This window comes from Nicotiana tabacum, chromosome 2, assembly GCF_000715075.1.
Source record: "Nicotiana tabacum cultivar K326 chromosome 2, ASM71507v2, whole genome shotgun sequence".
NCBI classification, from domain to species: domain Eukaryota; kingdom Viridiplantae; phylum Streptophyta; class Magnoliopsida; order Solanales; family Solanaceae; genus Nicotiana; species Nicotiana tabacum.
In genome coordinates this window covers 16,115,802-16,187,890 of record NC_134081.1, presented here as the reverse complement: position 1 = coordinate 16,187,890, position 72,089 = coordinate 16,115,802, and the positions used below count along the sequence as shown (strand labels likewise).

At 36.4% G+C, this 72,089-nt stretch overlaps 5 protein-coding genes across 11 annotated transcripts; 1 reads left to right on the top strand and 4 right to left on the bottom strand.

Annotated features, from left to right (window-relative positions):
* Positions 1-17,601: 17,601 nt before the first annotated feature.
* Positions 17,602-22,759, top strand: LOC107810105 (short-chain dehydrogenase TIC 32 B, chloroplastic). 6 transcript variants are annotated; one of them, XM_075231237.1, is made up of 9 exons: positions 17,602-17,635; positions 17,855-17,975; positions 19,649-19,896; positions 19,980-20,059; positions 20,178-20,331; positions 20,428-20,506; positions 21,322-21,406; positions 21,491-21,537; positions 22,331-22,759. In XM_075231237.1, exons 2-9 carry the CDS (start codon positions 17,937-17,939, stop codon positions 22,502-22,504), a joined length of 906 nt encoding a protein of 301 aa, XP_075087338.1. In that variant the 5' UTR covers positions 17,602-17,635; positions 17,855-17,936; the 3' UTR covers positions 22,505-22,759. The 6 variants fall into 6 exon arrangements, with proteins under 6 accessions (XP_075087338.1, XP_075087336.1, XP_075087346.1 ...); XM_075231235.1 differs by having other exon boundaries at positions 17,603-17,635; positions 19,665-19,896; XM_075231245.1 differs by having other exon boundaries at positions 17,623-17,790; positions 17,873-17,975; positions 19,665-19,896.
* Positions 22,760-23,736: 977 nt separating this feature from the next.
* LOC107810104 (DNA-directed RNA polymerases II and V subunit 6B) lies at positions 23,737-26,273 on the bottom strand. The gene is made up of 6 exons (XM_016634842.2): positions 26,121-26,273; positions 24,688-24,721; positions 24,415-24,590; positions 24,246-24,297; positions 24,063-24,130; positions 23,737-23,957 (listed from the first exon to the last, which is right to left on the bottom strand). Exons 1-6 carry the CDS (start codon positions 26,150-26,152, stop codon positions 23,888-23,890), a joined length of 432 nt encoding a protein of 143 aa, XP_016490328.1. The 5' UTR covers positions 26,153-26,273; the 3' UTR covers positions 23,737-23,887.
* Positions 26,274-34,787: 8,514 nt separating this feature from the next.
* LOC107810102 (uncharacterized) lies at positions 34,788-35,159 on the bottom strand. Its single transcript, XM_016634839.2, has one exon. The coding sequence runs from the start codon at positions 35,157-35,159 to the stop codon at positions 34,788-34,790; it is 372 nt and encodes a 123-aa protein (XP_016490325.1).
* A 2,364-nt stretch (positions 35,160-37,523) lies between these two features.
* Positions 37,524-43,792, bottom strand: LOC107810103 (UNC93-like protein 3). The gene is made up of 10 exons (XM_016634841.2): positions 43,366-43,792; positions 43,066-43,229; positions 39,974-40,037; positions 39,787-39,900; positions 39,646-39,690; positions 39,312-39,562; positions 39,136-39,226; positions 38,404-38,516; positions 38,194-38,317; positions 37,524-37,861 (listed from the first exon to the last, which is right to left on the bottom strand). Exons 1-10 carry the CDS (start codon positions 43,522-43,524, stop codon positions 37,676-37,678), a joined length of 1,311 nt encoding a protein of 436 aa, XP_016490327.1. The 5' UTR covers positions 43,525-43,792; the 3' UTR covers positions 37,524-37,675.
* A 17,098-nt stretch (positions 43,793-60,890) lies between these two features.
* LOC107782624 (CRM-domain containing factor CFM9, mitochondrial) lies at positions 60,891-63,937 on the bottom strand. 2 transcript variants are annotated; one of them, XR_012699445.1, is made up of 4 exons: positions 63,703-63,937; positions 62,908-63,586; positions 61,260-62,408; positions 60,891-61,184 (listed from the first exon to the last, which is right to left on the bottom strand). XR_012699445.1 is itself a non-coding variant. In XM_016603519.2 (3 exons), exons 1-3 carry the CDS (start codon positions 63,738-63,740, stop codon positions 61,398-61,400), a joined length of 1,728 nt encoding a protein of 575 aa, XP_016459005.2. In that variant the 5' UTR covers positions 63,741-63,937; the 3' UTR covers positions 60,891-61,397. The 2 variants fall into 2 exon arrangements, 1 of the variants encoding a protein (XP_016459005.2); XM_016603519.2 differs by having other exon boundaries at positions 60,891-62,408.
* Positions 63,938-72,089: the final 8,152 nt, after the last annotated feature.

Sequence of the window (72,089 nt, the reverse complement as noted above, 5' to 3'; positions counted from 1 at the left end):
ACTGTCGAGGAAAACAGCCCGATCCCATCATAATGTGTACACTATCGAGGGTCGAACGGCACGAACCATAGATGCATCTATTATACTGCCGAGGCGAATGACCCGCTCCCATAAGAACGTGGTTACAAAATCCTGCCGAGGTGAACGGCTTGATCCCATTAGAATAAGAAGCTTTAACGGGTCCTGGACCCCACTCACGAATAAGCATGTGAGTTATGAACTTTAAGGAAAGTTTTGCGATGAAAACGCACAACGCGAGAGAAATTCATAAGAGAAGCACAAATTATCTGCGGGTTATCAAGTAGCTCATCACATCTCTACAATAGCGAGTCTACCACCCTATGCAAGTCTAGTCTCAAGTCATAACATGAAATAAAGGAATTTAAATGAGAAAAGATAACTTAAATAGTATAATTATAGCATGGCAACTCAAATAGTATAATTATAGCATGGCGTGAACCTAAGTCTACCCGGACATAATCAGGAATTCTACCATACGCACGGACACTCGTCACCTCATACATGCATAGCTCCCACAACATGTAGCCCATAAGAATACAACACTTACGAGGTAATTTCCCACTCACAAGGTTAGACAGGAGACTTACTTCGCTCTGAAGTTCCATAACGCTCCAACGCCTCTCTAACACCTCAAACCAAATGCCCATCGATATGAACTAGTCAAACAATCATGAAACACCAATAAAAATATACTCCAACATCATAATTAATTTATTTATAACAATTCACAACTCCGCTCGAAAAGTCAATAAAGTCAACCCTCGGGCACACGTGCCCGAATTCCAAAAATTATTGAAAATAAATAATACCCATAACTCATATGATCTGTATCCAGAAAATCATCCAATTTCGTCCATGAATCGACGACCCTCAAATCAAGGATTTACCATTTTTCAACTATGGGGCTCAAAATCCCAATTTCTACAATCCAAATACGGATAAAAATAATAACCAACGGAACTAATAATGTAGAAATATCAAAATAAAGGTCATATATTTAACCCCTTGTTGAGACGAGAATACCACCGTGAATGTCACCTTAAACGGAGCTCTTGAACTCAAGATATGCCCAAAATACTAAATTTCTCGGTTTAAAACATTGTCGAGATGATTTTTCTTCATCTCCTTTGTTGGAGACCTTCGCGTTCGCGAAGAGCAATTTTTTGTGTTGACCGGTAAACCCAGAAATTTTTATTCGCGTTCGCGGAACCTCCCCCGCGTTCGCGAAGAACAAAGCTTCGCACCAGAAACCAGCAATTTGTTCCGACATGGAAATGGGCATAACTCTCTCATACGACATCGGAATTTGACCATTCTTATTGCTACGGCTCCGTAATTATGATTCGGATCCAATGGTTTAATCTAATCACAAATAAAAGGTCATTTTATCAAAATAGTGGCCTTTATGCCCAAAGAAACGACGGTGAAACATCAAATAAGAGTGCGACACAATCCAAACACATCTGAAACACACCCGAGGAACCCCAAACAAACATCGATAACACCAAAGTCCACATCAAACCAAACTTAGGAAATTTTAAAACCTTCAAAATGTCAACTTTCCACAATAAGCGTCAAAATGCTCCCGGGCGATCCGATACTCAACCCGAACATACGCCCAAGTCCGAAATCATCATACGAACCTATTGGAACCTTCAAATCCCGATTCCGAGGTTGTTTAATCAAAAGTCAAATCTTAGTCAATTTTTCTAACTTAAAGCTTCCGAAATTAGAATTTTCTATCTGAATCAACTTTGAACTTCCCGAAATTTGATTCTGACTACGCGTACAAGTCATAAATCATGAAGTGAAGCTACTCAAGGCCTCGAACCGTCGAGCGATGCGCTACAGCTCAAAACGACCGATCGGGTTGTTACATGTAGTTTATTTTAGGGAAGCTGAATTCATTTTTCTTTTCATCTCAATAATAACAGATAGAATTCTCTGGAAGCTTTATCATTGTTCCTCTCATCATCTCAAAAACCAGTCATTTATTCTGCAAATCATCTAACTTCTCAAATGTTTACATGGTATTGGGGTGATGATCTGGGATGATCTCGGTGTCATGCATCTTTCAATGGTACCCTCATATTATTCTGTCGTGGTTCTCGACTTTGTCGGCGTTCGTAAAAAATTAGGGTTCCGACATTTTTTGGGGGTTTGTTCAAATTTTGAATGCCAGAATCCTTTGTCTCTTCTGATTAGTCGATATTGTCAAGGTCGTGCCTTTTCGGTTATAAAAGGAATGGTATTTCTGTATCTTCTCTACATTCTCATATTTGCTTGATATTTGATTTTTTGTTATGGCTCCCTCCGATTCCGATACTGGTATTAGTTCTAGTAGTCGAGAACCTTCTGAGTTTGTTCCTAAACTTTCGAGTCCACTATTCCTTCACTCTTTTGATATTCCTGGCATGTCCCTAGTCTCTATACCTTTCTCAAGCTTGGATTTTGGGGGCTGGAGAAGGAGTTTATCGTATCTTTATCTACTAGAAACAAAATTGAGTTCATTGATGGTAGTTTACCTCTACCTCCTTCCAACTCACCTGAGTCTAAGTAGTGGGATCGATGTAACATTATGGTTATTTCATGGTTGACCAGTTCTCTATCTCCTAGTATTGCTGAGAGTGTACAATATTCTAAAACATCTGAGGATATTTGAACACAATTGAATATGAGGTATGTGACTGTTAATGGGACTAAAATCTTTGAGATTAAAAAAGAATTAGCTTCCACTAACCAGGGCTCTCTTGATGTTGCTTCCTATTTCAATAAATTGAAAATGTTATGGAATGAATTGAGGGTTATGCGTACCAGCCATGGTAGTACTTGCATTTGTGCTACCACTGGTATTCAGAAAGAGAAGGAGGAAGATAAATTGCATCAGTACCTTATGGGTCTGAATGATACGTATATCAGTATTAGAAGCAATCTCCTCATGATGCAGCCTCCTCCATCACTAGACAGTGCATATAATATTCTACTTCAGGATGAAAGACAGAGACAGGTCAATCTTGCATTACAATTAATCCCTGAATTAGCTTATTTCAATGCAACAACAACAAAGCCCTCTCAAGCTTTTAGTGCTACTCCTAGGAATCCTTCCAGGTCCTTTGTTCCTCAGAGACATTATAATTAGAGTGTCTCATTTCACCAGAGTAGGGCAAATCAGGTTTGCAAATACTGCAAGAAATCTGGCCATCTGATCAACAAATGTTATAAATTGCACGGATATCCAGCTGATTTTAAATTCACTAAGGGCAGAAAAATTGCTGCAAATGCTGAGGTTGAGACATCTTCCAGTGGGTTTGAAACTTCTCTCTCAGTACCTAATTCTCAACCTGTTGGTGATCAATTGATTCCTAGTTTGTCTAAGGAACAATATGCGTAACTGATCACCATACTACAGCAAGTTCGTGTGTCAGAACCTTCTACTCTATCCAATCTTATGGCATCTGCCAATTTTGCTGGTATTCTCTCTTTAGTTGCTTATGTTGAAGTGTCTTATAGTGCATCTTTGTTGAGTAGAGTAGCTGAACATAGTTGGATTTTAGATTCTGGAGCAACACACCACATGACCTCACATAAAGACCTTCTCTCTAACATCCAGCCTTTAGTTATACCTTACCTTGTTACTCTTCCAAATGGCTATAAAGTGACGGTAACTTCCACAGGGTCTTTGAATGTCTTTTCTTTCACCTTAAATTATGTGCTTTATGTACCTACATTTCAGTATAACCTGATTTCTATAACTATTCAACTTCAATGAATAGTTCAATTTACTTCCCTCTCGTGCACATTACATTCCCCTTCAATGAAGAGGCCACTGGAAGTTGGTAAATTGGAGCATGGACTCTACAGACTTCTATTGTCTTCCTCTCAGTCTGTACTCCCTGATTCAGGATGCTGTACTGATTATTTGCATGATGCTTCTAATGTTTTTTTACATTGTAAATACCCTTGTGATAGTTCTATTTCTTCCTCTATTGTCATTCCTCCACTTTTGCATTATAAATATCATTCTGACATTAATAAAGAGGAAGTGTTGTGGCATCAAAGACTTGGTCATATTTCTTTTGTTAGAATGAAACATATTACTGGTATACCTCATTCTTTCTCATCTAAGCAATCTTTTACATGTACAGTGTGTCCCATAGCCAGACAGACCAGATTACCCTTTCCTGATAGTCAAATTAAGTCTTCTCATCTATTTCAACTTATCCATGTTAACACTTGGGGACCTTATCCTACTCCCACCTATGATGGTTTTAGGTACTTCCTCACTATTATTGACGACTTCACTAGGGCTACTTGGACACATCTTATGGGATACAAAAGCAATGCACTTCCTTTACTTCAAGCCTTTTGTTCATGGTTCAAACACAATTTCAAACCAATGTACAATGCATTAGAAGAGATAATGATCTAGAACTTGGTTCAAGTAATCTTGCCACTCAGTTTTTCAAAGAGCATGGGATCATACACCAAACTAGTTGTGTCCATAAACCTCAACAAAATGGTGTGGTAGAAAGTAAATACAAGTATTTACTTGAAACCTCTAGAGCACTGCTTTTTCAATCCAAACTACCTATCAGATTTTGGGGGGACGAACTGTGTATTAACTGCCACTTATCTTATTAATAGATTTTCTTCTGTCCTATTACATAACAAATCCCCCTTTTGAATTGCTTTATGGATATCCTCTTTCCTACACTCAAATTAGAGTATTTGGATGTCTTTGTTATCATACTGTTCCCAAGTGTCACATATCTAAATTCCAATCTAGAGCTGCAGCTTATGTATTTCTTGGCTATCCCCTTGCCAAGAAAGGTTGCAAGTTGCTCAATCTCTCTACCCAACAACTTCTTTTTTCTAGAGATATTATATTTTATGAGTATATCTTTCCTTTTGATGAAACCACTATGTCCATTACAACACCTCCATCCAATGCCCCCACATACTTTTTCTGATCCATCTCCCTTAGAGTCTTGCCCCTATGTTTCTAATCCTACTTCTCTTCCTTCTTCTCTTCTCCCTAGTCCTACTCATCTTTGCACTCCTTCACCCCTTCCTAGTCCTGCTTCTATTCCTGCTGATCCTCATTCCCCTATTTATGTACCACCCACTAGAAGATCTTCTAGGGATCGTCATATTCCTTCTCACCTTTCTGATTTTGTCTGTGACCTCCCCCCTTCTTTTACTGGGTCCAGTTCTTTATCCTCTATTGTTCAGCACTCTGCTCACACTGCTATCTTTGAGCCACAATTCTACCATCAGGCAGCCTCAGTTCCAGCTTGACAAAAGGCCATTAGAAAGGAATTTGAGGCCTTTGACGCCAATAACACTTGGTTGATTCTTGAACTCCCTAAAGGTAAGAAACCCATTGGGTGTAAATGGGTTTATAAGGTTAAATATAAAGCTGGTGGGAGTATTAAAAGTTATAAAGCCTGACTAGCTGTGAAAGGGGACATCAGGTAGAGGGAGTGAATTTTATTGAATATTTCTCTCCGGTTGTTAAATTTACCACTGTGAAATATCTTATAGTTGTGGCAGTTAAAACGTAGTGGTCCCTTTACCAACTAGATGTCAACAATGTCTTCTTACATGGCGATCTAGATGAAGAAGTTTACATGAAATTACCCCCTGGTTTGGCTATTACCTTTCCTTCGTGTTCTGATTCTCCTTTGGTATATAGCTTCAGAAATCTTTGTATGGGCTTTGTCAAGCCTCTAGGCAATGGTATGCCAAGTTGTCTCACGCTTTATGTTCAAGGGGTTACACACACTTTCTTAATAATTACTCTTTATTTTTTAAGAAGTCTTCCTCCTCTATTATGTTACTAGCAGTTTATGTTGACGATATTATTCTCATTGGTGATGATGAGGTTGAATTTCTTGCTCTTAAAGCCTTTTTGGATGATCATTTCAAAATAAAGGATCTGGGTACCCTTAACTGTTTCCTGGACATTTAAGTGGCCTCATTTCCATCTGGTTTGCTGCTTCACCAACATAAATTCATTTCTGATCTCCTTGAGGAGTATCATTGTTCAGAGGTTGCTCCAGTTGTATACCCTTTGGATCTAAATCATAAACTCAAGGCAGATGTTGTGGCTCTTTTGCCTAAGCCTGAGCAGTCAGAAGTCTGATTGGCAAGCTCAATTTCCTTACACACACCAAACCTGATTTATGCTTTGCAGTTCAACACCTGGGCCAGTTTCTACAGTCCCCAAGGGTTCCTCACATGTCTGCAGCCCTTCACTTGCTCAGATACTTGAAGGGCACCTCTGATTTGGGTATCTTCTTTACTGTCTGCATATTGTGACAGTGACTGGGCTGCATGCCTTGACACTAGGAGGTCAGTCACTGGTTTTAGCATCGTCCTGGGGGGTTCTCTTATCAGTTGGAAATCTAAAAAGCAGTCGGTTGTCTCTCTTTCTTCTGCTGATGTCACGCCCCAAAATCGGGGAGCGCGACCGGCGCTCAACCGAGTGAACCCGGCCGAGCAAGCCTATTAGATTTCCTTCTACCTAACTCATTCATGAATAAAGAGAATATATGTTTTCATTATTCAAACAATAAAGTGATCATGTCAGCAATACCAATTTCTTACCATTAGTTACTTCATTTTAAGGTCTCAATTTCACACACTTATTTCATAATCTGAATTGGAAATAGTAATTCAAACACAATATAATGAGTTTGACTTCCTCAGAACCAATATACAACTCACACTATGTCTACGGAGCCTCTATAGATAAAGAAGAGTACAATGATAATGCCGGCAATAAGGCCCCGGTTGTACCTCAAACAGAATACACAAAGAACAAAAGATACATGACCTCGGGATGAAGTGGGGCTCACCAAGTCAGCTGGGAAGAATGTGTACTGCTATCACTAATCAATATCTCCTGTTGTGGAACCACCTGCATCCATTTAAAGATGCAGTGCCCCCGGCAAAACGGATATTAGTACCGTCGAATAGTACTAGTATGAAAACCAAACACCAATTTAAGAATTTGGAAATACAATATGAATATAATGAATCAGGGCGGCAATAGAATAATATAGATAACCGTTTAAACCAGAGCAAGCTTATTAAGAGCTATAAATAACATTTATAGGATTTAAGATGAGATCCTCAGTAACCATCTTTACACAAAGCGGCCCCGCCGCCTCACCCAATATATGCATGTGCAGGTGTAAGAACAATACCACAACTCTACTCAAGCGGACATGCCGCCTCACCCCAATCTATGCGGGTGGAGGTATAACCACAATACCAAGAACCTACACAAAGCGGCTATGCCTCCTCACCCCAATATATGCGGGTGGAAATCCATCAACGATACCAATACCTACACAAAGCGCCTATGCCGCCTCACCCCAATATATATATATATATATATATATATATATATATATATATATATATATATGCGTGAAAGATGAAACAATACCATAAGTCTACACAAAGCGGCCCTACTACCTCACCCCAATGTATACGGGTGGAGGTGTATCACAATCACAATCTCTCCACAACTTTGCATAATAATTTTCACGTAAATCATGACTTGAAATTATAACATATAGATACACAATCCATAGTTTGGAACACCTCCTAAATTTATATTGCAATATGATAAGAGCATTTGAAACATGAATTGAACATATATCTTTATCACAAAACTTATCGGAATACTCGATTTTTAATCAACATCTTGGAACTTATAAGGATAATGGGGATTCCAATTCTTAAAGAAGAGTTTAGCCAACATACCTCAACGGAGCTTCCTTAAACTCTAAAATATTCCAAAATTCTTAGCAACTTCAATCTATTTTAGAAATATAATAAATTGAACCAAAATTAGGAAGATGCTCATGGTTCTAGCTCATTTGAGCATCTTATCAAACACTAGGTGTGCATTAATATTTCAAGGTCCTTTTATGGAGGATTCCATCATCCCACAACCCAATTTTTATCATTTTTAGCTCAACAATCTTCCTACACCCTTTGATAACACATGCACGTAAAATAAACAACTCTCATGCCCAAATATTATCTTGTTAATTACCCATTTCTAGATAAAATTCAATATTGAGGGTTAGGGTGTAGAATCATACCTCTAGGATGAAGACCTAGTGAGTTTTCCTTCTTAATCTTCCACAATTTGAGCAAGAATTGAAGAACAATTATTGAGGAATACCTTCTCACTCTAGGGCACTCTTTCTCACTCTAAAATGTCAGATTTTAGCTCAAAAATGGCCCAAAGCGTGTATTTAACGAAGTAGGGTCGGGTTTTAAAAACCCAAAAATAAAGCTCCGGAACAAGGTCTGCGATCGCATATGCGATCGCATAATCGATATGCGGACCGCATATCGGCCACATAATTGGTGTCCAAAGCTAGACAATAATATACCTGGGTTTGTAGTCACTATACGGCCTGCAGACCTGTTCTACAGTCGCATAATGAACCGCAGAACAGTTCTGCGGTCGCATAGTCGACCGTAGAATGGCATCCAAAATTGCCCCTCTCCTGCTCACTCTGCGGCCATTATGCGGTCCGCAGAGTGATTCTGCGGTCGCATAATGGACCGCAGAAATGCATTTTTCTGCCAAAAATTTTCCTTTATCCCCCAGTGCATTGTTCAACCCAAAAGGTCCGAGCCACGAAACACTATTTTCTATAATCCTCAACACGTAAAACCAATTCGGCACCACAAAACATTATTTTCTCTTGCAAAATTTTACGGAGCCTTACATTCTCCCCCACTTAGGATCATTCGTCCTCGAATGAAGGTCAAAATATGTTATTAGCATCTTATGCAACTCAGTTTTCATACCACACACTAGCAGTCCCAAATTTGACTAACTCCCTAAATATCCAAAACATTTGCTAGAGTTTCCCCTGTAACTGGGCCTATCCACCTGTTAGAGAGCCCCAGAAACACACCCTCAAAACATATATATAATCCAATAACGTAACATAACTCATAACAACACCAACCATGACCTCACATACAATATATTTAGAAAGAAGCACCCTTACATTACTGAACAAGTGATACAAGAATCCATAGGCGACAGTTTTACAGAAAGGTTACATAGCTTATACAAACAAGTAAGGATACTTCCTTTTCATCTCTTCCTCGGCCTCCCAAGTAGCCTCTTCAACCTATTGGTTTTGCCATAGCACTTTCATGGAGGCAATTTCTTTATTCCTCAACTTTCGGACTTGCCTATCAAGAATGGCAACTGGAATTTCTTCATACGACAGTTCTTCATTAACCTCAATGGTCTCAACCGGAATAATAAGTGTTGGGTATCCAACTACTTTCTTCAACATAGATACATGAAACACCGGGTGCACTAATAAAATCTCAGGTGGTAGCTCAAGCTTGTACGCCACCTCACCGATCCTCTGAATGATTCTGTATGGTTCGACATACCTCGGACTCAATTTCCCTTTCTTACCAAATCGCATTACACCCTTCATGGGGGAAACCTTCAAAAATTCCCAATCATCTTCTTTGAACTCCAAATCCCTACGACGAACATCCGAGTAGGACTTCTGACGACTCTGAGCAGTCTTCAACCGCTCCTTAATGATCTTAACTTTGTCCATAGCTTGATGCACGAGGTATGGCCCTATCAACTCTGTTTCCCCAATTTCGAACCACCCAATGGGAGATCTACATCTCCTTCCATATAAATCCTCGAACGGTGCCATCTGAATTCTAGTATGATAACTATTGTTGTAGGAAAATTCTATGAGTGGTAAATGGTCATCTCATCTACCTTTGAAGTCCAGAACGCAACCACACAACATATTCTCAAGCGTCTGAATAGTCCGCTCTGCCTGCCCGTCAGTCTGCTGGTGAAAGATTGTACTAAGATTCACCTGATTACCCAGATCTTGCTGAAATTTCTTCCAAAACTTCGTTGTGAACTGAGTCCCTCGATCGGAAATGATAGAAACTGGAGTGCCATGAAGCCTGACTATTTCCTTGATATACAACTGAGCATACTGTTCTATTGTGTCGGTAGCCTTAACTGGCAAAAAGTGTGCTGATTTTGTGAGTCGATCCACAATCACCCAAATTGAGTCAAACTTACAAGGACCACAAAATCCATATTAATCATTTCCTACATCCACATTGGAATTTCTATGTTTAGTGCCAACCCACCAGGCCGTTGATGTTCGGCCTTCACTTGCTGATAATTCGGACACCTTGCCACAAAGTACGCCCCATTCCATTTCATGTCATTCCACCAATAGACTTCCTTAAGATCATGATACATCTTTATAGAACCTAGGTGCACGGAATACTTAGAAGTGTGAGCCTCGGTCATGATTCTTTCTCGGAGATCATCTATATTTGGAACACAGACGCCCTTGGTACCTTAGTGTACCATCATCCATGCCAAGAGAAAAGGTCGTGGTCTTATGTTTATGAATCCCCTCTTTCAATTGTGCCAACAATGGATTGTTGTATTGCTTCTCCTTGACTTCCACAACAAGTGATGATTTAGCCCTATTTTGCATAATCACCCCTCCTTCACTAGAGTCCGCAAGACGAACTCCTAAACTAGCCAATCGGTGAACTTCCTTGTCCAATGGCCTTTGATATGCCTCCAAGTGAGCCAAACTACCCATAGATTTCTGGCTAAGAGAATCTGCCACAACATTGGTCTTTCCAGGGTGATACAGGATATCGATGTCGTAATCTTTGAGTAACTCAATCCATCTCCTCTGCCTCTGATTCAATTCCTTCTGCTTGAAAATATATTGAAGGCTCTTATGGTCCATGAATATATCAACATGGACCCCATATAAATAATGACGCCAAATTTTTAATACAAATACCACCGCCACAAGTTCTAAGTCATGTGTTGGATAGTTCTTTTCATGATTCTTGAGTTACCTAGAAGCATAAGTTATCACCTTGATATGTTGCATTAATACACACCCAAGCCCAATTCTGAAAGTATCACAATATACCACAAATCCATCTCCACCCTCTGGTAAGGTCAACACCGGTGTCGTAGTCAATCTTGCTTTCAATTCCTGAAAACTTCTTTCACAAGTATCTAACCATTGAAATTTAACTGCCTTCTGAGTCAATTTAGTCAACGGAGAGGCAAGGGTAGAAAACCCCTCCACGAATCTTCTGTAATTCCCAGCTAGGCCTAAGAAACTATGAATCTCTGTTGGAGTTGTAGGCCTCGGCCAATTCCTCACAGCCGCAATCTTTTGAGGATCAACCACAATTCTTTCACTAGAGACTACATGACCCAAGAATGTAACAGATTCAAGCCAAAATTCACATTTCAAAGATTTTGCATATAACTCGTGTTGATATAGGGTTTGTAGAACTATCTTGAGATGATCAGCATGGTCCTCCTGACTCCGCGAATAAACAAGAATATCGTCAATAAACACTATCACGAAGGAGTCGAGGAAAGGTTTGAAAACCCGATTCATAAGATCCATGAAAGTTGCTGGGGTATTTGTTAGCCTAAAAGACATCACCAGAAATTCAAAATTCCCATACCGGGTTCTAAAAGTTATTTTCGGAACATCCTGCTCCCTGATCTTCAATTGATGATACCCGAATGGTAAATCAATTTTGGATAGGTCAAACAAGTCATTTATCCTTGGCAGTGGGTACTTATTCTTGAGTGTGATCTTGTTAAGCTGCCGATAGTCAATACACATTCTCAGTGACCCATATTTCTTCCTTACAAAAAGGACTAGTGTGCCTCAAGGCGACACACTTGGCCGGATAAAACCCTTTTCTAACAAATCTCTCAATTGTTCCTTTAGCTCCTTCAATTCTGCCAGTGCCATTCTGTAGGGTGGAATAGATATAGGATGCGTGTCTGGCATCACATCAATCCCAAAATCAATCTCCCTGTCTGGTGGGATCCCAGGGAGATCTTTCGGAAAGACTCCCGGAAATTCATTCACAACGGGCACGGACTCAAGCGTAGGTGCCTCAACATCGGTGTCCGTAACCCGGACCAAATGGTAAATACACCCCTTGTTGATCATTTTCGTGGCCTTAAGGTAAGAAATAAACCTACCCTTCGGCACTACATCATCACCCTTCCACTCAATAACTGACTCATTTGGAAATTCGAACCTAACAGTTCTAGTACGGCAATCAAACTTGGCAAAACATGAATAAAGCCAATCCATCCCCATTATCACATCAAAATCAACCATTTTCAATTCAATAATATCGTCCACGGTGTCACGACCACGCAACGTGACAACACAATCCCTATAAACTCGCGCAGCCAAAATTTACTCACCAACCGAAGTAGATACAGAGATCGGCTCATGAAGCTATTTCGGTTCTATCCCAAATTCCATGGCAACATAAGGAGTGACAAATGACAAAGTGGAACCGGGATCAATAAGAGCATATGCATCATGGGATTGGATAGACAATATACGTGTGACAATATCTAGAGAAGCCTCTGAATCTCGACGCCTCCGCATAGCATAAAATCTGTTGGGTCCTCCCGAATTCTGTGCACCACCCCTAGCTACACCATGCCCTGCGGGTGCTGGGGTGCCTCGAGCTGGAGGTGTTGTGGATGTAGTAGCTGTGGAATTAGCTGGTTGCGCCGCACCTCTGCCTATGTTTCGGCGGGACGAGCGGCAATCCCTCTGAATGTGACCCATCACACCGCATCCATAGCATATATGTAAGTCTATAAAGCAGGCCCCAAAGTGCATCCTCCCACACTTAGGGCATGGGAGCCTCCACTGCTGAAACCTTCTGTTGGGACGACCCTGATGGTGGGGTCCCCGGTTGCCCTGAATGGGTCCAGATGACTGTGCACCTATCAAAGACTGGGTGAATGATTGGGATGGTCCTGATGACCCTCCCCTGAATGTCGACCTACCACCACCACTACCAGAAGAACCACCAAAGTTTCCCGCGGACCGGGCCTTGCTGCTACTCTGACGCTCCATTCTATTCTTCAATTTGCGGGTCTCTCTGGCTTGAGAAAATGCCACCATTTTACCATAGTTCATATCGGAATTCAAGGCAGCTGTAGATGCCTCATTAATAGCCAAGGGGCTAAGGCCCTGTACAAAACGGCGCACTCTAGCCTCCATAGTGTGCAGCATGTGAATAGCATATTTGGACAGGCGCAATAACTCCATATGATACTCACACACATTCATACTACCCTGCTTTAGGCTTTCAAACTCAGCGGCACGAGCTACTTTAGTTTCGACAGGCAAGAAATGATCCATAAAGGCATCTGTGAATTCACCCTACCTTTCCGGAGGGCTTCCCTCCCCACGGGATTCCTCCCACAACTCAAACCAAGAATAGGCCACCCCTTTCAGGCGGTAGGAGGCCAACTCCACTCCCTCCGTCTCTGTAGCATGCATAACCCGAAGAGTCTTGTGCATCTCATCAATGAAGTCCTAAGGGTCCTCCTCAGGATCAGTACCCATAAACACTGGAGGATCTAACTGAAGAAACTTGTTCACCATGGAACTAGCAGATTCCCCTGGATGACTAGAAGAAGTAGGCGCAACACTCAATCTCTAGGCCTGAGAAGCCACTATTTGTGCCAACATTTGTATGGCTCCTCTAAGATCAACATCAGACACACCAGAATCGGAAGCTGGAGCTGGAGGTGGAACTGGAATATCAATTGGAGGAATCGTTGCACCTTCTGTAGGTGTAGGGACAGCTGCGGTCTGATCAGTTGTGATAGAATCAGGCAGTGTGGTAACTGGGGGAATATCCTCACCCATCGGGTGCTCGCCCGCATCATCAATTATAGGATCAACTGCCACTCTTGGGGTGACATTGGCTCTTTGGCCAGTTCTTGCCTTCTTCTTAGGTGCCATGTACTGAAAATTAGAGTAATGCGGGAGTTAAAGGAGGAACAATCTTACAACCAGCTTTAGCGCACGATCAAGAACATGAAAGAAGGGTATTATTCCTAAATGCCCATGTAGCATCCTAATTATAGGTGTAGTCGACAACACACCGATAATAAGGACTCTACTAGACACGGCTCTGAGACATCCTAGGACACTTTAAAACCTTAGACTCTGATACCAAGTTTGTCACGCCCCAAAATCGGGGAGCGCGACCGGTGCTCAACCGAGTGAACCCAGCCGAGCAAGCCTATTAGATTTCCTTCTACCTAACTCATTCATGAATAAAGAGAATATATATTTTCGTTATTCAAACAATAAAGTGATCATGTATGCAATACCAATTTCTTATTAGTTACTTCATTTTAAGATCTCAATTTCACACACTTATTTCATAATCTGAATTGGAACTAGCTGATGGGGTTATTCATCTATCTCATGTCCCTACCTCAGCCCAGTTGGTAGATTTGTTCACTAAGCCTCTTAGTGGTGGCTTTTATCATCAGTTGCTCTCCAAGTTGGGGGTTGTTTCCCCCTCCAACTTGGGAGGGGGGTGTTGACGTATATAAAAGCAGCATGTCCAAGTTTAAAGCTCCAGATATAGAGACCCAAATGTAATATAGGATAGCTTTTATTTATGTATAGGAGTTGGGCCAGTAATATTTTTCGGGTACAAGCCCAATGTATATATAGATAGACATGTAGTTCATTTTAGGGAAGCTCAATTCATTTTTCTTTTCCTCTCTATAATAACACATAAAATTCTCTGGAAGCTTTATCAATGTTCCTCTCATCATTTCAAAAACCAATCAGTTCTTCTTTGAATCTTCTTACTTCTTAAATGTTTACACTTTGCGTGCAAGAAAGAAAGAAGATTGTCTTTTGTCTATTAAAATGAACTTGAAAATATCTTCTTCTTTTTTTGAAAAGCTCTTAGATCTTCTAAAGCTATGTATTCTTGCTAAAACTGAAAAGTTGAACATATAGAACTGGAACTAAGTTTATTTGAACATATTGAATGATGATTGGGGAACTTTATGGGGTACAATATCTTGCTTTATTGAGTTAGCTATATATATGATCAACATTCATCTAATTCAAAAACTTAAACTTTTTTACTTTATAATGGCAAAATACATAAGTTACCCCCTAAATTATGGACCAAATCCCTGTTACACACTTTTTGCAGACAAAAATTACCTTACACACTCAACCTTTTCCGAAGTGTTCTTAAAATGCCCCACTTTTGACTAGGTAAATTACACGCAAAAAGGGGCGCGTGAAGAGGTGAAAATGAGCATTTGGAAAAAAAAAAAATTGAACGGTGTAGATTCGAGCAAATTGATCCCAAGATATAAATATTTTTTTTCCTTTTTATCCTTTTCTTCTTTTACCATTACACACAAAATATAAAAAGAAAAGAAAAAAATAGCTAATGCTAAAACCTTCGTCCTTAACCTCCCTGCTCATTGGTCTTGTTCCCACGATAAACCTCATCCAAGCGCTCCAGCAGATCCAAGTAGGAATAAAAAAGAAATAATCTTTAGATTTAATATCTCCACCCCTGTTTTTCTCCAAAGCCATGGAGTTATCAGTGAAACCCTTATCTTTTTATCTTTTATCAGTCGAAAATGGAGTTCTTCTTGAAACTCCGACCGGTGAAATTGTTTAAATTCTGCTTCAAGTTGAAAAAGAAAGAAATTAATACAGTTGGGTGCTTCATTTATATGAATATGGCAGTGGCACAAGAAGAGAGTTAATGGGTTTTTTCTTGTGGGTTCTATCTTCCATGGTTGCCAAGGATTTAGAGGAAGAATCATTGCACACTTCCACTATAACTTAACTGGTGGAAAATCAATAATCCATTTCAGATATCAATCAAAGAAATTCTGGATTTTTCTTAAAGAATGGGAGAAGAAAGGTGTTTTATGAGGGAATTTTCTGATTAATCGGAGAGGAAAGTGGACATGGGGAGGGGACGGTGGGGGTTGGGAAAGATAAGAGACGGGTGGGGTGGGGTTTGTTTTCTGATTTCTTTTTCTTGTTTAAAAATTATCAATTGGGATACAAATTATGCATTTTCTTTTTTTCCCTTAAGTTATGACATGTGTTACAATTTAATTAGCGTGTGTGATGCAATCTCGGAGAAGAAGTGGTCAAACATAAAAAATAAAAATAAAAGGTGTATCTTAAGCACACTTCAGAAAGATTGAGTGTGTAAGGTAATTTTTGTCCGTAAAAAGTGTGTAACAGGAATTTGGTCCATAGTTCAGGGAGTAACTCATGTATTTTGCCTTTTATAATCAAATATAACTTGTAGCAAGTATAGTTACATATTGAAATTAGGTACACGCGTAAAACGGAAACTTTGAATTTTACCAAATAATAAAGACTCATAACCTAAAAGAAAAAGAAATTGTGTGTGAGATTTAATCAAAAAATTTTAACTACAAAAAAGTCTCATAAACCTAAAAGGTATTAACTACAAATAAAGTCATTTAATAATCCAACATAAGGAGTAGAACAGGAGGCGAAAATTTAGGCTACGCAAAAAAAAAAAGATTTCCTAAACCTTAAAGGTAATAACTACAAAATAAACACATTTAATACTCCAACTTAGGGAGTTGAACGTAGAGGCGAAAACTTAGGCTAGACAGAATATTTTTAACTACAGAAACGGTCTCCAAACACTTAAAGTTATTAACTACTCCAACGTAGGGAGTAGAACGAATAGGCAAAAATTTAGGCAAAAGTTTATTAATTTTCCTAAACTGTTAATAATAAGAGAATAATTAAATAACTATTCCTAAATTGTAGGAGAATTAATTAAATAATTATTCCTAAATATTAATAAAATACTCAAATTACTATTTTGTCTAATGTGAATTTTATATTTTAAAGGATAAAAATAACGAACGACATTTCGTTAAAAGTCTTCATACTTTTAATATAGTGTATATAGATATAGATAAATAGATAGATAGATAGATAATTTAGGACTTCTAACTTATATAATGATATTGATATAGATTATGTAACATGGAAAAGAATGCATTGTCATTGTACTATTCAAAATTAAATAATTTTGTAGTCCGTTAATCTATTGGTCTAGTATAATCTCAATCATTAGAATAAAATTTCATTTTTATCCTTAGCTTCTAACAAAATTCTAAGTCGAGGGTAATACTAAATTAGCAAAAAATTATTTTCTCCGGTCCATAATAAGTGGTTTTTTGGTATTTGACACTCCTTAAAAAAATACTAACTCCTAAAAATAAAAGTTATTTTGACTAACTTATCATTAATTAAAATTTATATATTGTTAACTTCATACATTAAGATATGTATATAAGAGCAACATTGGAAAGATAAAGTTAATCTCTTCTTGATTAGGTAAAATAACACTTATTTTAGAACAAAATAAAAAGGTTAAAATATTATTTATTATAAACCGCAACGAGTAAAAGGTGTCTTTGGATTTTTTTTAATCTAAAAAATATCACTTATACTAGTACTTTCTCCGTCACAAGGTACTGATTTTTTGTCTCATTTAAATATATTAAATTATTAATTATTATGAAATAATAATTTTTTATATAATTTTTAAATATATAGTAAATTTTAGTTTAAAAAGTTTAAAAAATTTATGTCATAAAAAATCTGACTCTCCGATCTGAACTGTGCCATTAGAGGAGGAAGTAAGAAAATAAGAATTATAGTAACCCAATATTCCTTCTGTTCACAACTCTCTAACTCGAAACTTGTCTTTATTAATTATCTTCTTCAACAATCCACTCTTTATATGTTGTACCAGATTGGTTTCTACCTTATTCTCAGTTTATAACATCAGAAGGTAAGGAATCTCTTTTTGCTTGCTCTAATTAACTCTGTGTGTGTGTGTGTGTGTGTGTGATTAGGGTGGGAAAATGTTGAAGTTGATAACAGGTAGACCAGGGCCAAGTGGGTTTGGATCAGCTTCAACTGCTGAACAGATTACTGATGGCATTGACGGCTCCAATCTCACCGCCATTGTTACAGGTTACTTTCATATTTAGTCTCATTCATATATACTTAGATACTTGATAGATTGCGGATCCTGGATTCGAAGTTTATGGGTTACTGCAATAACTTTAAGTAAATTTACAATTATAACTGAGTTCACAATCAAATATTTATTGATATTTAGTGAACTATTTTAAGGGGAAAATGACATTATATAGCCGCTCTCAAAACAATAGCCGAAAAATGTATATTTTTTTTGTATATTTTATGTATATATACATTCTGTATGTTATATACAAAAAGTATACAAATTTTATATACTTTTTCGGCTACCGAATGTAAATAATTTTTGGCGCGGGTTAAAAGTGATAATACCCCTTTTTTAACACATGTACACTGTCCGGACAAAAGTTACTGGGTACATGTGTGTACCCTGTAGATCCGCCTCTGTGATAGACTGATAAATCTACTACCAGATGACTTTTGAGTTATACAAATAATATAAGGATTTAAGTTAGCTGCAGTTCTGCAGATTTTTAACTCTATTTTTGAAATCTTAACCTCTTATAGTATGTTTGTTACTTCCTCTGTCCAAAATCTCAATTTATGTGATGCAGTTCGAATTTCGAGAGTCAAACCTCTTAATTTTGATCACGAATTAGGACATATAATCTTTAAATTTTTTGAAATAAAATTTACATAATTGAAAACTACATAAAAAATACTATGAGTCACAATAATAAGCAATTTGAGAGCAATTGCTCAAGGAATTATAGACAGCATGATTTAAATCACTGTGAGCTTTGGATGGTGATGAACAGACAGCTTTTGAGTTTAAGCAATTTGAGAGCAACTGAATTTTAAAAGTCTGTCTTCATTGCTTTTTCTATTTGTAGTTCAGTCTTCACTCTTGATTCTACTAGCCGTTGCTGATCTTTAATTTTTTTCTTCATCTACAGTTTTCTTGCCTTGTTTGGTAGTATCTTGATTCTGTATTTGTCGGCTTCTACAACACTGATATAATGATTCTTTTTGCTTCTAAATTCTAGGCTCTGCGTCCAATATTACACCATTTATTCCAAGAATATTTTTGGCTTCGTTCTCTCCTTGAATCAGTGTAGAGTCATAATCTTTTTAACTGCACCTTGAGTCGATCCCCTTAGTATCTTAGATCAAGTCCTTGGAACCCTCTCAGCATCTTCTTAGTAAAGGACAGTATACTTTGTAGCATATCATTTCGTAAGATAGGATTTGAATTTAATCATATTTCTAGCACATGGCTTGGCTCAATTCAATCCTGTAAAATTGAATACACACCGTTATTAAAATTTAATTCTCAAATTTTGTTATCATCAAAACTATAGATGAGTTGTTGAACCCTTGGGCTAACATGTCCGGCATGGGTGAAGAGATTAAACGATTATCCCCTCAGGTCAAGTTTCTCAATAATCACCTCATGAGCTGGTTTTGTGTGGTTGAGTTACGTCAAAGATCAATTTTCTTTAGAATGTTTTGTAATTTTCAAGTAAACGTTTTCATGGGTTGAGAGGATGAGCAATTATCTCCTTATATGATCTTGGCAATCTTTACCTCCTGATATGAAAGTTGGCAATCCTCACTTCATGTGCTAATGTTTGGTGTTGAGTTAGGCTCATGGTGTACTTTATTTACAGTTTATGGTAATTTTCCAATCAACTTTGTCATGATAGCGCATTGCGACTACAGGAGGTGCAAGCGGCATCGGTTTGGAGACAGCAAGAGTTTTAGCTTTGAGGAATGTCCATGTCATTATTGCAGCAAGAAATATGGAGGCTGCAAATGAAGCAAAGCAGCAAATTCTGAAGGACAATAATGCTGCTCGCGTCGATGTTGAGAAACTTGACCTGAGCTCAATTAGAACAGTGAAGGCATTTGCTGATAAATTAAAAGCACTTAACCTTCCTCTCAATATCTTAATGTAATTGCTCTCTTTCTCCAATGTGCTTTTCGATAGAGTTTTACTAGAACAATATGTTTACCTAATGAGAATTTGCAAATTAGAAACAATGCAGGTATTATGTTCTGTCCATTTCAGCTTTCAGAAGATGGCATAGAGACGCAATTCGCCACAAATCATATAGGTATATATTACAATGTGTAACTTGAAATACACATTTTGGCTGAATTATTTACCTGAAAAATCTACTCTCTCGACACTGCTGATTTATAGTTCGCAAATCTCTATTTGTTGGTTTTCAGGTCATTTCTACTTGACTAACCTTCTTATAGACAAAATGAAGGAAACATCAAAAGCTACTGGTATTCAGGGTAGGATTGTGAACCTGTCATCAATACTTCATCAGTACCCCTATAAAGAAGGAATACAATTTCACAAAATCAGTGACAAGAGCAGGTATACTACATTACCCTATCAACCTTTTGTCCACTTCAGGACAGTGAACTAAAACTATCGCTTTAGTTTACTTCCAACCGTTGTTTCTTGAACCAGTTATCAAGAAAGACTAGCATATGGGCAATCCAAGTTAGCCAACCTATTGCATTCCAATGAACTTTCTCGTCGCTTGCAGGTAACTCAATAAACTTGTTTATTACTGCAAGCTATCCATATGAGGAGCAACTGATATAATATCAAAACTAGATGTCTCTCTTAGCATAGGCAAATCCAAGATTTAGAGTCAACAGGTTCAAAATGGAGGTAATCTAGTATATATTTACATTTTAAAAATCTTTTTACATATGTATTAGTGATTTGAACTAAAAGTATTGCGGTTCAGTTGAACTCGCTGAATTGCTCTAGATCGGCCTCTGCTGTTAGTCTGGTTTTGGTTCTTGGCCACATGGGCTCATCAAACCAATGGCTTAACAACCTATCGTCCTTGGCATATTTCCTGGTGGCTAGGTTGTCCATCACAGAGAAAAGATGTACAAGTTTGCGTTTGGAGATGTTGTGTCACAACCTTAAGTTGTTGGATTGTGTGAATCCTCTATCTTAAAAGTATAAACAGTTAGAGCTCAGACACTCGTAATATGTTATATCAATCTTCAACATGTCACTTCACATGCTAGTGGTCGAGCATGTGGAAATTCTCTGACAATAGGTCGTGTAAGAATCGCATTCAGAATATTCGCGTACTTTAATATCATGTTGAATTGAGCAAATCTTCTAATATACATGTTTAAAATGTTGATTGGACACTTTTATTTATTGATATTGGTCTTAAACAAAATTAATGTATTTACTGTATAAGAGAGTTTGCACCTATTCATATTCCTTGTATTTAAGAGATTAAGTGAATAACTAATGAAAAATCTTTACCTGAATTTGCAGCTAGATATACACTCAGAATACTTTAAAAAAGTGTAATATTGTCCTCAAATGCAGGAAGAGGGAGCAAATATAACTGTCAACTCAGTGCATCCAGGTTTAATAATGACAAACCTCATGAGACATTCTGGTCTTTCAATGAGTATGTATTCTATATTAACCTCTACAAAAGATTGCCTCTACTACACTCATTTTTCAGGAATTTTACTTGTATTTTCTTTGACAGGAATCTTTAGGGCTTTCACTTGTTTCATGTGGAAGAATGTCCCTCAGGTAAATAAATTAATTCCTGGAAAGGATTTTAACCTTTCTGAAAATGCGTTGTCACAAAAAGTTAACCGCATTACTGAGTTTAAAGCTTTATAACTCTAACACATCATCAGAACAACTATAACTAAAGGAATAGAATGCACCTATTAGCTGAATAACGACATCTGCTAATTTTTGTCTTTTTAACTAAATTATCCCAAAGTTTCCCTGTAGAACTATATTACAAATATGCAGAGGATTATACTATAGGCAATTTGGTATTAACGAATCAAGAAATTCTGTTAATGGCTTCCCAACAATGCCCTTGTACCTTAATCAGAAATTAAAGAAGCGCCTATATTTTGAATAGGTTCAAAAGTCAGTGTTTTGCCTCTGTGGTCTTCTATTCGAGTATTTTAAAGGATTAACTCTTCTGGCAACGAGATAGCTAGGTTAAATAAGTTTAATTTTAGTACACTGTCTAACCAACTCTATTGATCATGAGATGATAAACTAGGAAATAGGGGCAATGACCTACTATAAGGCACTGATTGTGTAAAGAATTTGCACTATTAGCGTATATGAGTTAAATCTACGTTAAATTTGTTTGGACACCTATGTGGACCTTTAATTCCAGGTAAAATGAATTGTTCTCCAACAAAATAAGGCATTACGATATCATATCTTTATGTAATAAAGTTAAGGTTCAATATGAATGAACTATCTGGGCAATCATACTTCAATAATTATGTAAACTGTCATTAGATTTTTGAAGAAGAAAATACATACTGGGATTGACAATGATTCTATTTGACAGGGAGCAGCTACGACATGCTATGTTGCCCTCCATCCAAGTCTAAAAGGCGTCACTGGAAAGTATTTCGTTGACTGCAATGAGCATGAGCCAAGCAAGCTAGCACAAGACGAAGCTTTAGCTCGAAACCTTTGGGATGTCAGTAACAACTTGATCAATGCAGCTTTAAAGAGTTGATAAGTTGATAATTCCTGAGAGAGCCTGGAAAGAAATGTTATTTCCTTCATATTTAGTGAAACTGTTATTAGAAGTTTGTTTGAGTTAGCTTTTCTAGTTTTGTTTAAAGTCTAAATGAAGTGCTTTTTGCTTTTCTCTTGGTTATCAGCTACTGTAAATGACTCTGCAATGTCTATTGTGTTCAAATTTTACAGTAGGCAAATTCAAATACTGATTAACCTATATCACAATTAACAATAGACTTCATTAACAAAAGATTTTGTAGACCAAGATATCCTAGTGAGATGTGATTTATTTTCATATTTTTTGCAACTCCTGGGTGATTGACTGATTGCTATGTTTGTCGAGTAAAATATCATTAAGAAAATAATTTGTATTTTCACATAATGTAGTTAAATTATTCCTTCTATGTAATTTGGCAGGAAGAGGAATGTACCGTGAGAGAAGCAAGGAAGTCAACCTCATTCAAATATACAACATGGATCCAATGTTGCATGTTTATCATGCTTTGAAACGAGTAGTTGATAGAGTTTTCACGTTTTTACAAAATCATATTTTGGCCTTTAATTCTCGTGATTGTTGCGTCGCAATGATTCAAAAGTCGTTTCAAATATGCATCTCACCAAAGATTGTTGCCACTGTTTTCACAAATTGATCATGAGAACCAATGGATGAGATGAGTAAACAAAAGTCTCAATTAATTGTATCAATAGGTAGGAAGCTACTCTTTTTATCATTGGAATTCTTTTTTTCTTGTCACTATTCGAAAATAACATACACCGGTTTATGGATCTAATTACAATGTCAAACATTATGCTTAGGGCTCCTTCAATACAAAATTGCGATAATTAATCCCAAAAATAAATTTGAGATGAACTTTAAAATCGCGATATAACTAATCCCGAGATTATAGTGTATTTTTATCCCTGTGGAATAACAATCCCAAGATAACTAATCCCGGAATATTAATCCTAGAATAACTTGTTTCCCAACCAAACGACACCTTAGAAGTAATTTAGGTAGTCTTTATTAGCTTAAGAGAGAATCGGTGGAAACATATAGAAATCTTAACACAGATACGACATGCTAAGTGTGCAAGCCTATTTCCTTCTAAAAAATGTTGAGAGTCTACTCCATTTTTTCATTTACTAACGAACTTCTGGAGTCTCAGGACCCTACTAGTAAATTACTTCCATCTCATACAAAACTCAGCATGCCCTAGCTCCATCAATGGTTGACAAAGTACATACCCATTAGAACTTGCAATATTACACAGCCGATATGAATAAGCACTTGAATTTTCCTTAATACATTGATAACTTCACAATAATTTGGTGGAGTTCGACAACCAAAAACAACAGATAATACTCCTCACAAGAAGCATCAAGTTCCTCCGACTTGTCTCTTCCATGAATCCTCAACAATCAATTCATCGACTCCCCAATCTTCATAACTAATACAACACCAAAAAAAGATAATTAAACTTAAGTAGGATGAGGATGAGGCAATAAATGGGAAAGAAATAAAAACAGATGCTTAAAGACAAAGGAAGCCTTGCCTTCCATCAGGCAGGTAACGGCGAATTGTGAATGGTATCTTTCTCTCTCGGAGCTCCTTCATTGCAATCTTTTAACATAAATGAACATTAACGAAAAAAACATCAGGCAATCTAGAAACTTCACCAAACAAACATTGTGTGCATAAGTCTGAACTATGAAGGAAGATTAAAAAAGAGGCTCACCTCAAGTGGATCAGTTTCCCCCTCCAACTCAACCATCACAGGAGCATTCATGCTGCTCAAGGAATAAAGAACTCACCAAATTATAAAAGATTGCATTTGGCTTCACAAGTTTTCAAACTCTAAAATACGAACTTGGGAATAATGCAAAGCTGGGAAAAAACAAATGGACCTGATCTGGAGTGCACGAGTGCCCAGGATTCTAGCACGTTCATATTTTGTCATATACTTCGACGTCTTCCGAGGTCGCTCCACAGGCTCTTGCTCTGTTTTCTCCTCACCTTCACCCAACAGGGGGTCTGGTATGTCCTCATTGTTGCCATTATCTTCTTCAATCTCTGCTCCTTCCTGTCGGTTATTCCAAATAATGCAATATGCTTCATTAAGCACAAATGAAAAAAAATTACATACCCATAATAATGAATACAAGGAGAAATCATCTTACATCAGGCTCAGGTTCTATTGGCTCGTCCACGTATCTGCACAAATGTAGACAGATAAATGCCTAATAGGTAAAATACCCAATGACCTTTACCAGAATCCAACGTAATTCATCTTCACAACCACCAAATCAGAAAACAAAAAACAAATACACCAGTAACAAATGGTTTAACCACAAAAATAGCTGTCCTCGCTGGACTGCTGGACTTAAAGGTCAATGCCCTATTTCCATTGTATTAATACAAAGCATTTCTGGAGCAAAATAGGACACTTCTGTGAACATCATGACCTTAACCTCCAGCACTGCTGGTTGTCCATCCCATTACCATTCATGTGAAAGTCCTCTAGAATGCAGCTAGTTAAGCGACTTTATGCATAAATTTTTTCAAAATCATTGATCGACAAAATAGTATATTACCTTAAATGAACTAATCAGCTAAATTTCAAAATAATCTCAAACCGGCACAAATGATCCATTAAAAGCAGCAATCCAGAATAAGTTACACTCAGTGGTACTGTCGTAGAGCCGTTACAGGGGAGCCTCCGTCTACCTAATTCTATAAGGGCATCCTGCCACCTTATCCAACAAGGTCCTTTTAAGAATAGACTCTCCGACCAATACACAGATACTTGTCATTGAATAGTGTGAATCGCCTCATCTAAAATCTTAAACTTTAGAGGTGACACTTCTATTTGTTTTGTTTTTTTTATCTGCATACGTTCCTGACATGTTGGTCTAAAAATTTTCCTTTCGGGCCATGCATGAGAAAATATTTTTCTTGATGTCTCACAATAAGACTCAAAGCGAAGACTTCTTTCAGCTCTTGTGTGAACCGCCTCATCTAAAAGTTAAATTCTGAAAGCCAAATCACCTTAAAGCTTAAGCAGTTAACAAAGGGGGCACCTTTATTTGTTTACTTTAATTCTGCGCCATGCAAAATCAAGAAGATGAGAGGAAGAAAAAAACAAGACTACAGGTTCTCGAATGCTTATAAGAACTTTACAATATCAACTAGGACCAAAATGGCTATATCCATTTGTGCCAATTTCAGCTGAACAGACCTCAATATAGACTTCAAGACCTACCCAAAAGAATGGCAATGTAAAATTCAAAGTAAAGAACTTTAAAATCCTAAAACGTTAAAACCCAAATGCATAAACCCTAAAACAAGTTAAACCACCCCTACGATAAAACCCAAATATTAAACAAACCACCAGACAAACCCTAAAAGGTTAAAGGCACGAAATCATAAGCACTAAACCCTAAAAGAGGTTAATATCCACTGGAAATCAGCTAAATATACCAAAAAGGAAGAATCTTTCAACTGAAAAAACAGAGATAGTCAAATAGCAAGCGATTAAATCGTATTACCCACAATAAGCCAAATAAGCATAAAATTTGCTCAGTAAAGTAAAAGGAAGAAAAGGGGCACTAACCCTCCGTCCATATCATAGTCATCGTCCGCCATTGTTGTGTCCGCCTCACAGCTCTCTGTCAATTGCTGTCTCACTTGTGTATATTTGCGAGGGGAAAGGGAGGCGTACTCCTTCTGTGAATTTGTGAGAGTTGAACCCAAAATCAAACTCTAAATATATACTACGGCCCATTTGGAGGCTTTTATATTTATCTCAAATGGTCCCTTAAGTTTGAGATATGTATGTTTTATGTCTTCATTATATCTCAAACACACATGGTTTGAGCTTACGAAAGTTGAGCACTTTTGGTTCAATCGACTGTATTCAAAACGTACGGTAGCTTTTGAGCAACGGTAAAATTGTCTCTGTGTGATATATAGGTCATGAGTTCAAGCCGTGAAATCAGCTACTAATATTTACGTTAAAGTAGATTGTATACATCACACCCCCTTGGAGTGCAGCCCTTTCCCATACCTTGTGTGAACACGGTATGCCAGCTTTATTGCACCGGGCTACCGACTGTATTCAAAAGGTGCATTTAAACTAAAGAAATTTGGGCAAAATAGATCAGGAACCCCCGGAATTTGACGATTTTTATTCAGTGCATACCTAAATTTTACATTGGCTTTATTACGCTTTGAACTTGATAATTTGATACCATCGACCCACCAAGACATTAATGTGACAAAAAGCATGAATACCCTCTCTTTTAGGCTCGTGAAAGGAAAGAAAAAAAAATAAAGAATCATCTTTCAAGTGAGGTACTTTTTAACTATTAAGTGTCACATAATATGACATAATGATTTACTTATTTCATCTGTATGCCTCCTTGTTTTATTTTCATATAGATTACATATTTTGTCCCAATTGTATCTTTTTGTCCTCTTAGATATAATGACTATTTGTTTTAACTGTTTATTCACTTTTGAGCTAAATCTGCAAATTTTAGTTTAAATTCTATTATTTTAGCCAAATAAAAAGAAGGTTTAGCCAAAGTAATGGAGTTCAAACAATATATTTTCTAGAAAAAGAAAAAAATGTGCGTTTCTTTCTTTCATGCAACGTTTGGTTGAAGTTTCATAATATTTAGCCAAAAACAATTAACCAAAATAATGGAGTTTTAATTCTATTTTTTTTATTTCTTCTTTAGATACAATAATTATTTAATTTATTTTAACTATGTATTTCTTTTTTAGCTAAACATATAAAAATAACTTAATTAGAATATTATTATCTTTAGCCAAATAAAAAATTTATTTTCAAAATAATATTGCTTCAAATTTTTTTATATATATGGCCCGAGAAAAATGGTCCAAATAATTGGTGGACTTAAAAAGATTTTATTTTAAAACATGCCATGTGGACATAAAAATCCATGTGACATTGTGTGTGCCACAATTTCATGGGTTGTTAGCATCCTAGGAGGTCGAGACTATCAAATTGCTAAGTTCAATAGAATAATTAGGCCAACAAAAAATTCAGGAGAGTACTAAATAAAAGACGCTAAGTTCAAGGGTCATGATCTATTCTTGTGACTAAAAATAATTTAGAGATCTTCTTTTCCAATTTCATCTTTTTCTCTAATGTCAGTACTAATTATATAAAAGCAGAAAAGTTCGACACGAGAATTATTGCAAAGTTGAAATACGAAAATAAATTTCATTAAATTAAATTGAGCAAGAATACCTGGATCGCAATTGTTATTTTGCTGGGAAAGGTCAAACATATTTTACATTTCTTTTAATTTAAAATAATTTATTTAAGAGTTCAGTCAGCTGAATTAAAAAGTGCAAAAATATATGAACTTGAATGATCACATGTCTTGAATGTAATTTTAAAAAAAGGACGAACCCAAAGCTTGATTCAGTACTTGTAAATATTTGTTAGCATTTTTTTTTTTGGCATTAGCATTTTCAATTTCCTAATTGTTACTGATAATTTTTCCTCGTTAATAATTTATTAAAATAATAACTTCACAAATCTCCCTTGAGATTTTAGTTTGTAATATATATCTTCCCAATAATTTAAGAGTATTATATAAATATCCTATTTCTTCCACTAATTTAATAGATTTTTAGCTTTAAAAAAAAGTTGTAAAGATCTCCTAACATTCTATAAGCATAAAAACGAGCGCCTACATGGTTGACAATTGAAAATTCATTATGAAGTAGTTAACTAGTAAGGTATCTGAGCGTAGTTGAAAGTTAAATGTTTGAGAATTGTCTAAATTATGATTAGTATTATTGGATCACCCAACTTAATCCTAATCAAATAATAGCTTAAAGAGTAAACTTGAATTTGGAGAAATTACAAAATAAATGAAAATGATTAAGAGCCATGACATTTATTCCATGCTCGAAGAAATTCAACCAGTCACTTTGACCTATCTAGTTCAAGGTGTATGTGATTTCATGAACTTTAGCTTTATCTATATTGTAGAAATAGTAGAAATAAAATGTAACAGCTCAAAGTCTACTAGTAATACTATTCGCTTTGGATTTAAATTCACACAACTTTACAATATGTCATTAAAATTTAAGACTTATTTCTTTATATACCCAACATTTCTTCTATGTTTACTGTGTAACTTGCCTAGAATTAATGTTACATTATCGTGTGATTCACCTAGAATGTTACACGACTAAAGAAAATTTGGTATTCCAAGATTAGGAAAGAACATACATCCGCAATAAATAAAGAAGCTCTATATTTATCAATTTCAAGGAATTTGTTATGAAAATAATTATATTGTGGATGTCCATTTATTACTCCGTTATAGATAATTTTCCTGAAGAAGATTATCCGTTTGGTGTTCTACTGAAGTTTATCGACAAGCAGCTGATGTAGGCAGGCTGCAAGCAACTCAATGAAATGATTTGCAGCAGTTTCTTATTAAACATGCAGGTTGCAAGCAGCTCATGCAGACAGCTTACAAGCAGCTCAAGAAAAGCCTCGCAGCTGCTTCCTGAAAAATCTCGCAGCTGCTTCTTTTCTTCTATAAATAGAGGAGTTTTCAATTCATTATGTACATATGTTTGAAGTTGAATAATATATCAGTTTCTCTCTATACTTGTCTTTACTTTACAGTCTTTATTTTATAACACATTATCAACACTAGACTTATTTGCATAGGGAAAAGGCAAATATTTCTATATTTTCTAGTCATATAAGTTTGATTGAAGGCTCCGGAAGAGCCGCTATACTTTTGTCTAAGAGAGCAAAACTTATTATAGACAATGCATTATTTTCCTCCAAGTCCCGAAGAAACTTGTTAAGTTTTATAGATATCCACCGAAATGGGTATTATGTTGAGACGATAGATGAAATGAATGTGAAATATCTTTGTATTACAAAGAATGTTTCTGGCCAGAAGTGTATTGTAGAAAAGTTACCAACTTTATCTTTTGGCTTATACTATTCAAAGAAGAGTACAGTTGAAAAATACCTTATCGTAAACCAGAAGTTTACTGATTCAAATACTTTTGTGCTTTGGCATAGCCGCTTGGGCCATCCTAGATCAATAATAATAATACGAATTATTGAAAATTCGAGTGGGCATCCATTAAAGAACCTGAAGATTCTTACAAATGATGAATTTTCTTGTGATGCTTGTTATCAAGGCAAAATGATCACTAGACTATCACCAATGAAGCTTGACATTGAATCCCCTACCTTTTTAGAGCGTATACATGGGGATATATGTGGACTTATTCAACCACCAAGTGGGTTGTTTAGATATTTTATGGTCCTAATAGATGCATCTTCAAGATGGTCTCATGTGTGCCTACTATCATCTCGCAACCTAGCGCTTGCAAAGCTATTAACCCAAATAATTCGATTAAGGGCACAATTCTCAGATTATCCTATAAGGGCTATTCGCCTTGATAATGCTGGATAATTCTCATCTCAAGATTTTGATGATTATTGTCTATCAGTTGGGATAAAAATTGAACATCATGTAGCTTATATTCATACTCAAAATGGCCTTGCAGAATCATTTAATTAAACGCTTGTAATTGATAGTGAGGCCACTACTTATGAAAATAAAATTTCTCACTACTGTTTGGGGCCATGCTATATTGCATGCAATATTACTTATTCGTATCAGACCGGCACATTATAAAAAATATTCTCTGTCACAATTAATTTTTGGTCATGAACCAAATATTGCTCATCTACGAATTTTTGGATGTGTTGTATATGTGTCAGTAGCACCACCACAACGCAGTAAGATGGGCCTTCAGAGAAGGTTAGGAATATATATTGGGTTTGAATCACCCTCTATTATTCGCTATCTTGAACCACTGACGGGAGATTTATTTACTGCTCGATTTGCAGATTGTCGATTTGATAAAATAAATTTTCCACAATTAGGGGGAGAGAAAAAGAAAATCAAAAGAGAAATTGTGTGGAAAGTTTCATCATTATCTCATTTTGATCCACGTACTCCTATATGTAATCAGGAGGTCCAGAAAATTATCCATTTACAGAATATAGCAAATCAAATGCCAGACGCATTTACTGATTTGAAAAGAATAATTATGTCACATATCCCTGCAGAGAATGTATCTGTCCGAATTGATGTCCCAGCAGGACCATCTACTAGCATGCGAGCTAGTGAACCTAAAGCACGCTTGAAGCATGGTAGGCCTTTGGGTTCTAAGGATCGAAATCCTCAAAAAAGAAAATCGACAAATGATCAAAATGATACTATGAAGGGATCTCCTGAAGAGACCCAATATCTGATTAGTTCTGAGATTCCCGAAGAAATCAATGAACCCGAGGCTCAAGTGAGCGAGGAACTTTTAATAAGTTCTACTGGTGATGGGATTAATATAGATCGATATGAAATAGTGGTGAATAATATTTTTGCATATAATGTTGTACTTAACATTATGCAAGATAGTGATGACTTTTCACCCCGATCTGTAGAAGAATGTCGATAAAGATTTGCTTGGCCAAAATGGCAAGAGGCAATTCAATTAGAATTGAACGCACTTACTAAAAGAGAGGTCTTTGGACCAGTAGTCCAAACACCTGCTGGTATAAAACCAGTTGGTCATAAATGGGTTTTTGTGTGAAAAAAGAATGATAAAAATGAAATTGAAAGATACAAAACTCGCCTTGTCGCACAAGGATTCTCACAACGACCTGGAGTCGATTTTGATGAAACATATTCACCTATTATGGATGCCATAACGTTTCTATATCTCATAAGTTTAGCACTACACAAAAGGCTTGAAATACATCTAATGGATGTAGGTACAACTTAACTGTACGGTTCATTTGATAATGAAATTTATATGAAAATCCCTGAAGGATTTAAAATGCCTGAAGCAAATTCAAAATCTCGAAAAATGTATTCAATCAGATTACAAAGATCATCGCCTTAGTGAATATTTGCTGAAAGAGGATTACATAAATGATGTTATTTGTCCATGTATTTGTATAAAGAAAATGACATCAGAAATTGTTATACTTGCTGTTTATGTTGATGACTTAAATCTTGTTGGAACTCCAGAAGAGCTCCAAAAGGCAATTGAATATCTTAAGAAAGAATTTGAGATGAAAGATCTTGGAGAGACAAAACTTTGTCATGGTCTGCAAATTGAACATTTAGCAGACAAAATCTTTATCCGTCAATCTGCCTATATAGAAAGGGTCTTAAAACGTTTTTACATGGACAAAGCGCATCCATTGAGTATACCAATGATTGTTTGATCACTTGAAGTGAATAAGGACCCGTTCCGACCACCAGAAGAGGATGAGGAACTCCTTGGTCCTGAAACACCCTATCTCACTACAATTGGTGCACTTATTTATCATGCTAATGCTACAAGTAGGGGTGTTCAAACCAAACCGAAAAATCGCACCAAACCGAAAAATCAAACCAAACCGATTAGAAAACCCGACTAGGTTTGGTTTGACTTGGTTTTGTATTGAGTAAAAAAACTGAACCAAACCGACATATAAATATATAATTTATATATTATTTTTTAAGACTTGATATTGAATTTTTTTTAAAGAATGTAGAAATATTTGGGATTCTCTCATATGTTAACTTTGAAAGCGTACATTAACGGGAAATTATTATTAGACGACTATGAAAATAACTATCATGTGTTACTAAAAAAATTCTCCTAATTAGACTATTTTAATAGATCATTTGTTTGTCAATTTTTTCAATATTTACTAAAAATATATTCACTTATCAAAATTTTATCTATAACTTTAACAAAGTAAGATTCGAATAATATTCATGTAACAAAAAAAATGAAAAACCTGACAAAATCGAACCAATCCAAACCGATATAGTTGGTTTGGTTTGGTTTTGATAAAAACTGAACCAACCCGGTCCGCGTACACCCCTAGTTACAAGGCCTGACATAGCATTTTCTATTAATTTACTAGCAAGATATAGCTCTTCTCATACACAGAGACATTGGAATGAGATTAAGCATGTTTTGCAATATTTAAAGGGAACTCTTGATATGAGTTTATTTTATGCTAACAAAGGTAGTGCAGATCTTGTTGGTTATGCAGATGCATATTATTTATCTGATCCCAATAAAGTTCGATCTAAAATTGAGTACGTGTTTACATGTGGAGGTATTGTCATATCATGACGCTCCACAAATCAATCTATTGTTGCTACTTCTTCAAATCGTGTTGAGATAATAACTATTCATGAAGCAAGTAGGGAATACATATGGTTGAGATCAGTGATTCATTTTATTCAAGAAAAATATGGTTTGGAATGATAAAAGATCCACATTGCATGCATAGCGTAATTAAAGAGAGAATTTATAAAAGGAGATAGAACGAAACACATTTTACCAAAATTATTCTACATATATGATCTTCAGAAAATGGTGACATAGATATGCAACAAATCCGTTCAAGTGACAATTCAACAGATTTGTTCATAATCTTTGCCAACTTCAACTTTTGAGAAGATGGTATACAAGATTGGAATGCGGAGACTCAAATATTTGAAACAAGGTTTTCATCCGGAAGAGTAAAATACGCAATGTATTCTTTTGCCCTTACTAAGGTTTTTCCCATGGATTTTTCTTGTAAGGTTTTTAATGAGACAGCTAGAAATGCGTATTACTAAATATGTGTACTCTTTTTCCTTCACTAGTATTTTTCCCACTAAGTTTTTCCTAGTAAGGTTTTAACGAGGCACGATATCTTTTAATGAACATCCAAGGGGGAGTGTTATAAAAATAATTATATTATGGATGTCTATTTATTACTCCGCTATAGATAATCTTCCTGAAGAAGATTATCCGTTTGGTACTCTATTGAAGTTTATCTACCAACAACTATTGCAGACAGGTTGCGAGCAACTCAATGAAATGATTTGCAGCGATTTTGAGGTTGCAAGCAACTCATGCAGACAACTTACAATGTAGCTCAAGAAAAGCCTCGTAGCTGCTTCCTGAAAAGCTTTGCAGCTGCTTCCTGAAAAGCCTTGCAGCTGCTTCCTTTCTTCTATAAATAGATGAGTTTTCAGTTCATTATGTACTCTCTCCGTTCACTTTTACTTGTCCAGTATTCTAAAAATAGATTTTCACTTTTACTTGTCACTTTTAGCATATCAAGAGCAGACAATTTCTTTTTTCCTGTTATACGCACAATATTATTTACTCATTTCAAATTATTTTCTCAAATCCATTAAAAATATGCATCAATTAATATGGGTGTCATGGTAAATTATGCACTTCATTTATTATTTTTTAAGGGGTATACAAAGTCAATAGTGGACAAGTAAAAGTGAACGGATGAAGTACATAAATTTGAAGTTGAATAATATATCAACTTATCTCTATACTTGTCTTTACTCTACTGTCTTTATTTTATAACAGAATTTAAATTGTTATAGCGGCACCAAGTTATACATCACATCTTTTAGACTTTTAAAGCAACATTAACAAATTGAGCAGCCTAACTTTGTGTTGCCTTTATAAATAGAATATCTTTCTAATACGATACAGTTATTGTAAACATTATGGCCTAATTACGTTTTAAGTAACGCCGTAATCGTATAAATATATTTTTCATCGTAATACCAAAAATATTAAAATATAATTTTTATGAAACTCAATTTTCATTAAAGACAGAGTATATTTATTTCAAGAAGCAACTCGCATGACTATGATCAACCTGCAATGGGTAAAAGTAACAAATTAATGATGTAAACATGAACTTATCATGCATGAAAATGTCGAGACTCAACACAAATCTTCGGGGCGGAGATAGCACGAGGGATACGCGCTCGGCCGAACCCATTAGTTTCAATTCAAATCACATATTTGTTTTAAAAAATTCATGTATAAATTATTTATTTAGTATTCAGTAACTTAAACAAATTAAAATCACGAATTCATAAATTTTAAATTCTGGCTCTACTCTGCAAATCTTTACTCATCCGCAAACATAAATCACTACACCAACAAGAAAAAGCTTCTTCTTCCAAAGAAATTAGAGACCGAATATTATTCCAAGAATCAATAATAAAATGTGAAGAAATCTCCAACCAATACACAAAAGTACAAAACTAACAAAGTGAAAAAAAAAACTGATTAATTTTTGGAATAATCATGGTATTCGACTCATTTTGTGTGTAACTAATTCCACGTGATATCTGCTACCTCCTACCAACACAAGTCTCGGATTTAAAGATCAAAATTGATTATTTTCACCATCAACCTCCCACAAAGCCAAAGCTTTAACTACATAAGCCGAGACAGCCACAATAGTAGCAGCAAAAATAGGAGGAACAAGCAAATCCATTTTAGACCTCTGAAAAACCTCAGTAGGGAAACAAAAAACCTCTAATGGAAGATCCAATGGAATTCTCACAGATCCTCTATCATGACAAGCCTGAGAGAAGGAAGACGACGGCGTTATCGCCGAAACGAAGGCTAATTCCGGCGAAAAAGAAGCCACTGCTACTATTATTGTTAAAAGGGTTGTCCATGTTGCAGCATAGAATAACAATGGTAGCCTCAATGAGAGCCTTTGATAAATTGAGTTCAAGAAAATGAAGCTCATGTTTTACTAGAAAAAAATTGTGTTTGGAACATAACAAGAATATGAATATAATGGGGTTACATGTTTATTGGTCAAACATAAGTATAATAAGGATGTTGGTTGTTATGGGAAAGATGGACCTAATCTTAACTACTTTCATAATGTAGCATACAACATGGTTTCAAGTAATTTAGTTGTTAGAGTTTAGCTTATATGTTTTGACCGTGTAAAAGAATTTTGCACTATAAATCACCTAAAAAGTAACTACATATAAATGTTCGTAAAAAGTGATATTAATAACCTGAAAAAATTAGGCTGATCACTAGGGGATGCAACTTTCGAGTTATATGTAAAAATATTAAAATTACAAAAATAATAGATATAAACTCATAATTTTTAAAATATAATGGGTTCAATGTTAGAAACTGCTTTTACTGATCATCTATTACAATATAATAAAATATATACTGATAGTGTAAAATTTTATTACAGTATATAAGTTAAATTGTAATTATAATGGATAGATAATTTGTTGACTAACTCCTCCATATAAAAAGATGAAGCTAATCTTTAGGTAGTTTGGTGAGATAGAAAAGGGGTTGCAACTAAAAGGAACGGTTATTTTGGTAGACAAAGTGGACGTGGCACTATTATTATTAGAGATTTTGGTATGGGGTTGGTGAGAAAAATATGATATTTTAGCATAAATATTCGGAGGATTCGTTTTAAGTGCTCAACATGATAATACACTTTTGACTACCTTAAATTTAGGTGCTAATATTTTATGTTGGACACTTGACCTTCAATTTTAGGTGTTGTATTTTTCAATTTTAGGTTGATGAGTTGTATCCATTACTTTTTACAGACAATGAAGATGATGAACTTAATAAAATATTTTTCTAAAATTGTTAACTATAAATAGTTTGAACCAGTTAGTGCACCCATTCTCATCTCTGAATAGACTTTGTCCAAAAAATATTCTCTTTTTTGTTACACGAAAAAAGATGAAAATAATGAAATAAAGATAACGGAGATAATGGGATGATTATGATAATGACAATGATAAGAATAATGCTAACCATAATCTTAATCATGATAACTATGATAATCTTAACAGTACTGCCATTAACCCAATGTAACATAAACATAAAAAAAGGTGGCGAATCATGAGTTAAGAGTAACCTATTCGAACTTATCTTTTTCCATGTGTTAAGTTCCTTAGGCTATCATAGTTTGAAATGGAGAAATATTTACACTTAGACTAGATGTTATAGGGCAAAAGGCAGCCCGATGCATAAAGTATCCGCATTCACACAAGATTTGGGGAAGGACCGCATCCTGAAGGGTGTAATGTAGGCAGCCACCCGATGATACAAGCATCAATGGCTAATTCCACGGTTCGAACCCGTGACCTATAGGTCACAGAGACAACTTTACCATTGCTTTAAGACTCCCCTCCTATTATGTTATAGTTCGACTTGACAAAAACAATTTCAACTTTTGGTTGCCAGCACTCTAGCTATAGAAACTAGAAAGTCACGAACCATAAGCATTCAAAATTCAACAACTACTACGCCTCAATCTCCAACTAATTTGAATGACTATATAAATTTTCTATATCCACTGAAATTCGGGCCCTTTTAGTCGTCCAATACAATATAATATTATTGTTTTCCATGTGTTAAGTTCCTTAGGCTATCATAGTTTGAAATGGAGAAATATTTACAGACCAGATGTTATAGGGCAAAAAGCATCCCGGTGCACAAAGTATTCACATTCACACAAGATTTGGGGAAGGACCGTATCCTAAAGGTTGTAATGTAGGTAGCCACTCCGATGCGCGAGCATAATTGCTAATTCCACGGCTCGAACCTGTGACCTATAGGTTACACACAGAAAATTTTACCGTTGCTCCAAGGCTCCCTTTCAACTTAATGTTATAGCTCGACTTGACAAAAACAATTTCAACTTTTGGTTGCCTGCACTCTAGCTATAGAAACTAGAAAGTCACGAACCATAAGCATTCAAAATTCAACAACTACTACGCCTCTCCAATCTAATTTGAATTACTATATAAACTTTCTATATCCACTGAAATTTGGGCCTTTTTAGTCCAATACAATATTATATTATCTTGCCTATTCTAAACAACTGAGACAAGGGACTTCAAGAATAACATCTCGGGTAGCTTTATCGTATGCAACTCGTGTTATTTGGGATTTCTATCCATCGTGTTTAGCTTCTATTCTATGTTTTGATGCTTCTCATTTAGAGAACAAGGATGTTTCCCTCATGTAACTCTGTTTTGGCTTGATCGTTTATTAAATATGTGTTCCCTTCAACAAAACAATAGCATGGAAAGAACATATATAAGCAAACATAAGATTGATAATGTGAACTGGATTTCTGGAGAACTCAGTTGAATAGAACACACTGCAGCAAGCAGGTTCAAATATTGCTACAAGATGGATTATCAACACTGCAGAACAAGATGATAGCATAGCTGATACAACACTAAATGTCCCATTGGCGTCGCCTTAGACAGCTCGATACGAGAATGCTTTTTCTACCTTCAGAGTCAAGAAAAGAAAACCAGCCACGGATAAGCAAAGGGCGACGAACATAATCACTAGCATCGTCTGCAACGAAATGTGGGGGGCGAGAAAAAAGACTACGGCAATTGCAAAGCTCTGCCAAAGCTTAAGCTGGGCAAATGCTCCTTCCTGTTTAGCACAAAATGATTTGATATTTGATGTAAAACAATCATCCAGTGAAAAGTAGCCACAATTTTAAGTAACATAAAGGAATAATAATCGTCTAAATAAAAATCAGAACATGATTAACATAAATCTTGAATAAAGATGATGTTTATACCACTTTATTTGGGCAAACCTCAAATAAAATTAGGGTGAACACATTATTGAAACATGTGTTCGATGTTTAAGAATTCACTTCCATTACTAGCAGTATGTTTCTATATGTATTTTAAGGAGATTTCCATGAACTACATACCAAGAGATGTCAAAATGATAAAAATAAGTTGGTAAATTAGTACCAGATCATCCTTGAAGAGTATCCCGAGCAATGCGCTTAGCTGGGTATTCAGGACTCCATCACCTATGCCCCACAAGGCTGCAACGAGAAGCGGATATAGTATGCCTAGAACTCCACCAGTCACACTACAATAGAGGAGAAACAATACGATTTTACGTACCAATATCAACTTATTCCAAAAAGTAGCAAGGGAACATTACACGAAGCGAACCTGTGACTCAGTAGAATCCATGCCAATACAGAAGCCTGAACTAAAGCTCCACCCGAGACAATTATCGAGATAGATGAGAGACCAAAGGTAAAATGGCCAGCCACTAGAGAACACTGAAACAATGTCCATCCAACGATAGTATATATGTCATTACAATGGATCAGGTCCTTTTTTTCCTTGTCTAATGTTTAAAATTAATCTTTCACATAAATATGAATAAATTTTGTTCCAGACACAGTAAGAAAAATTCAAGTAATAAGCGAACATTGCAAATTCAGCATTTGTCGGTCTACAATGAAAATTTTATGGATGATCGGTTACTTAGGTTAGTGCTCAATTCGCACTGCCAATACACTTCTATCCCATGAGATTACAATTACTCCCTCGGGCCACAATATATATATTTTTTTCATTACTACAACTACCTTAGCATTCAATTAAGATGTTTCCTATTGCAGATCTTCAATTTTAAAAATAAAATGAAGCAAAAAAGAAAAGAACCAAAAGAATAAAATTTATAAATAAAAGGCTCACCAACAGACTAGGGACGCAACTAAAGAGAATCTGAAAAGGACAAATTTACAGCTCTAATTGCTTCGTAAGACTAAAGAACACACCACAACAGCAGAAAATTGAATTAGTTTGCTCAAAGAACACAGTCAAACAACACCCTGTTCAAGTGAACCTGTGACTAAAGATTGAATTAGTTCGTTAGTGCATTTGCATACTTACAATTGCATCAAAAACCCCATAAACAGCCATTACACCACCAACACCACTCTCACCCATTGTAGGCACAACAATGTACTTTGTGAATTCAGCCCTGAAACACGTTGTCAATTAAAATAATGGAACAGCATAAGATGCTGCAAATTCTACTCCAATGATCTATAAGAAGTATTCTTTACCATACGAATGCTTGCTGTAAGCCTGAATACGCAATAAGAGGGATGACCAAGAGCATTCTTATGTCTTGTAAAAGGGTGACGATAGACTTGAACAAAGTTACCACAGAAGAAAAGAAACTAGCAGACGAGTCTTGTAGTCCTGTCTCCTCTTTACCAGTTCTCTTACTTAAGAAGCACATAAGAACGGCACCGAGAGTTATGGTACCAATAAAAACTAAGAAAAGTGCCGTTGTGCCACTAGTGCTTCCTCCCTGTAGCAACACAAAACTAACAAATCGTAATGAAAAACAAACAAGGATGAGCAGTTGAGCACTTAATCTGAGGAGATCCTTACTTCTCTGTCTCTCATCAAAGCTAGAGTGATAAGATTTCCGACAAACTGCAAATCAAGAGAAAAAGTTGTTGCGTTCATGGAACTATCATGTGAGTGGAAAATATATCAAGAAAACTTACTTGCGAAGCTCATACAAAGTACCTGATGACTTGCAAATATTCCCCAGAATTCACCGTTAAATTTACCAATTATAACAGCTTCGTTTAAGACATGATCATTTGCATGACTGCGCGCTGTGGAAGTAAGATACGTACCCTAACCACAAAGAACAAGATTAAGGCTATCGCTGAAGCCAAAACAAAATCCAACTCCTAAAAGGAAGTCATACCTGCCCAACCCATATTATAGAAGCAGCAAAACCGAGGTACAAAGAAGCTGGGACCATGGTATACCTACAAGATAGCTTAATCAACTGACGATACTTGAATATCATGAATATCTTAAACAAACTATAGGTCTCAAGAACAAAATACGCAAAACCTTATAAGTTGTTAGCATTAAAAAAAGAAAACATAATCGACAAAAAAAGTGGGTAGAATAAAAAGGAGAGTGACAAGAAAACCGCAAAATTGTGTAAATGGACAAAAGTTAACATCTAGGATAAACAAGTAGGGGCTCAGTGTTCATCCTTGGTGTAGAACTGTTATGGGAAACTCTTTTGTATCTACTACTATTGTTCTCAAGCTAGTGACGGCTCCTTCATACGTGTCCTTTAGGGTATTTATACATTTAATATGCATTCATTTCTTCTCCATCACCCACTAAAAGACCTTTCGTGGTACTCTATCATATGCTTTCTCTAGGTCAATGAATAGTGTTCGTTTTTTTTAAAAGATGAGGGCAGCAAAAGGATTAAAAGTATTGATTAAAAAAGTCTCTCATAAATTTTATAAACCAAGAGGGCTTTAAATAGCCAATTTAAAAACAGAATCTACAGAAAATCTGGAGAATAAATATTCAAATTCAAAAACCTAAACTATCTCAACTAACTTATCCTATTAAATTTAAATTTAAACAAAGACTCCTCCTTCGACTAAACTACTTATTATTCTGGTAAATCAAATATTAGTAGTAACAAATGCAAAATTCAACACTCCTCCTTGCTTTTGTTGCTGCAATAGGTTGATCCTCCTCAATATTTGCTTTGGCAATTTGTGCTTGTGCATTCTTTCAAGTGTTTTTGAACTTGCATCCATCTGCAATATGACTTGTTCTTTCCTTTTTTCTTCTTTTTGGTTTTGCGCATAAAAAACAATCTCAACAACTTTGTCTTGTCTGAAGGTTCTTCTAAAGGAGTTTTAATTTGGGTAATGATAAGATTTGCGGGGAGTGGTTGTAAAGATCTTTCTTCTATAACAACATAGGTTTCAAGATACGATTTTATTTTCACTGACCAAATCTGATAATTTTCGCCAGTGAAAGTTTGTGGGGCATTCAATGAGAGATTGCTCCTTGTCATGTTTGAAAATGGGTTTAAAAATTGATATAGGTTAAAAATAATTTGAAAATGGTTCTTTGGAAGAACTCACAGATCCCGTAAAACCAATGAAACTCTTGATACCACTGTTGGTTTTTTTAAAAGATGGGCAGCAAAAGGATTAAAAGTCTTTCATAAATTTTACAAACCAAGAGGGCTTTAAATAGCTAATTTAAAAACAGAATCTGCATAAAATCTGGAGAATAAATATTCAAATTCAAAAACCTAAACTATCTCAACTAACTTATCCTATTAAATTTAAATTTAAACAAAGACTCCTCCTTCGACTAAACTACTTATTATTCTGGTAAATCAAATATCAGCAATAACAAATGCAAAATCCAACAAATACCATGTGCAGATTTTCTTCCTTTCGCCATAGCTTTCCATCAATTTTCTTAGCAAGAATATAGCCTCTGTTGTAGAGCGATAGGGCATAAATCCAAATTGGGTCTCGGTCACTCTTGTCGTATTCCTAAGTCTACGGTCTATCACTCTTTCCTAAGTTATATCGTATTGCTCATGTGTTTAATGCCACGATAGTTTGCAAAACTTTGAATTTATCCTTTATTCTTATAAATTGGGATCAGGGTACTATTTGTCCACTCGTCGGGCATCCTATCACTTTTTATTTTAACATTGAATAGCTTGGTGAGGCATTCTATTCCAACCTCTCCAAGACACTTCTAAACCTCTATAGGGATACTATCTGGACCACAAGCTTTTCTAATTCTCATATATTTCATGGCATCCTTTACCTCTGTCAGCCTAATTCCACGAGTGTAGTTAAAGTTTCTATCGTGCACAGACATTTGGAGGTCAAAAATGATATATGAATAGGCCTCAAAATAGTACGGTGAAGGAGAACATTCAGGTTTTTGACACTATAGTGCATTATTACTAATTTACTACTATCAAGTAGAGATATTTGTTCTTTATGGCTTGCTTTCACAAAACAAGGATCCACAATGGCAGACAGTTGGGCATCACATGCCCTGAGAGAGCAAGCAGTCATTGCTACTGTTTAGGGGCTTCAGTTATCACATCCAGTAGACCTATGAGCACAGCTAAATCCTCGAGCATTTCTTCCATCTTCCAGAGTCTGACTCTATGTTTTCATAGATTTCAGTTTGTCTTTCTGGTACAACCTAAGGGAGGAGACTTTTGATTTGAATAAGAGATAGTCCTTCCTTCACAGGTAAGTTCATAAAAATTGATGGCATGTTGTCCCTGATAATGCAGTTACTAATTCTACAAACATCAAAAGGATGACTATAACATAGGTTTGGCTGGCTTCTAACTGAGAGCTAGCATATAACTCTTGTTGGCAAGTCAGCTGGCTACTAATGCCTCCTTAACTGTTTAAATCCCATTTTGAAATTTATTGCACGGCTTGCTCTAACCATTCTAAGCACAGCTGTTCAAGCCTAGATCATTCTGACAAGAAATTAGCAAAAAGCCAACTATAATAAACTTCTTCATGGCTAATGGCACAACCGGACGAGAGAAATATGAAGCCTAATAGACCTCTATAATTAGTCCAATAGAGTACAAGATTCATGTTTTTACTCACACTAAGGATTCATAAGTGCGCAAAATATTGCAAAAAACACAAAACCAAACTACAATCACAACTCACTTTATGAAACGAGTTAAATTGGATTTGCACCACACAATCACTGCCAGCGAGTGCAGAGCCACATATCCTTCGCCAAAAAAATATACTGTTTAGATAGGTAAAAAATATTACTTTATGTATATATACTATGTATTGAATCTCCTTGACTTCTTCGGGTATATACTTCTTTAAATTTTGACTCTCCTTAGTGAAAATCCTAGCTCCGCTACTGCTGCCATCTCAATAGCCTAATTTTCCAGTACTGGTTAAACATTTTATTTTGGAAAAACAAAATGCAATAGACATAAAAATAAAAAAAACATACCAATTGGGCATCAAATTGGCAGCTACAAACAACCAATAGCCAGTACTCCCAAGGATCAAAGCATTCTTTGACCCAAGCTTCCTAACCACCAATGAAGCAAATATTGAACAGAACATAAATGATAGATACAATATCCCCAATGAAGTTGTCCCTAAATTTCCTTCCTGAAACACAAAAAAAACCTCAAAACTCAATCGCACTTCAACTTCTAAAATCATGCAAATTCCATCCTAAATCACAATTTTCACACTAAATAACCCCAGAAAATTCATAACAAAAGAACAATCTCAAAAACCATACCGTATTAATAGTACTTTCAAGATTCTGAGCAGCCCCATAAGCCAAGAAAATCAATAAAAAGGCACAGCTAAGAATATGAACATCTCTTTCATGATTCACAATTGGGTTTTGATTTTTGGGATTTTCAACTACAAGGGGTGTTTCCTCATCAGTAGCCATTGAGAAAAAGAGTATAAAGATTGAATTTTTCGAATTTTGAACAAATACCCACAAATGAATTTATGCACACAAGTGTATATATAGTGTTGTTTTTAAAGTCAAAAGAGAGAGAAAAGTGAGTAACAGAATTTGCCGGCAAAGTACTATGAAGAAAAGAACATATAGAAAGAGCTTAAGCTCCTCAAATATGACAATAAGAAAGCTTCAGCGGCCATGGTGGGTGAGAGAAAGACAAAGAAAAATAGTGATAATTTTCTTGTTTTGCATTAATAATGATTAATGTTTGTTGAGTTTTTTTTTTCCCATTTGGGACAAATCAAGATTCTTTTTTTTTTACAAGGTAACAGACAAAAAGTTTTGATTTTTAAAGTAGTAACTTTTAGGAATACAAAAGAAGCATATGACCAATGATTCCAGATTCACCCCAAGTGAAGATTCTTGGACTTTTATTAACAAATATCCATCTTATAGGTCGTCCATATTTATTTAGTAGAGTATGTCACAGTTTTTGGGAAATATGAGAATGTCATTTATGTTCTAGTTACGACATTACTATAATAATAAGATGATGAAAGGAGGGTTTTGGTGTAAGGTTAAATAGTTGTAGTGACACAATGGGTTCAAATCGTAAAAATAACGGTAATAGAAGTGGGGCTCATCCCCTGTCAATATTAGATCAAATAATAGAGAGTTGCAGCACTAACCTCTTCTTTTATTGATTCAGTATTTAGGGAAAGATAACTTAAATATTGAGATTTGAACCCGCACTTCTGATAAAAACTTATGCACATATAAGTGTTTATATCAAATCATATTAATTTACATGGTTAAGAAAGGTGAAGAAGTGTATTAATTAGATATAATTTAGTTATAATAATGTATTTAAGTACATGTATTATGTATTTATTGAGTTAGTATAAACATCAGTTATTCAATACAGTTTTGATGTTGAAATTGTACTTGGCAACTATTTAATGGAAAGTCTCTTTTTTACCTTAGATCTTTTACCATCAAACTATGAAATTGCTCTTTATTTCCCTAATTATTATGTATCAAAATTGGTGGCATTGCTAAAACCAGATCCAAACACAAACCACCAGCAGATGAGTTGACTGCAACAAGCCAAAGGCTGGCATTTAGACTGCTAATGGAGCTATTAATAACAAGATTTAACTTATATTCATGTACATTATAAAGAAATTACATTATCAATATAGTCTGAAAAGTTACATCTAATTAGCTTTTAAATGATTTGCTGGCATAGAAATTCTTTATAAGGGTGGTGTGTAAAAGTTAACCTCCTTAAAAGAAGTCTTATAATAGCTAGGCTTAGCATTTAATTCTTTTAACTGTTCCTAAAAGTAAAATACTCTTGAACTATTGAAATCACAAAAAATATTCTGAAGGCTAGGACTAAATGCAATGGTTATGATTCTATAAATGTTGAAATGACAATACTTGCCAAGATACGCGTTTTGGTCCAGTGGTTAATCCGCAAATTTTTGAGTAGGAGGTAATTGGTTCGAAACTCAAACCCCAAAATGGATGTTTTTTCAAAAGCTAACTTCCATTTATTAGCTGTTTGCTACTTCTTTTTTTTCCTTTTCTTTTTCTTGAAGACAACACCTTTTAAGATTTCAAAATCAAGTTTAACATCTGAAAATCCATTTAACTTAGAAGAAAGAATCGGCTAAACTACGTCTACACTGTTAAAAAAAATGTTTTAAGTTCCTTAAAACTTATTTAAATTTGAGTGGTTGTGTGATGCCTTGTATAAGAAAATATGTAGTACTATATGAGGTTTTATGCATACATTTCAAAAAGTAAAAAATCGTCGAGGAGAGTTATAGTATTGTAGTTGTACTGTATTTTATTGATATAATTTTAATTTTTTTTTTTTAAAATGTGGCATCATTGTTATATTTGTTCATTTATTTATTTTTTAAAATATCGATACCGCTTGCGAAAAACTCTGCGCCTTGTGTGCGATAGCCCCTTTCGTGTGCTAGACTAGACTCTTAATGCTGTATGGGAAAGCCGATGACAAGATCACAGTATGCAAAAGGAGAATTGAATTAAAAAATGAATGAAAGTTTGCTTGTATTAAAGAGTACTTAAATAGCTATTTACGTTTTAGTTACAACAGTACTTTCATGATTTGTATTGTACTTAAATTGTATACAGTTAAATCGGGGCTGAGCTACAACACAACTTACGGGTTCGGCTGTACATAATAGTTTTTATCCAAACTACGTATTTGTCTTAAGAAATCTATCGAATATGTATAATTTATTAATTTAGAACCCACTAATTTAAACAAATTATATTCCTGAACCCATAAACTTCAAATATTGATTCTGCCTTTGAGTTACATAGCTTTTTATTGGAAAAGATTTTTTTTCTACTTAGACCATTTTACTATCAAAGAATAGAAGTGCTCATTGTTCCATAATTATCAAAATTGGTGGCAACTCTAGGCAAATCCAAACAATAACCACCGGCAGACGGGGCGACGTCAACAAGTCGGGAGAAATTCAAAAATAGTCAGATTTACAAGTGGTAATTGAAAAATAGCCACAGTTTCAAAAGTAATCGAAATTTAGCCACTTTTCATGTAAAGATAAATTTGAACGAAAACAATGTTCAAAATTCGGAAAATATTCCAGCATAATATACTGGAATTCCAGTATAATGTATCGGTCCAACATAATATGCTGGAAGTTCATACACATGGGCTCCAATCTCTGGTATATTATGCTGATTTTTCTGCGTGTTGGAGTTCTAGCATAATATGCTAGAAGTTCATACACAGGTGAACCAATCTCCAGTATATTATGCTAGACCCGTCCGTGTTGCAGCAAAATAGTGGTTATTTTTTAATGACTTTGTAAATACTAGCTATTTTTGAATTATCAATCCGAAAACTGGCTAGCCCGTGCTATTTTTACCAACAAGCCGGAGGCTGGCGTTTGGACTGCTAGTTGGAACTATTAATAAAGTTGTACTTTATATACTCGGCTATATAAATAAAATTATATTACACTTACTTGGTATTTACCGGTTGTAACATGTAGTTACTTTTTACTAGTCCCTCTGGTCCACTTTAAGTGATTTTTTGATCTTTTTTTTGTGGTCCGTAATATTTAATTTTTTCAGATATCAAGAAAAAATTAACTTATTTTTTCCAAAGTTGCTCTTGGAATAAAGAGTCTAAGAATAATTTGTTATATTTTCAACGAGCAAATTAAGGTTAATATAGTTAATTTTATTATTAATTAATATTAAAAAGTGAATTCCTTAATATGTGTGAAAAGAGCCGAAACATGACTTAAAGTGGACCGGAGAGAGTAGTTAGTAGTACTTGTTTGCAAAAGTTATATCTAATTAACTTTTAAGGGGCCGTTTGGTTACAAGGTTTACAGTAGTTATTCCAGTATAAAATTTGGAATTAATTTTTATCCAACATTTGGTTGTACATACTAACTCAAATCTGGATAAAGCTTATAGACTTGGCATTAGCTACATCCCACATAAGAGATGAGATTATAATCCCATGGGATAACCTTATCTATTCCAAAATTGAACAAAATAAGGCCTTATTATTTGCATTGTTTAAAAGGTTAGTGTATACAAGTTAATTCATAATAAAACAGTAAAGTGCCATAGTAGCTAGACGTAGCAATTAAATGCTTTAACTATTCTTAAAAGTCAAATAATCTTAAATTGCCCAATTTGAGAATAAGAAAGCGTGAAAACATAGTAGATCATTAGAAATTAGATAAAATAATGAGAAAGAGCTTTTTCTTGTATAGTTCTTTATTTTAAAGTCATATTTAATTCAAGTAGGTGTAAAAAGAAAGAAAATTTTGGTGGCATCTAATTCTATCCCAAAAACGACTAAATATGCCCGTTAATAGTCTCTGCGTGCGGAAATACTTTAAGGAACTTCACAAAAAGGTAATGAAAGAAATGTCAATATTACCAAATTTCAACATATCAATGTGATTTTTACTCTTGAAAATATTTATGCCGTATAATCTTTCACCTAACATAAAACTAAAGGTTATGATACACTTCGACCAAACAAACGATTCATTTGGTTCTCCAACATTTGTTCAGACAAAATTTTCTATTCGAGATTGCATCATTCTTGACACTAGTAGTCATGCGGTCAACATTAAAAACAATTAATTAAATTAAATTGTGATCGAGATTGTTTGAACATATTAGATTGTATTGCTTTAATAAATTTTAATTGTCATCTCATTTGTTAATACAATATACCCAATAATAATATATCTATTAAATTACAAAGGAGACTTATATAGTTATAATAACTTTTTTGTTCTATGTTTTTTATTATATTATTCAATGTTTCGTATTATAACATTGTTAGTATAAATTTGTATTAGCGCATTATTTTGTTTAATATTTTTGTCTGCTACTCTCTTTTTAATATAATATAGAAGATATATATTTTGTTACTCTTAAAAAAATTAATTTTAAATTTTATTCTATTGTGTTAATTTTCAATTGTGTAAATTTATCAATAATATTTAATTACTTTATTTTATTTTTAAAAAATTAATTCAACACGTATCCAAATTAAGCCACGTCTCAGCCTAATAATAAGCCACTTGGCATTGGTCAAGACAATGCTCCAAGAGTTAGTTATTAGGAAGCTATTTGAAAAAAACACAAATCTCCTACATTTTAATGCAAGAAAAATCAAAAATTAATTATATCTCCTAACATTTTGGTAACTGATATATATGCAATAACTTATGTTTTCCCTAGATTTTAAATTTATTTTTAATGCAATAAAAATTGAAAATTAATTATATCTCGTAAGATTTTTTCTTTACACTAATTAAAAAAATATTGTATTACTTATTTGATGAAATCTTATAGTTTTCACTTGGATTTTAGGTTATAAACTAGACTAAGTGCTCGAGACTAATGTTTTGGGTATTCAACGCAAGCCCCTTGAAGCATATTTTTCTTTGCAGAGCCTGATCACATGCTCTAGTTGCGCGGTGTTACCATTTCAGTGTAATTTCTGGGGTACAAACTAGAGTTCTCTGGTATTACCAAATCCAGATTTCATACGCTCTCTCTCTCTCTCTATCCCTTATAGAAGATTACAGATGCACGTCTTTGCAAATTATTTTCCAACTCTCTTGATAACTCTCCGGTCTCCACTAATAGATATTGTAGCTAGTGTATTGGGTAAAATATGTTATGGTACGTGGCCGTCCGAGAAAGGGACAGGTGGAATCCAAGAGGGGATGATTGAAGACAACTGTTTCGTTTGTCACCGGAAAGAATAATACTCAATAAAGATGTGATAAATGCTTCTCTTCCGGTAGCATTAAACAGGGAATATTCATGGCATTAAGAGTAGTTACCCGTTACAAGGAATTTGGCATTTATGTTCACCGTTACATCTTCATCAATACTCCTCATAATTGACATTAAAAAGGGGCACGACCCTAGGACCTTCTTCATAGCTATAAATAGTGAGCTCAGGTGTCATTGTAAAGGGCACAACTATTCTGGCAAACTTATACTATATTTTATACAAAACTCAATCCAATCTTAGCTTCTGATTTCTCGATTCTTTTTGTTTTTGTGCCCGGAAATATTGTTCTCGGAATTGTTGCTTCTGTTGTTCCGTCCATATCTTAAGGCTAAGTGTTGCATAATTCTTCAATTATTTATTTATTTCAGGATCAAATTAATTCACTTATCTAGAAACCACGTATAAATTCAACTGTACAGTTTTATGGGTAAACAGTTTGGCGCCCACCGTGGGGCCTAGATAACCGTGTAATTAAATTGATCCTTGCCTTTTTTACTAACTTGTTTTAATCTCGTTTTTGTCTTAGAAAAAATCATAAGAAATGGCAGATAACACTGTTAATGACATGCACAACCCCGAGATTCGAGGGGATCAGCCTCAATCAGTGATACCCATAACGAAGGAAGTGACGCTACACCAGTGCATGACAGGCAGTATCCTCGACATGTTCGGGGGACCACTCCCGATGACACTGATGAAGAGTATGTCGTCGACGCGGTAAGGGTCTTGCAAGAGCAACAAAACGATCATTCTAGGCCACCTCCCGCGACAAGATAAAGTTATGACGGAGATGAAGCAAGCGATGTCGGGAGCTTCGAATAAAGCAAACAGACGAGATCTGATCCCTCCTGGGATTCCCACGAATCAAACAACACGAAGGACCGGCAACAACACTCCCAGGGGTGAAATTGGCTCTGATGGGGCTGGGGGGAACGGATCTGGTCTCAACAACGAGAACGATTCTTTCAGGAATGAACTTTTACGGTTCATGAGGGAAGTAAACGCCCGCATGGACTAGATTTCGGGCGTACCACCAATGCTGATATAACCAGACTCAAAGAAGTATACTCAATTGTCGTACAAGCTAAGTGCGACACCAGAGTTAATCCTGAAGCGGTTCAAAATATCCGAAATGCCAAAGTATGATAGAACTTCAGACCCACATGAGCATATTACCACCTACACAACAGCGATAAAAGGGAATAATTTAGCTCCTCACTAAATCGAATCTGTGTTGCTAAAGAAATTTGGAGAAACCATCACGAGGGGAGCCTTGACGTGGTATTCGCATGGATTCCTTCGAAATGCTTGCGGATTCTTTTATCAAGGTTCATGCCGGGGCAAGAAAAGTACAGGCCCGAAAGGCCGACATATTCAGGATAGCGCAAAGAGAGTCTGAGCTACTACGAGAGTTCGTTACCCGATTCCAAAAAGAGAGAATGTTGCTCCCGGCTGTCCCGGATGAATGGGCGATTGAGGTGTTCACCAAAGGATTGAATCCGAGGAGTTCAGACGCTTCTCGTAAATTGAAAGAGAGCATACTCGAGTTTCAAGCAACAACCTGGGCGGACGTCCACAACCGGTACGAATCAAAAATAAGGATCAAAGATGATCAGGTTGGTTTTCCATCATCGACCAAAGGACGAAAAAAGAATAAGAAAAAATCAAAGGATGATTATGACGCGTACATGCGAACTTCGAGGGACCGGTTTTTGCCTTACGAACAAACTGAAGGCCGTAGCAGAGGATTTCGTACATCTGACAGGTTTGCGATCGACAGGAGGATCGATCGCGGTCGGAATAATCGATCACTGCAGGATAAAGAAGTGACAGGATCACGGGATCCTTCCTACCCCAAATTATCATAATACAACTTCAACGTCAGTATAGTGGAATTGGTATCGGCCATGAGAAATATCAAAGAAGCATGGTTCCCAAGACCGATAAGATCTGATTTTGACAAAAGGGATCTCAATTTGTGGTGTGAATACTACGGTACGAATGGCCACTGAATAGGGAATTGTCGACATATCCTGGAAGAAGTGGCAATGTTACTAAAGAATGGTCACCTCAAAGAATTCTTGAGCGACCGATCTAAGAACAACTATGGGCGTAACCGAGACAACGCAGAACCCTTGAAAGCATAAGAAGATTCCCCAGTCAAATAATCAACATGATCTTCGGAGGGAACGAGATTAACTGGATCACCTTTTTAGCTGCAAAGAAGACAAAAGTGTCAATAATGCATAGCAAAAGGCTCCGAGAAGACGATATCACTTTTACAGAGCAGGACGCAGACGGACTGCTGCTACCACACAACGACGCACTGGTAATTTCTTTAAATGTGCTAGATTTTAAGATTAAACGTGTTCTAGTGGATCCGGGGAGTTCGGATAATATCATACAATGGAGAGTGTTGGAGCAAGATAAACTCACCAGAAGCATTATTCCGGCCACGAAGCTCCTCGCCGGATTCAACCTTTCAAGTGTGACAACTACGGGAGAAATTTTATTACTCACAAACGCTGAAGGAGTAATGAAAATAACTCTTTTTGAAGTGGTAGATGGCGATATGGGATACAACATCATTCTGGGATGGCCATGGTTGCACAAGATGAAAGTTGTACCATCAACATACCATCAATTGCTGACGTTTCCAACACCCGAAGGAATTAAGCAGATAAGGGGCGACCAACCGGCGGCAAGGGAGATGAATGCAATTTTGGTCTCCAGTAGCAAAGGAAAGGAACATGTGGCATAGCAATTACAGGGCTTGGCACCTACTCCTGAACTAGATGAAGTTAGCCAGGCGTCAGAAGATAATCAGGTGCCGAGATATTTCCAAGTTCCAGAAGAGACCGATGCGACGAAGTCCACAGCGGAAGAGCTGGAGCAAGTGGCATTATTTGAGGAATTCTTAGAAAGGAAATTCCATATGGGGACAGGACTGCACTCGAAACTCAAGTCCGACTTCATTAAATTCCTTAAATCTAACGCCGATTGTTTTTGCATGGTCGCATGAGGATATGACAGGTATCCCAACGGAGGTAGCCGTACACAAGTTAAGCTTGGATCCTAACATACCTCCGGTAAGACAAAAGAAACGCATGATCGCCGAAGCCAGGAATAAATTCATCAAAGAAGAGGTAACCCGTTTACTTAATATCGGTTCAATCCGAGAGGTAAGATATCTAGATGGGTTAGCTAATGTAGTAGTAGTTCCTAAAATGAATAATAAGTTTCGCATGTGCGTAGATTATAAATATCTTAATAAGGTGTGCCCGAAAGACTCGTTCCCTCTGCCAAACATCGATCAAATGATTAAAACCATGGCCGGGCACAAGTTAATGCATTTCCTCGATGCTTATTCCGGGTACAACCAAATTAAGATGAACCCGGAAGATCAGGAAAAAACTTCGTTTATAATAAATTTCAGTATATATTGTTACAATGTGATGCCCTTTGGGTTGAAAAATGCCGGATCCACTTATCAACGGCTCGTGAACAAGATGTTTGAAAATCAAATAGTAAAAACTATGGAAGTTTATATAGACGATATGCTCGTCAAGTCTTCAAATGCAGGTGATCATATTAAATATCTGCAAGAGACTTTCGACATCCTAAGGAAGCATAACATGAAGCTTAGTCCCGAGAAATGCGCGTTCGGGGTCAGCTCAGGTAAGTTTTTGGGATTTCTGGTATCACAAAGGGGGATCGAAGTAAACCCCGATAAGATCAAGGCCATAGAGGATATCCCAGACCAACTTACAAGCATGAAGGAAGTCCAAAGGCTTACAGGGAGATTGAAACCTTTGAGCAGATTCATTTCCCGTTCGTCTGAAAAGAGTCATCGTTTCTTCGCACTACTCAAGAAGAAAAATAATTTCGAATGGACCCCGGAATGCCAGCAGGCTTTAAGCGATTTAAAGAAGTACTTTCCAAGCCCTCCATTGCTTTCAAAACAAAAAGAATGGGAAACGTTGTTGGTTTACCTTGCAGTTTCAGAAGTTGTGGTAAGTGTGGTTTTAGTTCGAGAAGACGAAGGTACGCAATCTCCTATTTATTATGTTAGTAAAATTTTCACGGGAGCAGAAACTCATTACCCACATTTGGAAAAACTGGCCTTAGCTCTCGTAGTCACTGCTCGAAAGCTCAGGCGCTATTTCCAATACCAACCCAATAGCCGTGGTGTCTACTTTCCCTTTGCGAAACATCCTCCATAATCTCGGGGTCTCGGGTAGATTGGCCAAATGGGTCGTCAAAATGAGTGAGTTCGACATAGAATACAAGCTGAGGACTGCGATTAAATCATAAGTCTTGGCTGACTTTGTGGTCGATTTCAGTTCGGGATTATTGCCTCAGGCTACCAAGTAAGCAATGATAATATCGGAATCGACATCAGGGGTTTGGACCTTATTTACGGACGGATCTTCCAACGTAAAAGAGTTTGGGCTTGGTATAGTCTTAATCATGCCTTCGGGGAAAACCTGAGGAAATCCATCATGATGGTCCACTTAACTAATAATGAAGCAGAGTATGAACCTTTGATTGCAGGACTCGAGTAGGCCCGGGGACTTGACTCCGAGGTCATCGAAATCAAATGCGACTCACAACTGGTGGTAAATCAGGTCTACGGGATCTTCGAGACCAAAGAGGAGTGCATGCAACAATACATGGTAAAGGTTCAAGCTCTGCTGGCACGATTCTGAGAGTGGTCAATTACTCATATCCCAAGGGAAGAAAATGCAGAAGCAAACGCATTGGCAAACCTAGGATCATCAACAGAAACAAAGGGATCAGAGTCCGGGTCGTTAGTACAACTGATGAACTCAGTCCTGGATACATATGGTTATTACGAGGTAAATTCAACTAGTCTAGTCTGGGAATGGAGGAATGAAATTATCTATTATCTCGAACACGAAAAGCTACCTGAAGATCCGAAAATGTCCTGGGCGCTTCGGGCCAAAGCAACATGATATAGCTTCAAGGGTGACCAATTGTATAGAAAATCTTTTCAAGGCCCGTTTACCCGGTACTTAGGAGCGTCCGAAGCCAACTATGTCATGAGAGAGGTTCATGAAGGGATATGTGGCAACCACTCGGGCGCAAATTCCTTGGTGTTAAAGTTGGTAAGGGCAGGATATTACTGGCCCTGCATGGAACAAGACGCCAAGGACTTCGTGTGAAAATGTGATAAGTGTCAACGCTACGCGCCACTAATGCATCAACCGGCAGAACTCTTACATTTGGTCCTATCTCCGTGGCCGTTCATGAAATGGGGAATGGACATCGTCGGACCATTACCGCCGGCTCCCGAAAAGGTAAGATTTCTTATCAAAAAATCGGATATCACGAAGTAGTGGATTTCTTATGGAAAAATATAATTTGCAAGTTCGGAATACCAAAAGAGATAGCATGCGACAATAGGCCACAATTTATCGGTGCAAAAGTTACAAAGTTCCTCCAAGATTTGAAAATAAAGAGGATCATATCTTCTCCTTATCATCCGAGCGCAAATGGTCAAACGGAGTCGACGAACAAAGTGATTATTCAGAACCTCAAGAAAAGGTTGGAAGCGGCTAAAGCAAATTTGCCCAAGGAATTAATCGGAGTTTTATGGGCATTCTGAACTACGACCAAGTCAAGCAAAAGTGAAACCCCAATTTCCCTCGCGTACGGTGCAAAAGCTTTAATCCCGGTGGAAGTAAGGGAACCGACCTTGAGATACTTCAAGGCAGAAGAAGAATCGAACAACGAAGCAATGTTTGTCAACTTGGAACTACTCGATGAAAGCAGGGAATTGGCATATGTAAGAATGGTAGCTCATAAGAAAAGAATGGAGCAGTATTATAATCGAAGAGCCAACCTCCGTTATTTCAAAGTATGTGACTTTGTCCTAAGGAAAGTAACTCACAATACCCTGGAGCTCAAAGCGGTAAAGTTAGGTCCAACGTGGGAAGGCCCCTACCGGGTCTCAGCTATCTCCGAAAAAGGTTCATATGAGTTGGAAAACCAAAATGGAGAAAGGTTGCCCAGCAATTGGAACATGGAATACCTCAAAAGATATTATTCTTGATGAACATTATCCGATCGGAAAGTATGTGCTTCACTCTTTTTCCCTTCGTTCAGTTTTTATCCCAATTGGGTTTTTCTGACAAGGTTTTTAACGAGGCAACAACATAAAGCATACTATGAAGACATCATCAATAAGACTTTTAATAGCAAGACACACAAGCAGAGATCCACTCGAGGATGGTTAGATAATCTTTTGCTCTATAGCAAATTCCCACCGGGAAGTTAAGCTTGTTATTGAGCAAATGTTATTTGATCATTCACGAGCACAAATTCCAGTGTTCCAATTCGCATTCTTCGCATTCGAACACTGAGGGAATGATATGAGGATACGGCAACTATGACTGCCACGTCGACCTGGAACGAAAAATCGGAAATATAATTACGCCATCGGGACCGGGGACTATGCGAACAGCCGCCTAGAAACAAGTTATACAAGTTAGCCACATATAATGGCAATTTCTTTTCAGCATAGCAAATGCTTAAGTATTTTTTGAATATAGAGGGAATAAAATGAAATCTTTTTGTTTTTATCTGGTTTCTTGTCTGAACGATGAATTAACTTTGTCTTTTGAAAGCTAAAAAAGTACTTCAAATGTTAGTGTTATAATGAATAAAAGGCGTCCTCCTCAAAAGAACCGTAAACATAAGAGGGTTCTCTCTTATATAAACCCTCACGTTAAAGGGTTGGTTCCAGAAGAATTTATGCCCGGAATCGAAAATGCCATCGGAGAAAAATACACCCGAATTCACATATGAAAAGGACGCAAAAAGTAAACTTGCACAAATACTTATCAAACCCCTCGCGGAAAAGGGCTGATACCCGGAGCCAAAAATTCTTTCGGGGAGAATACACCCAAAAGTTTCACATAATATGACGCAAAAAAGTCTGCGCAAAATTCTTAAAGAAAATGCAAAGATTAAAAGCTTGCAGGAATATTCTAACAACGAGAAGACTCAAACAATACTTGAGCAAAAGATGTTTTTATTTACAAAAACATGACAAAATGGCATAGATATGAGAACTGGAAAAAGAAAAGAAAAGCTAAACTGCATTGTCTCCGGAACCAGGAGGAAGAGAAGTGCACGCGCCCCTGGAAGAAGTAGATGGATCCACCGATGGCTCAACATTTTCACCGGTTTGGCCTTCGACATCATCATCCTCCGATTCTTCTTCAGTTCCCGAAAATTCGGAACCGGAACCAGAAGGACCAGGTGCATCAGACCTTGATGGGAGTCCACTTTTAGCAGCTAACTCAAGCTCGCGGGCCTTAGCAATTTTGGCATCAAAATCAATGACACCAGTTTTGGCCTCTTCCAAGGTTTTTCTCCTCGTGCTGTACATGGCATAAGTTTTTTCAACAACGAGGGAAGTCGCTCGGCGCTTAAGTTCTTCTTTGAGTTGAGTTACCTCGGCAGAAAGGTTTTCCCGAGAGGACCTAGCATATTTGAGGTTGACATCAAGGTCGCAGAAAGTTGAACTAAAGAGCCTATTATGCTCGATAGTTTTTCTGTACTTCTCTTCCAGCTGGCTGTGTCTCGCTCCCGCTGCAACAAGATCTTTAATTTTGGAGTTCAAGGTTGCCTTTAAGTTAATCACTCTTTTAGCGGAGGCAGTGACGTTCGGTTGCGGCAAGAACAACATTATGAACTTCAACCCATTTGGCCCTGGCTTCGTCAAATCTAACCCTCAGAGGGCCAATCTATTGGCGTAGGGTTACTACTTCTTGTTCACTCTGCCGCAAACGATCTTCCAATACAACAGTCTCAGCGGCTTTGGCTTCCAGTTCCGAAATGCGAGCGATATATTGCTTTTGCTCTACCAAAAGTTGATCTCGTGCGGAGATAATCTCTTCTTTTTCACGTATCAACCTTTGAAGGCCCTCGAAAACAAGAAATTTGGCCTACAAAAGTAATAAGGGTAAAATTCAGGAGATGTTCACATCTAAAAGTGGAAGAAATGCTAAAGGAAGAAAGGCATGTACCGCTGCGGCATTATGCATAGCCTTGTTCAACAAACACTCTCCTAAGAGTGCTTGAATCTTTTCCTAGTCTTTCTCTAAAGCCAAAGGCTTCAGATAATTAGCAAGCTCCACCGGCTGGAATAGCAAGTTGCATCCGGTAGAGACCGAAAGAGTAACGTTCCTCCTCCTTTGTGGATCTTCATAAGGGGCAGCATAATTTTGCCCCAAATTCCCATGAACTGGAGACTGTGGAAGAGAAACATCTTCTTCGTGGTCAGACGCGGTCGGCGGAGGTGATGTAGCAGTTTCTGGTGTTGGTAAAGATGGAGATGAAGCTAATGGAGTTAAAAAGTGAGAAGGAACTGCGTCAAGTGCAGTGTTAGTTGTTGGATGCTCACCAACCAAAGATGGAAATGGTCTGGAACTCAACTCCGAAGTACCGGACACAACAATTGGGGCCCGTAAACAGGAGTTGACATTATCTACTAAATCAAATTCTCTCCAAAGTGTTGAGGCATCATCCTCGGTTGGTGTAACTCTCTCGACAGGTTGAGCATCTTGTTGAGATGATGAGGGTCATCATCTTCTATGTAGAGAAGCTCCCTCATCACTAGCTTCTTCATCATCGTCGATTATCACGGTGTCTATGACTGGCCCGGAATGAGGGCCAGTCACCATCGCTACCGGAGAAGACCCGGGGGCATCGGTCCTCGCCCTTTTATTATTTTCCCCGGCTGCAAAGGAGCGTCTTCTCTTTAGTTGTTTGTCTTCCAGTCGGGGACTCCGAAGAGAAGCATTTACTCTCTAAGCAGGCCCGGAACCACTTGTTCGAGTAAGTGCCTCATGAAGCAGCCTCGCCGTATCAGCACGGTCAGCCAAGACATCCTCCTCGGGAACAGTAACAAAGCCCGCGGGTTGACCTAATTTCATAGACATGATAGAAGAGATTAATCAAGTTCTTTACATGAAAAATTGAAATAAGATAAGTTTGAATTACCATGATTCTTGGCCTTCCACCCCTATTTAGGGCCAGTTTTTTCCACAAGTGAGTCTCAAGCGTTGTAACGTCCAAGATATTTTGTACCCACCGGTCCAAATCTTCAATCACCGGTGGGACCTAACGAGTTGTTGAAACAAACAAAGGATAGAGGATCAATACGACCATTAAAATTATTTTAGTAAAAGGAAATACTAAAAAAGAGCTTACGAGTGTGGTCCCAAGCGGCCAGAAAAGATAAAGTCGTTGCCGGAATGATGTCATCGGTGGCAATTGCAACGAATCATTCCATCCACCCACGGTCGTTGTCATCATCCATGCTAGACAATAAAGCATGGTGGCCACGCTTGTAGAGGTTTATCATTCCCCCGCGGAAGATTTTGGGAGAACAAAGATTTATCGTGTGAGCTAAGGATAGCTCCTCTCTAGTTTCCTAGCACAAACGTCGAAGGCAAGCAACCGTCCTCCACACAGAAGGACTTACTTGTGCCAAACACACCTGATAACGGAGGCAAAACTCCGCAATCACGAAGTCAAGCTCTCCGCTCAAAGAAAACGCACCCAAAGTAAAGGGATACATGTAAACATATGTAAAACCTTCCTTAGGAAGGGTGGCTCGTTCTGATAGATCAGGAGAGATAATTTCTAAGTCATGGCAGCAATAGTATTCCTTCACAACAGGAATGCTGGAAGGACGTATTGAAGAAGGATACCTGTTAACGGCCCATGTACGAGAATTAGCAGTAGGAAATTTCTCTTCGAAGTCTTTTGTGGTAATAAGACTTCTAGGGATGATCGAGCCCACTGTTGGGGGAGCAAGGTCCTCGGCTCTGTTTTTGCTTTTTGAGGAACCGGTACGTTTCGAAAAAGAAGCCATTGTAGGAAAGAAAGGGTTTTCCGTTTGAAGAGAATTAGAAGAAAAAAAAGATGAAGAAACAATATGCAAGTTAGATGAAGGAAGTTCGAACGGTTATGAAATATAAGGGTGGAAGTTGATACGTATAAGTAAAAGTTTTGGCGGCTAAATTCATGGCGAGGATTACCTCGATAATCGGCAAAAGATGTGTTGAATCATGGGAAGACACGTGTTCGGGGCATCAAATACGGAGAGATATGCATCTAATCAACCGTCAGAAGCTTTCAGAGGGAATTATAGTAATTCCCATCAAAAGAGTGTTTCTACCAACTTTCCGGTAACACAAAGTTATGTCACCGGAAAGCATGGGGACTATCTGTATTGGGTAAAATATGTTGTGGCACGTGGCCGTCCAAGAAAGGGACACATGGAACCCAAGACGGGGATGACTGAAGACAACTGTTTCGTTTGTCACCGGGAAGAATAATGCTCAATAAAGATGTGATAAATGCTCCTCTCCCGGTAGTATTAAACATGGAATATTCATGGCATTAAGAGCAGTTACCTGTTATAAGAAATTTGGCATTTATGTTCACTATTACATTTTCATCAATGCTCCTCATAATTGACAGTAAAGAAGGGCACGACCATAGGACCTTCTTCATAGCTATAAATAGTGAGCTTGGGTGCCATTGTAAAGGGCACGACTATTCTGGCAAACTTATACTATATTTTATACAAAACTCAATCCAATCTTAGCTTCTGATTTCTTGATTCTTTTTGTTTTTGTGCCCGGAAACCTTATTCCCGAAATTGTTGCTTCTGTTGTTTCGTCCATATCTTAAGGCTAAGTGTTGCATAATTCTTCAATTATTTATTTATTTCAGGATCAAATTAATTCACTTATCTAGAAACCACGTATAAATTCAACTGTACCGTTTTACGGATAAACAGCTAGGTTAGTGAGCATTTTGTTTTTACTTAATAGAATACTACAACTTGCATTGTATTAGATGGATATACCGGTTTCTGATGATCTATATTAGTAGTATATATGTGTCAATGATCATTTTGTGTTCCTTTGTTTTGTGCTGTGCGTGTAATGCGAATTGAATCTCTACAGAACAGTAATCAGTTTCTTTGCTTTCTTTGCTGGGACATCTGACAAAGAGTAAATTCGTTAGAGATGGGCAGCCAATTCGTCAGTGACTCTGTTCCTTTTGTTGATATTTGTGGTCTGCAACCTGAACTTGATCTTACCTGCTGGTCTGAACTTGATCTTACCTGCTGGTCTGCAACCTGAACTTGATCTTTGGTCTCTCATAGTTTCACCAAATTCATTGATCACTAGGTCATTGACTTGATCCTTTTATCAAATTGATTATATCTTCTAACTTTCCAAGATGTTCGGATGGTAGACATCTTCTCTTTAGCTCTCTAAATACCTTTATCAACACACAAATAATATCAGTATATGTTCCTTAACGAATCTTTACACAGCAAAGGTTGTCCCATAAAGGTATTGAGTCTTCCTTATGCGCTTGTTCTAACAAAATCTCAACTCAACTCTTCATTCTGAAACTTTTTTCTTTTCTTCTGAAGAAGATTTCTTCAGAATGGCATAATTATTCAACACTACCTTCCTCAATCTTCATTGACTTTAGTGATCACACACCTGTGCTTTTTGGTACAAGTCCTATGTATGGTAAGGTATAGATTGCTTTATGCTTGTCAACTGTTTTATTGGACCAAGATAAACCAATATGAACAGTGAAAACCTAGATAAACCATCAATAATTTAAGCTGCGAAAGCATCAGAAGAAAACCAACAATTCTAACTTCGAGGAATTCACCAACACAAAACCACGATAACAGAGTTCAGATCATACATTTCCCCCATTACTATTTCCTCCCCTAAGACGAGGAATACCCATTCTGCTTTTGGTACATTATGCGAGCCACTAAACAGGTCATAGTAAAATGAGACCGCAACAACCTGATAACTAATAATCAAGTCAATTATGGATTTGGACCTGTTACGCTCATTATCAGGAGAAAGACATAGTGCTCAAATAAACAGTAACAAAAAAAAATGAAAAATGGTGTACAGCATTATTGTCCAGTCAAGAGTCCATCTCATTATACCATCAAAAGAGTAATTTGGTTCACTGATATTATACAAAAGTCACCACCCCAGATTCTTCAATGTACTACTCTTCAGCAACACGCTTCGACAAACATGATGAGAAGGGAATATGAACTATTTGTGTACTTAAACGATATGGATACAGAGAATCCAGGAGAAGAAATACAGGTGCACTGGCAGTGTCTCTGTGCGTTGATAGCGTTTCACCCAAATTCAGACATGTAGATGCAAGCAGACAAGAAGAAACAGTTTAGCTCGATTCCCTGCCCATATGAAAAGTGCATTCAACTTGAAAGCATTTACTTCAAGTAACCACTAAACGCGATACTAATCCATACCTTTCTTCCTGATTTCTTGCACAAATCAGAGTTCTTTATTCAAGTACCATAAATAGCACTGGCCTCTATTCCACTGTATCCAGTGAGCACTATTTCTACGTCAAAGTTGGCACCCCAATGGCCCGGTCAGTCGCTGTCCTAAGTTTCATCCAAGTCCTTTGAGCTTTTCACCTTTGTCTTGCTCTCGGAAGTACCCTCATTTTTCTTCATTTGCTCTTGACTACTTGTCCTAAAGCTATTAGTTACCCCTCTTGATGCCCTCGAACCAGGTGCATCCTCTGCACTTGATCCCAATGTTGCTACCTTATCATAATCCTCCCCCTCGTCACTACTACTTCTATACTCACTTGGTAGCATTGAGTGCTGCCCTCCCTCATCATCTGAATTCCACATGGCTTCCTCAAAGTCACTTAACATGTCTGAACCAGAACCTTCTGTACCAATCTTTCCCTTTAAATAAGGATCAAAATTTCTGCTTGAACCTCCCTCACTTATAGGTCTATTGCTCTTACCTCTCTGCCATTTCTCCGTTTCATACTTAGGATGCCTGTCAGGAGCCTTGTACATGCCGGAATCAGCGTAATTGCTTCTACCACGTCGGTCATCATTGTTGTCCAATTCATTGTCATCTTCAGATACATCATCATGTCCATCGTCATCAGCTATCTTCCTTCCGTATGTCTTATTCCAGCCACTATTCCTCCCTCCTGACTCATCATCTGATTCATCACTTCCCATCATTCCAGATCTTCTGAATCGACTACCTATATCTTCTTTGTTCCAATATCTCATCTTCCCTACTTCGTCTTTCTCTGCTTCTTCCTCAGCTGCCCATTCGTCATCAGCTGCCTGTTCTATCTGAGCAATAAAACGGTCAAGTTCTTCCTGGTCACTGTCTTCAGCTGTTGAATGTGTTTGGTCTATACTACTGCTGAGACCCAACTTAGTACCAATATCCTCCTGAAAGACATATGGGCTTCCTTCTTTCTTATCAATGGCATTGAAGAATGTGGATGCTACTCGCTGGATACTGGCCCTGGCTGCTGGATCATCAGGATTTATCCCCTTCCTCCGGAGCTCTTGTTCTATTTTCTTTATGTTTAATTTCTGTGATTCTAGTGCTTGTTCGAATCGGGCTTTAAATAATGCCTACATGGAAGAGATAACTTTGTCAAACAGAAGATGTGTACTCATCACCAGAACATGTTCAAATTTCCAGCTTTGTTAAGCAAGTTACAGAAAAGCTAGTTCATTACATACAATAGGAATTAAAAGAGTTCAGAATTTTAGTCCCTATGTTCAACACAAATTCCAAAATATCGATGGTTCAACAGATGAGACATGCTGTATACCCATTGTAACTTGAAGAATGGGCTCACATTCAAGAGAATAGAACTTCAGTTGAACTGAATAAAACAAAGGGACCAGGAGTACATGTGAAAGACTCATAGCACCCAGGGAGTTTTACATCACATAGGTGTATGAAACACAGACAGAAGCTAGGTTCCCTCAAGCAAATACAAAATTAAGGGGTTAACAGAAACATATAACAATTCATCAACTTCTAAAGTTACTACTAGGCTTTATTTACATAAGCAGTGGATTACATAAAAGGGACAAGGCAAAGAAAAAGAGATTTGTAGCTCACCTTCCTTTTTGTAAGTGTGTTGATAGGTATTAAATTCTTTGGCTGGCGGTAGTTTCTGCCGCGAAACATAATAATGGTTTTTACATTGTGTATGTTAAGCACAATACCACCACTTAGTCGAGCCAGCATTGAGGCCATCTCTTTTATTTTTTCCTGAGGGAAGTTATCACAACAAACTTGCACAGTCTCATGGAACTTCCAGTGGAGATGCATATTTTGAACAACTCCTCCGAAGACTCCACGAACACCAACAGGAACATAATTTTTATTCCTGAAACCAATCTTCTTATACGCTTGCAGTTGCTCAGGAGTCAGAAACTCAGGATCATGCCGTGGAGATGGCAACTCTGGTAGCTCATATTTCTTCAGCTTCTGAAGTAGCAAAGCAACTTTTTTCTTTGCTCTTCGGAGATTATAAATTAACCGTTCTTCATCAGTCATTAGCTTCAATTTCAACTTCTTTGACCTCCGTATCTCCCTTAGGGTTTTGCTTGACTCATTCTGCATTCTCATTGCTACTCTGCTCCTCATGCTCTTCCCCGACATCCACCGCACTCCACCACTGCAATTCCACACATTACTCGTTGCAGTAAATATAGGAACTTCCACATTTTTTACCCTCGTATTTTCACCGCTTGAAATCATATTCACCATATCGTATCTCCGCAGAATCGCATTCCTATAGTAAAAAAAAAAAAAAAAAAAAAAATCTCTTTGATAATTAAAATTGTATAAAATTAAATTGATCTAAACTTAACTGACAAAATTAGAAAAAAAAAGAGAGAGGAAATATACTGCAAGGAGCGCCGTTGAATGTATCTGGAAACGAACATGATGGCGATAATGTAGAAATCGGTCACTGAGCTTCTACTTTCATTTTTTGTGGGGAAAGGGAGTCAGCGGCAAAGGGGACGATGGGATTAATTTCGGGGAAGAAGGAGAAATGAATATAACTGGGTTACAAAAGTTCTCAGTCCTTTAACCTAAGTTGAGGCTTTCCCCTCAGACCAAACCTGTCCACTTTTGTTATGTACTTAATTTTTCTTTACACTAATTATATTGTCTTACTTATCCTATCCTTTTTTTTATTTATTAATTTTGCTAAATATTTTATTTATTTATTTTACTTTTTTAAAATTAAAATTTTTTGGTAATGACACTTGTCATCCTATCCTTAAATTTTGCTAAGTATTTTATTTTATTTTTTTAAATTAAGATTATTTTTGTGATGACACTTCATCCTCTCTTTATTTTGCCTCTCCTATTATTATAACTAGTTAAAGCTTGGGCCCAATGTAAATAAAGCTATATTGTTTTATTATACATTGTGATATCTTACAATTCTAATCGTACTATTTTACTTGTAAGGATATTTTACTAATTTTTTAAATTATTTGTCATTAGTTATAAGTATTAAAGTGAGATATAAAAAGTAGTTTCATTTTTATATAATGACAATAATAACTAAAACATTTCATATTTGCATAGCCAATTAGCTCTGCACCAATCTAAGGAAAACCAACATATTGGACTAAAACAGCACAAAGATACTCTTAAAATAATGTGATATTGTTCAATTTCGTCTAAGGTTTCACGGTTTTCCTAAAAAAGTCTCACATCATTAAGAGTATTCAACTCCTTCCTTATTAGTAGTTTTTTTTTTCCTTTCTACTTTCTATGTCGGACTTTGTCCAGACACACCCAACAATCTCCCTCTTGAACTAAGTTCCATATGACCCATCACCATTCATGGGCTAATTTGGAGATTAGTTGTGTGTCATTCACATGATATCAGTAATTACAGACACCGAAGCTCACAGGGTATGTATGCATCTTCAAAGTTACGGTAAAGTTCATAAAGAGGACCATAGACGGGCATATGCACTAAGCCGGATCCCCACAACACACTGCACTATCTCCATACTCGTCAAGTCAAATCATTCACTCTAATACCAAATGTTGAACTAAAACGTCCCAAAGATACTCATGACATGTGTGAATATTATCTGTTTTGGGGATAAGCCCCCACAGTTTTTCCCAAAATACCTCATCTACATGGTATGCTAAACAACGACACAGTAGTTTGTGGCGAAGCTTATGAAATGGTTAACACATATTTATAACTTAGAAATTTGGAAGTTCTATAAACTCGATTCAAGTACTTTTCAATTTTCCCATTGTGGTTTAGTTTATGGCTCTTGGCGAAGCTTATGAAATGGTTAACACATATTTATAACTTAGAAATTTATAACTTACAATTACTCGCTAGTCCCCCGCCTATTCTTTATTTTATTACTATTTGGGAATCAAAGTCATTTCTTTAACTATGTTTTTTCGGATCATTTTTAAATTTTTTAACTATAATCTTGTTCTTGCTTTACTTGTGATAACTGTGTAAATTAATTTTTCTTGGGTCGAAATTCAAAATGCTATAGGAGAATAAATGATAGATGTAGGTGGTTTGAGAGAGTGATTAGTAGTAAACAGATTTGGCCTAATGCGGGTCCCGTAGCTTCCACATGTTCAGCTCATAGCCTCATACGCAGCCCTATAAGTAATATTTAGTAGTGATTTATCAAAGAGTTAAATTTGTAGTAGACGTGGGTTCTTACACGTGTAACCTTACATCATTCCTTTTATCAAGTGTTTAAAAGACCCCAACTTGGTTATATTTATCAAAAGACTATGAGGATTCTGATAGAATAAACTAAAAAATCATGGTTTTTAGTCATATTTACCAAAAGACTATGAGGACTCTAATAGAATAAACTGAAATATTATGATTTTTTTGTCAATTCACATTGACCGGAAGCTCCTCTTGTCTCACTTATTAATAGTAGTAAAGTAAAGTAATATAGATATAGTTGAGTAACAGGTAGGGGTGTTCAAATAAAATCGAAAAATCGATCTGAACCGGTAAACCGAGTCAAACCGACTTAATAAATCGATAATCACTCGGTTTGGTTTGGTTTGGATTTAAATTTTAAAAAACCGATAATATTTGGTTTGGTTTGGTATTAAACCCCCCAAAAAAGGACCAAACCTAACCAAACCGGCAATATATATACCGAGGTTGCCATTATTGACGGCAAGAACTAAGAAGAACTTGAAATAGTATGGTTCCTTTGCTGAAAATTGCGACTAGCTTTGGCTTTCGTTGATATGATATTGACAATTTCTACTCATTCTATGTCTTTGAAATTTCATGAGCAGGTGCTCTTTTTAAAGTTTGATTTGCTCTCTTCTATTGCTATCCAAACTAACTAAAATTTGTGACTTTTTTCAGATGGAAACTGAAAATACTCCAAAAGAGGTGGAACCGGTAGAGGTAATTAACAAAGCCTCTCCAACTACATTGTTGAAATCTGAGCTTAATGCTAACAACACCCTTGATAATATTCTTAATCCTCCTAAGAAGCATAAAAGAACAACTCCTTGTGACCCTGATTGTAGCCTTGTGAGTAGTGGCATGGAAACATCTGAAGTTTGGAAGCACTTTTCCAAATATCTTGATAAATGGGGTATGCCTAGGGCGAAATGCAACTACTGTTCTAAAAACTTTGCTTCTGAAAGTAAGAATGAAACTTCAACAAAATGGAAGCATTTAAATGAGGTTTGTCCTAAATACCCTTTTAGAATTATTGACATAAAGCAATCAACACTTAGGCCAATTAGAAAAGGAAAACAAACATATAGCACATGTACTTTAAAAAAGGTTGTGTTTAATGTTAATCAGATTAGGAGAGACATTGCAGAGTTTGTCATTATCGACGAACAACCTTTTAAAGTTGTTGAAGGAGAAGGTTTTAAGAGATTAATGGCAGATGCTTTGCCTAATTTTCAATTATCTTCTCGCCTGACTGTTGCTAGGCAATGTTTGAAAATATATCAAAAAGAGAAAGAAAAACTTAAAAAGCTTATTCAGAATCAACGTGTATGTCTTACTAGTGATATATGGAAATCACTTCAAAATTTAACTTATATGGTTATTACTGCTCATTGAATTGATGATGATTGAAATTTAAAAAAGAAAATTCTCAACTTTTTTCAAACATCGGAATATAAAGGTGAGACAATTGCTAAGGGGATTGAAGCATGTTTGTTAGACTGCGGGATTGAGAACATATTTATGGTGACCCTAGATAATGCAACTGCTAATGATGTTGCAACTATACACTTGAAAAGAAGGATTGAGGATTGGAAAGGAGGCATCTTAGGAAATGAGTTCTTACATGTTAGATGCAATGCCCATATTCTAAATTTAATCGTGAAAGAAGGGCTAACTGAACAGAATGAGTCCATTTCTCGAGTAAGAAATGTTGTCAAATATGTTAATGTCACGACCCAAATCGATGGGTCGCGACGGGCACCCAGTACCTTACTCAACCGAGTGCCAACGTAACGTATCTTTCTTATTACATCATCATAAGGTAAGTGGGCCAGAAGGGGTATCATGATATAAACAGAGTAGACATTAGGGAATTCCCGATATAGAATGACCCAACATGATATAGAAAAACATACTTGTGACATACGGGCCTATAAGGCCAATGTGATCCATTATATACTTAAAACATAGGCCAACAAGGCCATACAAGTATATGTATACATGACATCTGTCTACAAGCCTCTAAGATTACATAAATATCATAAAGGTCGGGATAGAGCCCCGCCATACCAATCAACACATGTCCTAATTATACTGACCAATAGCAACTTCGGAGCAAATGGAGCGCACCAACACCTTCCGCTAAGCTGATAGCCTACTTGGAGGACTCTCAACCTGTCTAACGGGACCTGCGGTCATGAAACGTAGCGTCCACAGGCAAATGGGACGTCGGTACAAATAATGTACCGAGTATGTAAGGAATGAAAATCAGTAAACAATATACATGAGAGAAACATGGAGTAAAAGACTCAACATGTAAGTCTGAATAACTTTGTGAATTATTAATATTTACAATGCCATGCATATGTGTATAAATGTCATACCATGCATAGGTATATGTATACATAACATCATCAAGCCTCTAAGGGCATCCCATCATATCATCTCGACCACTGTGGGCAAAATCATCAACGCATACCAGCTGATTAGGTGGTGCGTATATAATGTCGTAACCTTTTTCCATATCCCATATACATATAATATATGTGTATATAACTTCATCTAGTCATGGGTCAATATACATGTATAAATGAATGAAATGCATATGAAATACGTCAATAAAATCTCTCGGAACGTCATAAGACCATTATACCTTTGATTAATATCATAAAATAAACTTATCAACTTACGTATTTTCTGAGACCCATGAGCAGATGATAGAATAATAATACACATGCCCCTAGTACTTCTATGAATAGAATCATCTATGAAAGTTGTGTATTTTGCTCGTTTCATTTGTATTATTTGGATTATGCCAAAAAAAAGGGATAACCTTAACATACCCGAGCTAATTTTCTTGACAATCTCTCTAATACACGTCAATTGCGACAACACGTAATCGGCGGATCGAAGTAGAAAAAAATTCATATGATATTCTTGAGAAATATTGCACCGTATTCCTTAAAATTGCAAAATCTCACGCTATATTATGTTATGAAATTTCAAATGAGCTATGAAGCTCCATCCGTTAGCATGGCCCTCATGTACAATGTTAATGTGATTTTCTTAAAATGGTTAGCTTCTCCAACAATGATGTAATGAAATTTCTCAAAATGGTCTTCGTATGAAATGTTTTGAAACAACTACATTGCTATTGCAATTCCTTAACCTTGCTGAAGCTTTCCCTCTTAATTTAGTAGATGAGAGCAATTTATTTGGGGTGAATTAGAAAGGTTATCTCTAACCTTTAGGTGTGGGCCCCACTAGGATGACTAAGCCACCAATCTTTCTTCATTTGCCACCTTATAACATGGACTTTAAGAGTCATAAGTTGGCTGACACGTTAAGGCTTATCCAAAGCCTTAATTAATCACCCACTAATTCTTAATTAACTAGTTAATCTCCCATTAACCAATAATTACCCAATTATTCACATAATTAAATAGTAACTAAATATGTTATATTTGCAGGAACTCTTTCTAAGAATGGAAGCTGCAACTTCTGGAGCATATGCGGATGTGGTTATCAATAATCCTTCGCCAGTGGCAGCTCAACAACAAAGTAAAGATACTCTTCATCGACGCACTCCTCCAAAGAAGCAAAAAAGAACGACTCCATCAAAAAATTCTAAATCTGAAAATAGTGGCAGAGAGACGTTCGAGATTTGGAATCACTTCTCCAAATTTATTGCTAAAGGAGGTAAATGTAAGGCAAAATATAATTATTGTCCTAAAATATTTGTTGTAGATAGCAAGAATGGGACTACTACGTTATGGTCGCATTTAAATGTTACATGTCACAAATCTCCCTTTAGAGTCATTGATAAGAGACAATCAACATTAAAACCTATTAAATAAGGGTGGCTAGAAGGTGGTTCGGGTGCTAGTGAAAGGGTGGTGTATAATGTGGATGACATTAGGAGGGCGATTGCCGAATTTGTAATTCTTGATGAGCAACCTTTTAGAGTTGTTGAGGGAGAAGGATTTAAGAAATTAATGGCTAAAGCCTTACCTAATTTTGAATTACCTTCTCGTGTAACTATTGCTAGACATTGTTAGAGGATTTATCATGAAGAGAAGGAAAAACTTAAAAATCTTATTAAGAACCAACGTGTATGTCTTACTATTGATACATGGACATTACTCCAAAACTTAACTTATATGGTTGTCACTGCACATTGGATAGATGATCAATGGAATCTACAAAAGAAAATTTTGAACTTTTTTCCAATGCCGGATTACAAAGGTGAGACTATTGCAAAGGAAATTTTAGCATGTTTATTTGGTTGGGGCATTGAGAACTTGTTTACAGTGACCTTGGATAATGCAAGTGCTAATGATGCTGCCATTAAATATTTGAAATTGCGTATTGATGATTGGAAATGGGTAATACTTGGAAATGAGTTTTTGCATGTTAGATGCAATGCTCATATTTTGAACTTGATTGTAAAAGATGGGTTAGATGAACAAATTGAGCCTATTTCTCGTGTAAGAAATGCGGTGAAATATGTTAGGTCTTCTCCTTCAAGGTTTGCATCTTTCAAGTCATTTGTTGAGAAAGCTAAGATAGATACTCATGGTCTTGTGAGTCTTGATGTTGAAACAAGATGGAACTCCACATATACAATGTTAGATACACCTCTAAAATTTGAAAAAGCCTTTTCAAAAATATATGTGGATGACCGTAAGTATCAAAAAAATAAGTGTTTTAAGAGGAAATCCATCTGCAGACGATTGGAAGAATGTGAAAGCTTTTATCAAGTTTCTTAACATTTTCTATCTGACAACTTTAAAATTTTCAGGCAGTTTATGCTACTTCTAACTCTTTCTTCCATGAATTTTTCAATCTTCGAAATGCTATTATAAAGTATACCAAAAGCGATGATCGTATTTTGAATGATATGGCGGGAAGAGTGAAAAGTAAGCTTGAGAAATATTGGGGTAAGTTTGAGGATATGAATATGTTATTGCTTGTTGCTGTTGTGTTGGATCTTAGATACAAGATGAAGTATGTGAACTTCATTCTTACCGATGCATTTGGTTCTTTGTTGGGAAGATTGAGGTCTGAAGATGTGGTAAGTATTTTAACTCACTTGTATAATAACTACAATGATTCTTTTTCTGAGGTTTTTAATGACAATATTGGAGGCAATACTAGTATGAGTGAAGTTGGTGATTTGTTGCAATCTAAGTGGGAGAAACTTTTGGAAGATGAGGGAAATATTAAAAAAAAGTCTGATCTTGAGACATATTTGATGGATGATGTGGTGAAGATCAAGGATTTTAATATCTTGGCATGGTGGAAAGTTTCATCTAGTAAATATCCAATTATTTCAAAGATTGCAAGGGATGTTCTTTCTATTCCTATTTCTACTGTTGCATCAGAGTCGACTTTTAGTACAGGTGGTCGAATTCTGGATTCTTATCGGAGTTCTTTATCACGACAAACAGTAGAAGCACTTATTTGCACTCAACAATGGATACGATCACCTTCCAAGGAATATAAGTTTGAAGACATGTTAGAGGAAGTCCAGAAAATTGAGCAAGTTGAAGAAGGTAATAATTTATATTCAATTATTAATGAGTATAGTTATTTTTTTATATTATTTAATATTAAATATGTTAAATATTTCTTTTCTTTCAGAATATGCAAACTCGCCTTTGAGGATTGATTAGAGGGATATTTAACTACAATTTGCTTCATGACTATTTTTGGAATCTTTACTAATTTAAAGTAATTAATTAAAAGAAAGTTGGTGCATGGTTTTTAGTCGATTAAGAAGTTTTTGTATTACATTATTTCTCTAAGGTTAAGTTGATTTGACAATTGAAGAAATTAGACCTTTTTACAATACTTAAAGCAATTGATTTGTCCATGATACTCCAATATGCTCTTTCTAATTGTTTATCTAAGGTTCAATTGAAGTTGCACAGATAATTTGCTTTAAGTTTTTATTAGAATTTTGGTGTAAAGTGGGAAATAATTTATAAAGTAGATACCTTTATTGTGATGAGATTTTGGTCATGAAAGACAAAAAGTTGTCTATCACCTTCGTGGGGTCTAAAACATTTAATTATTTATAAATATTTTAGGTTTTGCAAAAATTATCCTAACGGAAAGGATAAAAGTGTAACATAACTCCCAAAGACTAGAAGTGAGGTCATTATGCCTTTACAAGTATTTTGGAAACATGCTCATCTGGTTGTAATGTCCACTAAGATGCCCAACTTCTTGGAGTTTAATATATTCTCTTTTTGTTTATTTTTTAGGACTTTTGGGTGTAATGTCTACTCTTAAAAAGTTGGTGATAATTCTTATGTAGAGTGCAATATGATATGCAATTTATACTTTTGGTATTTTTTCGTTGGCAGAAGAAATATTAGTTAAAAAGCTCAATTATCTTTGGAAAATGAGGGATGATTGATTAAAGTTTCTATTAGAACTGAAATTGAAACCATACAACTTACTGACTGACGTAGTTGAGGTAAATGCTAAAAAATAAAAACATGGTTGTTATTGGTAAAATTGTATTTAGGACTATAGAAATATTTGGAGCACAAGTTTATCGAAAAAA

Bases quoted from the DNA above. Each gene is read 5' to 3' on its own strand.
- LOC107782624 (XM_016603519.2), bottom strand. From the start codon at position 63,740: ATGTTCGTTTCCAGATACATTCAACGGCGCTCCTTGCA. The intron at 63,587-63,702 runs GTATATTTCCTC...TTTTTACTATAG, and splicing joins ATTCAACGGCGCTCCTTGCA to GAATGCGATTCTGCGGAGAT. The intron at 62,409-62,907 runs GTGAGCTACAAA...TCTTCCATGTAG, and splicing joins ACACACTTACAAAAAGGAAG to GCATTATTTAAAGCCCGATT.
- LOC107810103 (XM_016634841.2), bottom strand. From the start codon at position 43,524: ATGGCTACTGATGAGGAAACACCCCTTGTAGTTGAAAATCCCAAAAAT. The intron at 39,901-39,973 runs GTATGACTTCCT...CTTTGTGGTTAG, and splicing joins CTATAATATGGGTTGGGCAG to GGTACGTATCTTACTTCCAC. The intron at 39,227-39,311 runs GTAAAGAATACT...AACGTGTTTCAG, and splicing joins TTACAGCAAGCATTCGTATG to GGCTGAATTCACAAAGTACA.
- LOC107810102 (XM_016634839.2), bottom strand. From the start codon at position 35,159: ATGAGCTTCATTTTCTTGAACTCAATTTATCAAAGGCTCTCATTGAGG.
- LOC107810105 (XM_075231235.1), top strand. From the start codon at position 17,864: ATGTTGAAGTTGATAACAGGTAGACCAGGGCCAAGTGGGTTTGGATCA. The intron at 19,897-19,979 runs GTAATTGCTCTC...TTTGCAAATTAG, and splicing joins CTTCCTCTCAATATCTTAAT to AAACAATGCAGGTATTATGT. The intron at 20,060-20,177 runs GTATATATTACA...GTTGGTTTTCAG, and splicing joins ATTCGCCACAAATCATATAG to GTCATTTCTACTTGACTAAC.
- LOC107810104 (XM_016634842.2), bottom strand. From the start codon at position 26,152: ATGGCGGACGATGACTATGATATGGACGGAGG. The intron at 24,591-24,687 runs GTAAGATGATTT...AATAACCGACAG, and splicing joins CAATAGAACCTGAGCCTGAT to GAAGGAGCAGAGATTGAAGA. The intron at 24,131-24,245 runs GTGAGCCTCTTT...TTATGTTAAAAG, and splicing joins GGGAAACTGATCCACTTGAG to ATTGCAATGAAGGAGCTCCG.